Here is a 53,721-nt window from a genome sequence, read left to right as displayed (position 1 = left end):
GTATGTAAAGCATTAAAAAATACTCAAAGAAAAAAAAATTATATTATTGAATTATTATGGCTGTAGAGGCAGAACTGTAATGTTTAAGTTGGGTTCTGATGGAGCTCTTTGTAACCCATTTTGTATTCAGCTTATTTTTAATAGAAATTATTTAGCTCGTTCTTGGTTACCGTGTTTTTCAGCTGTGAAGCTGGTGCCAGCTTCTTCCTGCTGGCTGCTCTACTGTGCTTGGGGTGGTGCCGTGGCTCTTTTGGACAAAATGAAGCTCACCCTCCTTAGTTACACCATAGTTATAAATCTAGAAGCTCTTGTGAGCAATAAGATAAACAGGGGTTGGACAATGAAACTGAAGCACCGGTCATTTTAGTGTGGGAGGTTTCATGGCTAAATTGGAGCAGCCTGATGGCCAATCTTCATTAACTGCACATTGCACCAGTAAGAGCAGAGTGTGAAGGTTTAATTAGCAGGGTAAGAGCACAGTTTTACTTAAAATATTGCAATGCACCCAACATTATGGGTGACATACCAGAGTTCAAAAGAGGACAAATTGTTAGTGCAGATCTTGCTGGCGCATCTGTGTCCAAGACAGCAAGTCTTTGTGCTGTATCAAAATCCACGGTATCCAGGGTAATGTCAGCATACCACCAAGAAGGATGAACCACATCCAACAGGATTAACTGTGTACGCAGGAGGAAGCTGTCTGAAAGGGATGTTCGGGTGCTAACCTGGCTTGTATCCAAAAAACATAAAACCACAGCTGCCCAAATCACAGCAGAATTCAATGTGCACCTCAACTCTCCTGTTTCCACCAGAAATACATTATTGTGGTCTAAAACCAGGTGTTTTATTTTCTTTGTCCAACCCCTGTGTGTGTGACATTGTACTGAATAGCTAGGTATGGCTAGGGTGGAGAATTGCTATTCTACAAATTTTTGAGAGGTACAAACCCCGGTGTTGTACATGCACCTCCACATTGTTATTATAGCTATGTCTTCTAATAAATAATATTTAATAAATATATTAAATAAATATCTATCTTCAGAAATAACCCCCACAATCAGTTAGGGGGCATCGAGAGTAATTCCACACCTGCTGATTTTGGTTTCATTTTTAGTAGAAGAATCAAAGAATCATATTCTCTATTTCAATTCTTCATTTGCTTGCCTTTTTCACTAATAATGGTAATAAGCAAATTTGTCCATTGTGTGATGACCATACATTTTCATATCATGGTAGCTGATGAAACCAGTTACTGCTGCAACCCTACATGTCTTTCTTTTTTATCTGACCAGTTAGAAGAAAAACTGTTCTTAAGCTGGTTTTCATCTGATGTGGCCCTCAAATAGTTGGTTAATGTCCACACACTAATGATCTGCACATTATCCTTGATTTATTCTTTACACTTTTTTCAGACCTACATTGTCTGTTACTGTACTTTCTAATGATGGAATGCAATTGTTAAATTGTGTGAAGAATGACTGCAGGTCATACAGGTATGGTATGTACATTTTCAAATTTATCAGTGACATAATTTACACTAATCATTATTCACTTCTATTTTAGAACATTTGTCCAACATACTTGGTTATTCATTTAGTCAGAGCCAGTTGCCACTGTATGCTACCAAAGCTAGCATGTGCTTGATCAGAGGTACTGCAAGCCATCCACTGCAGTCCCCCACCCCCAATTTAGGGTGGGTGCAGGGAGGGGCTTTCTGCACACCAATAGAGACTAATATCAGTTACACTACTAGAACTTGGACTCACATCCAGAGATGGCCAAATGTTAAGAACAGCAGTCCACTGCCACGCTTGGATACTTGGCACAACTGGTATACTCCACCATAGTTTAGCAAAGTAAAGATAGTTTACTAATCTTTGCGGTTGGTATCAATTTTCTTTAATGTGTAATGCACTTGATTTTTACATACATATTCAAACTATTCATCTTACCAAATAATTTGTGGTACCTACACTGCCCTAAAAAAAAAAAATAGAGAAAATTAAAAATTAGAGAAGCAGCCAAGAGGCTGTGGGTCACTCTGGAGGAGCTGCAGAAATCTACAGCTCAAATACTCAAATATACTCAAAACACAACTTTAAAATACAACTTTGGCCTTATGGAAGAGTGGCAAGACGTAGGAAAACAGTATGGAAGAAGGTGCGCTGGACAGATGAAAACAAAATGTATTTGTTTTGTCCTAAATGCCAAACGCTATGTGTGGCAGAAAACTAGCTCTACACATCACACTGAACACACCATCCCCATTAAAAACACATCATGCTGTGGGTAGTCTTTTCTTCTGCAGGGATACAGAAGCTGATCAGAGTTTATGGGAAGATGGATTGAGCTAAATACAGAGAAATAAAATGTTATAGGCTGCAAAAGCCTTTAGATTGAGGCAGGACAATGACCAAACTTATAGCCAGATATACAATGAAATGGTTTACATTAAAGCATATTCATGTGCTAAAATGGCCCTGTCAAAATCTATACCCAAATTCTATTTAGAATCTGTTGCAAGATTGCAAGACAAAAATTGTTGTTCACAGACGCTCTGCATTTAATCTGACTGAACTATTCTGCAAAGGCCAAAAAAAATCAGCCTCTGGATGCGCAAAGCTGGTAGAGACATACCAACTGTAATTGCAGCAAAAGTATTAAATTAATTAAAGTATTTACATGTGTTTTCTTTTGGACTTTACAATATCTTGCTACTTTGTGTTGGTCTATCACATAAACCTATAATAGAATACATTTAGGTTTGTGGGTATAAAATGAAAAAACATAAGAACATTCAAGAAGTCTTAAAACTTTTTAAAGGCAACATTGAGCCCCAGCAGTCTCAGATATAAAAAATAAATAAACATATTGTCTAACATTACTGAATATATGTTATAAATTCACCTCGTGTGCTATACTGCCAAGATCAGTGAAGAGGTTTTTTGTAGCAGTCAGCAACCCACTCTTCTGATATTTACCTACAGCACAGTTTTTCTCTTTATTGCTAACAGGTAACATGCATAATCCAGCTGATTCTGAAGTGCATTCTGAGGGCAGTGATTGACTGAATAAGGAGTAACAATTGTAAAAGTTAAATTTAAGAACTATTAGCGAGAACTATGGTAATAACTTGACCTGAATCCAATCAAATCCTCAGAGCAATGTTCCAACATCTAGCATAAAGCATATGTGCAATATAGTGTATGAATTTAAACAATTCACATGGTCTCTACACAGTAAATTTGCCAGTGTTATATTAATACTGTGAATGTTGAAATTAACATGCAAAAAAATGTCCTGTGTACTGGAAAACTCACACTTTAAGTTACACTGCCTTAACATAGCTCTGTTGGCTGTCAAATTAAACTTAAAATAATGGGTTAAAAAAGTAAGGCTGATTTTTGTCAGAACTTGTACCTTTAAACAGCAAGATAATCCGTTTCATCAACAATTTAAGTAAATGAATCTTCAAGTAGGTCTAATGTAGACAGCACTGCTGGCCTTGTTTTACACCACAAAAGAATGATCACACCCTCCATCTGGGTTGGCTATGCATTTCTGCACATAAAGCATAAACTACAAATTGTGCTCAGTGTCTGTAGAGTAGTGGGAACATTTTACTTGGAAAATCAACACAATGTCATTTAACTAGGTTTGCCCAGACATTGATGCAAAACTTAATGCTACATTCCACTTCAATCTAATAAATTGTCATTGCCAGTTCTACTTACCACCACCTAGTTTACCGGTCACTTTTACAGTCTAAGCATCTTAAACACTGTCAGCTATGGAAGCATGTCAGATATCAGAATTTATGTTCTTCACAAATTGTGGCCATGTACACTACATATACTGTGTTGTGTGTAATAATGTGTAATAATTGTCTAATGCTGCCAACAATGTTGTCTATCTGCAATGTTGCAAACATTAAAAGAGGAACATAATTTTTTGTAAATAAAATGTATTTAATTCATTTCAGAACTAAACAAAGCTTTTATCAATAAAGCAAACCTCCAAAAAATTGAAAGAAAGTACACCATTAAGCCTAAATCACATGTACTGTAAGTGTGAAACACTCCACAGAGTAAAGAATTTAATTGTTTGCAGATTTAATATTCTATATTATATGATAGGGATGGAAAAGTGACAGCAAACCAATCATCTTGGTGCTGACAACGGTGCCTCCACATACAAATTTAATGGTTTATTTAGGTTGTGTCACGTCACCCTTGCAGTCTTTGGCGATGCCGACATGGTGTAAAGGGCAGAAGGCATAATGTCTGTGTGCTGTAAGCCTGCATCGTGCAGCCATCTACCAATAGTGCCCACACTAAAAGGATGACAAATGGTGAGCATCACTGCTCACTGCATATCCACATTCACTATAGTAAAGTCACACCACGCACTTCAGACAATCAGTTGTTCATGTAGATCTCCAAAATTCTTCCCATTATTACTTCCCATATTAACTGCAACCAACAGCATGATATGTTTATGGTTTTATATGTACTCCTTTTCATTTGTATATACATATATTCCTGTACATATTCCAGAAAAAGTATATATATATATATATATATATATATATATATATATATATATGATGGATGATGGATTATATCGTATATTGGCAGTTTGTAACAAATTGTATTGTATAAAAGAGCATAAGCTATTTAACTGAACACCTGCGATTTCTGATTCGTTAGATGACACTGCATCAAGAACAATCATTCAAAATATCTGCTAGAGCCACATGGGCTTTATTTTGGGAAAACTTTGTCAAGAAATACAATACAAAGTTACAAATCATTATCTTTTTTGGAAGAAATGGGTGACCATTTGCTCCAGACTAAAAATAAAAATGGCCATCCAGACATAACAGCAAGTCCAAAAGCTAGGATCTATCATGGTATGGGGGGTGTCTCAGTATTAAATATGTACAATGAGATCTAAGAGCAACATTTGTTGCAATGTGTCCCAGTACTGTTAGACACCTAAAGAGATATTTGCGGGAAGGATGGTACAAAATAACATCTAAAAATACTTTATTGCTTGGTATCCTTTGTGCCAAAATGTTTTTTAAGTGTGGCAACATTGCTTTTGCTACCCAATCTTTTTTGGAATATGTTGTAGGACATGCATGAATGAATGTATATTAACAAATGAAATGTCTTGGGTTCATATTGTCTGCAATAAAATAAAAGTCGAAGGGCATGTAAGAAACATTAATATTTTTTAATTACCATTGTCCATACTGTTCAAAGTAATTACAGTGTACAATTTGAATTTACTGAAGTTACAAATGTGACCATTAGGACAGTATTGTGCATGCCAGGATCTGGTATCTACATACATGTGTACTCATGTAATTCTTAAATGTTCTACAGAGCAAGTGTCTTTTGTCAAAAGATAAACCTAAACAGGCTTGACAAGAACTACCAAGCACTTTTTTCCATCCCCTTCTCATTTCCATTTTCCCCATTCCTACAAAAGCTCACACATGCACTGTTTAATCCACTGTTACATAACAGTAACAAAATAAAATAAGCAACATTACAATAAATGTAAAATATATACATGGATTAAAAATTATATTTAGTTAGAAACAGATTTTACTGCATCTACATATTGACTTTTGTTGCAAAATTGCAAGAACAGTCCTGTCACTTGATTCAAAAATGCTAATTCCCCTGATCTTTGGTAAGCATAAATGAGAGAATAAAGTTATTGTATATTTAGAGTTATGTGTCATCTACACAATCATCCCATGAAACTAAATTTCTATTTTTGGTATGTCCGCAATGTGTAATCATGTTTCAGTATGTTTTCTGTATTTTTCTGTGTTTTGACTAAGTAGCATACAAACATTTTTGAGAGTTTTAAAACTGCAAGATGAAATGCTTGACTATTTTTTTAGCCTTTCTTTGCCTAGTGTGCATAAGACTAATGTAATGTGTCAAAATAAATGCAATCTCCCTACTCCCTACTTATTTGTCTTACTTAGCTTGTATCTTAAAATGCAATTGCATAAATATTAAAACTTAAAAAACAACTTTTTAAAATGCCCTGGAAAGTAGAATTTCAATTTATTTACATTGGACAAAAGCGTCTGCCAAATGTAATGTAATGTAATGTAATCATTTTACTGCCCTTAAAAATAACGTGATATTCTGCACTGTACGATACCTACCGGTATCATAAAGCTCTATTTAGTGATACTTCGTTCCCTTGTTTAATACGAAGCAGTTCAATTATTAATATTTTTAAACAAGTTTATTTACGGCACAGCCTCTCTCTCTTTTAGGAAACAGAAGAAAATACTAAGCGGTTGTAGGATATGAACTGCAAAGACCCACACGGAGGCTGTAATGCCAGATGTCACATGATCACAAGACAAACCCATAAAAAGTCCATTAAGCGCGGAGGCCTAAGTGCTGGGTTATCTAGCTGACAGCTATTCCAAACACTGCACCGCTATAGTGTGGTTGGTCCGCTCTCTTACGTAAAGTTCGTTGTAAAACTCTCCATTTCTTTACATTTTTTAAAGAAAACCTTATCTTAGTATCTCAAAGTTCTTAACGCGTCAGCCTCGTTCCGTACAATAAAGAAATACGTCAATAAGTAATTTTTTATTGATTTCTTTGATAAGAACCAGACATGTAGGTCACCATTTGTTTAATTGTAAATTGTTCTTATGTTTAAATTTAACCATTTACATGCAAATGTGCTCTACCCATCAGTTAATTCAACCTTAATTTTTTAAGCCGTGTTATTTATAAAGAACAGAACTGTATTCTGTATTTTCTATGTTTAATGTTTTGCCTGATTCTTTCTTCTGTGATCATGTTTCTGTAAAGCTGCTTTGTGACAACACCAGTTGTAAAAAGCGCTATACAAATACATTTGATTAGATTAGCTATTTTAAACTAAATGCTATTTTCAGATAAATGTGACTATTTATTTGTTTGCTGCATCTTACTTGAGTTCTAACTTACTTCAAATTTATACCAGTTCATTTGCCACATAATTGATCGTATGTAGCTAGTATTCATTTCAGTAAAATCTGCAGCTATTACTGATATAATATTAGGATGCCATTATTTTTCCAATTAAGCCGTTTAAGCTCATAATCATACAAAATATATTTCAATTTCTGAAACAAATATTTGTGATCATTCTAGTATATAATATATATTGCACACAATTATATCACTAAGTAATAGCCATGTTAAAGTTCATTTTAAATTGGCTGTGTTTTAAGTTAATTTTATGAAGAAAGGCGGCTAATCATATCACAATAATTATGGATATGTTGTACTTGTTCATGTCAGAAAGTGTGTGGTCGACACAGACTACTATTACTTGGCTTTAGCCTATGAGACAAATTGCAAACTGCAATCTACAATATTTTATATTTTGGAATGACTAACAAATTTCACAAATTAAATTAATCAAATGTAAGTATTGTTATTTTATTGCATGAATGCTACCGCTTAGGATTTATGAGGCAAGAACGAAATGAAACCTATTTAACGCTCTTCTCTATTAAATGCATTAACGAAAAACGCAGGTTATGCATGTAAGGGGTTTTGGACACTGAAAATACACTATGCACAAAAGCAATGATAAATATTAGAGTACGAACTGAGATTGCGTGCCTATGACTTATAACTTTTTATTCAAGAACACTTAACTTACAACACTTAATTACCCAGTATTAATAGTGAAGCTGCTATTTCAAAATCGCATAAATTTAGGTAAGATCAACAGTAAAACTGGTAGAGTCAGACACTCATTTATAGCCCCATTTATTAATAACAATTACTAGCTTGGAATAGACTTTGGAATAGTTGCGTTTTATCGGCAACATGCTATTACCGTTAACGTATGATGTATGATTTTATTCCGCACAAACCAAAATACACCGAAAGTCATCTTCCAAACAGGATACTTTCTAGTTTTTGGTTTGTTGGTTCTGACTCAAAATGTAATTTTAATTAGACTCCTAAAGGAAGAACAAATGACTGTCGTGGACGAAAAAGAAAAAAATGCTTTTGCTATAAATAAAATAAGCCAAACTGTTGTCCTGATCTATTAACGAAGCCAACACTACTAGAAATGTACATTCAAATAAACAGTATGCTATAGCTATTTAGTTTAATTAACGAGTTTAATTACTGCACTATTTTGGGCTTTATTTTTATACAAATTAAAATGACTTTTCAGTATAAATAAAATAAATTTAAAAAAATCTGCTGTATGAACTGCATTCAGTGTACCAGTCTAGGACTTGGAGAACCATGTCTGAAATTTTTGTGTTTGATCAATTTATGCTATCACTGTATTAACACAACAAAACAGAATGGCTAAAAAGTGAATGTCTCCTAATTTTAAAGATAAGGTTAGATTGTAAAATTGTCTCTAAATCCATTGCTCTAATAAAAACATAATTTATCTTTAGAAATATTCAAATATTCTGGTTTAGGTCAAGCTTTCTTTGCTTTTTCTATATATGTGTCAAAAAGTCGTAATTATACCTTTTGCTTAATCGTGAAAAAACAACGTGTTTCTACGTTTTATGATACTTTTGTTTTTGTTGCATATATGTTCGAATTTGACACACTTTTTATTACACTGTAAAAAGTGAAGCATGGAGCTGTTCATTCAAGCTAATAAATATGATTGAACACATAGTACAATTATTGACTTTATTGTGAAACTCAACCTTTTTGAATTTTGATGTGTCAATTTTGATTCAGACTAAATTAATTACAATTCTGAAGGAAATAAACCAAATGTTTTGGTTCCACTGAAATCATACTCGAAGAAAAGAGATAAGGATGTAATATTTTTAATTTGAATCAAACATGAATTGCGCATGCGCACTGTGGAGCACGGGAGAAGTTGTAGAGAAGTGCTTCAGAGCTCTGAGGGAGAGAGGGAGCAAGTGCCTGAACGCGCTCGCGAGAGAGAGAATGAGAGAGGGAGAAAGTGCCTGAACGCGCTCGCGAGATAGCAACGCATGCTTATGGTATTGTGGCGTCGGGACTGGAGGGGGGGCGGAAGGAATTATGGGAGCTCACCCTGTTGGGGGAAGTGGGTGTTTTTCTGCGTGTTTATGTTACTGTTTATCCCAGAGTTTCATGTCATGTTTTATTATCACTGTTCTAGTATTATTCATGTAGTTATCAGTTATGTGGTTGTTTTGTGTAAGTGCCTCACCCTTTGTGTGTTTTCTGTGTGTGGGAGTGGGGTTAGCTGCGTTGGAGCTGTAGTTAGTTTCACTTTCAAAAGCGGAATCCTATGTAAATCCAGCTCTTAGTGTCGTCCTCAGAGCAAAATAAAAAGAGCAAGGGAGCACTGAAACGAATCTCGCTGGTAATCCGTCCTCTTCCACACCACAGTAACTTCTGGAACTTCTGAATATGCTGCCATGTTTTTTTTTTAAGTTCGGTTCAATTTAAATGTATTAGTTTGGTTCCGAAACTGAAATGTAAAGAATTTAACTTGGATCAAGGTGAATAATTAATATTGGGTCGAGTGAAGTAATATGGTTTATGTCAAAATAAAATAATCAGGTTGTAACAATTGACTTTATTCAGATTGAGTGAAGTCAAATAGTTTAGATGCAACAAATGGACATCATTTTTTTTAATTTGAGCAGGGCTACACTTTTTACAGTGTATGTTCACATTTTAGGTCGTTGCATTTAGTTCGGTTTTCTACTCATGGCTCTCGAGAACTGTTTTAGTATCTCAAAAGGGACAGCAGGGCCTAACACACGTGCTAAAACATCAATTGTAATGCTACAGGTAATTATTTATTAAATGTTGCTGTTACTTCTTTTGAGTCTTTACTTGAGTCATTCCTACTCGGTCTTTAATTCCTGCTGGAACATTTTATAGGCTAGACTATTCATAGTCTGACAAAAAATTAACATAGTAGGGCGCATGGATCTAAACTCTCCATTGTGCAAATACCAAAAAGTTTATCCAACATGTTTAAGAAGCACGTTTTATTTCACTTGTTTTTGCATATGACTCACACAGTTCTGCCTAATTAAAAGAGAATATGTGTGTCTCTGCCCTCAGAGAAGCTGGAAATGGCGGAGACAGCGGCTCCTCGTGTGTGTCTGCGAGAGATTTCCTGCGATTTGCTGGGTGGTGAGTAAGAGTAGTCTTTGGCTGAAAACGAAGAAGTGTAATCTGATTTACAAATGGTAACTTTTATTGTTGTTCTTGTTATTATTATTGATAGCGACTTTATAATTTACCATCAGCAACAAAACATCACTACTACTACAAATAATACTACTACTAAATAATTAACATAATAATAATAAACCACTACTACTGTTTATTATCATTATTATTATTATTATTATTATTATTATTATTATTATTATTATTATTATTATTATTAATAATAATAATAATAATAATAATAATAATAATAATAAGTTCTGCTCAAAGTATTCAAATTATATTTCTGCAAAGTTCTAAAATATAAAACGTTATTTTAAAGTATATATATGGAAAATGTATGGCTTATTTTCTGTAAATATTTTACAAAAAAATACCATTTATAATAATAATAATAATAATTATTATTATTATTACTTTTATTATTATTATTATTATTATTATTTATTTTATTTTTTTTACTAAATTATAAATATTCAGTAGCAGATTATTATTAGATTAATTACATTATAGTCTATATGAATCATGCGTGTTTAATTGTTCGTTCATTTAATTTAAAGTTTATAATTTATAACGTATGATTATATAACTGTAATTTATGGTTATATCTTAATTTTATCTTAATCTGTACTTAAGTTATAACTTCTGCTACGGTCTTATTGATGTCTATGACCCAGTAATGTTTCATGAGAGATTTACTTAAAGCCCTTTAACTGGCACGAGTTTAAAACATGCAGCAGCAAATATGGAGATGAATCGTGGAAGTACCTCCAGGCTGTGATTTATGTCTCTTCTCTTTAAAGTCTCATCTTCCAAACAGGTCCAGCGACCATGAGGGTGACAGGGTCTGTATGTTTAATCCCTTCTAACTACGTACAGCATCTTTTCTTATAGAGTTCGCTATCAGCACTGACTTGTCTTATTTTTTAGATAAAGTCGGTGTTGGTACTGCATTTTCTCGCAGACAGCTCATAAAAAACTCTCTCTGGTCATATCGGATCAGACACAGGCTGAAAGCCCCCTCTCTGTTATATCTAATTAAACTATGTATTTTATGGTTTCATAACTACAGGACAACCTCACAGTGGTGGCCACTTAACGACCCCATGGATTCTGCAGTATCTGAATCTATTTTTCTAAATTCTTTAGTTTTACATTTAAGGGGGAGGGGTAAGATCGTTTCCTGCCAGACGGGTAAAGTCTGCAGTGGCACCAGTGTTGGGCTGGAACTTGTTCACCTTGACCTTGACCTCCAGCCGAGAGTGCTACACTTACTCCTAGACACCACAGTGTTTACAGGAGGATACTCTTAATCCTTGAGCTCCATCACAGTCTTGTTAGATCCATTGTTCTCGCTCTGATAATTGGTATTCGTTAGATAAAAGCTATTACAAATGCAGTCGTGTTTTAGATAAAATAGAGCTTCCCTCTGCTTTAAAAGAAACGCCTCATCGACTTTAGACTAACCAATTGCATACGTATAACACGGTCTCACAATGGTTCAAAATGCCAATTGGAATTTATACCCTATAGATTATACGTTCTTATATTTTTTCAGCGTGTAATGAAATGATCTGCGTTGAAGACATCTAATAATGATTAACAAAAAAACATTCCACATAAAATTCAAATTCTGTTGGACATTTTAAGACAGCGTCTAACCAAAATTCAGCAATTTAAAATAACAAATCTCGTTGCTACAAAATGTTATTTAGGTAAAGCCATAGAAGCACCGTTTTTGTTAACATCAAGAACCATTTTTTGTAAAAAAAAAAAAAAAAGATGCGTCTGTAAAGAGCATTTTGAAGGTTTAAATAGATTAAAGGGTCTTGCAGCTATTTTGCAAATATATTTATTTATTGAAACAAATCGGGTTCTTTTATGGCGTTTGTATCAGCTTCATGTTAGAGTAAACGTCTGATTTGAGCAGCATTAGGGCACCTCATTAGCTCTCCAATGATCATTATTAAACCCTTTCAGCTAATAATTGGCTGTGCTTTGATCTGTTTTGATCATTTAATTATAACGTGTTGGTTCTGATTTTTCTTTATCAATACGCCACTTTACTTTGTCTAGCCCTCTTTTGCATATCACGTGCCTCCGCTCCGTCCAATCACGGCCCATGCGCGGGCATCGTTTTCTCTCCCACATTCCCTCACTCTTTCTGTTTTTTCCTTTTCCCCGGTGGCGGGGCATTTTCTTGGAGAGCTGGGGGAAAACAGGGGGCTCGCCACTGCGCGTGCTATGACAGCGTCCGTGCTCCTTCCCTCGCGCTGGACTGAGCCAGTCATGTTTCTGTACGACGGCGGCTCGGAGGACGTGAGTGCGGGTATGGAGGGTTTTGGGCCAGGATCAGCAGGAGCAGGGGCAGGGGCAGGAGGCGGTGGAGGAGCAGGAGGAGCACACTTCGGTTATGTGCCCAGCGAGGCACCTTCATCCGCCGTGGCAGAAACGGCCAAGCCTCCGTGCCCCCCTCCGCAGTCAGCGCTGCCCTACGGCTACTTTGGCGGCGGATACTACCCGTGCAGAATGGCCAAGCAGTGTGCGCAATCCGCTGCTTTTGCTGCGGATGCGTCCGTCTCCGCAGATGGAGAGTTTTCCTCCAGGGCAAAGGAGCTTGCTTTCTACCCGAGCTACTCCGCCGGACCCTATCAGCACGTGTCAGGGTATCTGGACGTGCCTGTGGTGTCCACTGAGCCCAGACATGAGCCCATCTTACCTGTGGAGAGCTACCAGCCCTGGGCCATCACTAACAGCTGGAACAGCCCTGTTTACTGTGCCAAGGAGCAAAGCCAGCCTGGTCATCTGTGGAAGACCAGTCTCCAAGGTGAGCAAGTGAGGTTTACGTTAAATAAAATGGGGGTTAACTAGACCAGATTCAAGATATTATTTTTTTAAACAGCTTAAGGTAGCTATAGGTAGAACTTAAGTACATGGGCCTCCATGTCTGTCTCAAAAAGTACTGTACAAAAAGTTCTCAGATTAGAAACTAAATAACAAGCTTAGGATTCAGCGTCTAATAGTCAAAAATATATTCACGATCGAGAAACCAACAAAGAAAAAAAAAAAAAAGATAAAAAATCAGATTGATTTCAACTGAGTATAATCAAAGTGGAGACCAGGTCGTATAGCATAATGCTGAAAAATATACACTTTACACTTCCGAAATTTCAGTGCACGTAAACACTGCACAAACTGAAGCATGAATGTAGAAGAACTGGCTAAATGAAAGGGGATAAGAGGGTATCTTGAATATTAATTTAACCCTTATAAAAGGTATGTGGACATGCACACATTTTAATGTCTTCTGTATTAAATGTCGTCTTAATAATAACTGAACAACAGGTTTTGTATTCAGTTGAATTAATAACAGTACTAAGAATACTAACAATAATTCACCCATTCATTCAAAGATGAATGAGAAAGAAAAATAAAGTATATTCAGCAAATGTATCTAATACAATATAATTAAATACAAAATGAATTTCTTTATTTAGTTGTAAAATTTAATATTAAAGTAGAATATATATATATATATATATATATATATATATATATATATATATATATATATATATATATATATATAAATAATGTAAATTATTTAAATAGGTAAGTGATTTGCACGTAATGAACAGACACGAAATCCACTGAGACACTTGTAAACATGTGAATAGTGCTTATACGCAAAGCAGCGTAAAGATAATGCATGAGCGTAAAGATACTGCGCGGATGTGCAGGTAATCTAATTGAATAGATGTCCCCTCAATAATGTGTTCTTTCCTGTGTTTGTATTCCTCAGACAGCGTATCGGCGGCAGAAGCCTCTTCGGTGCGCCGCGGCAGGAAAAAGCGCGTGCCCTACACCAAGGTGCAGCTAAAGGAGCTCGAGAGGGAATACGCAGCAAACAAGTTCATCACCAAAGACAAGAGGAGACGGATATCAGCTCACACCAACCTCACCGAGCGCCAAGTTACCATCTGGTTTCAGAACAGGCGCGTGAAGGAAAAGAAAGTGGTCAACAAATTCAAGAGCATCACTTAAACGCGCTCGAGTACGGACCCAGTGAAGACATGTACAAATGGAAGGACCCGCATGGTTATTTATTATCACCCACCTGGAGTGACTACAAGATGTAGCCTGAAATCTCCTTGGAGAGGAAAAAAAACTTGATACTTAACATTGTAAGTAACAGTATCACACGGAACCCAAAAAAAGGGTGACCAAGACTTATTCGTATGCCTGAAATTTGCCCGAAATCCACAATTGTGTTTCATTTCTTTATGTTTGTTTATTCGTCTTGTTCGTGGCGCCAGTGCATAGCATTACAATAATTCACAGTGAAACACAGTACTTGCTATTTAAATGTAACTGAAAGTGAGACAAAGTCTGTCTTTAAAATTAGAGAAAGTAAAAAAAATGTTGGTTTTTATGCCCTCGAAAACGGCGAGGTTACTTTTTAAATAAATAATTCCTCTATGAGCTAAAACACTTGATAATCTGAACGACACAAATTCTCCTTATTCACATTTTTTGAACACTTTGTACAGTTTTAGGGATGTAGCCGAAGCTACTTGAGCTATTAAAGAAGATAACTCCCATCTGTTTCTGCCAACAAATTTTAATAAATCTCCTAAAATAAGGTCATTATGAAGTTGTTTTTGTTCAAATGCAAGTTTAATGCTTCTGCCTTAAAATAAACGTGCTTCATTTTTTGAGCGAAATCACTCAATAACATCATTTGGTTCCAAAAAGAAGCATTTTTGTAAAAGGGATGTGCGAGGAATAATTGTCTAAAAGATCCACCACTTGATGTAAATGTTTCAGGTTTTTTTTTTTTTTTTTTTTTTTTTTTACAAATGTGTCTCTTTATAAAACCAAAACGTATTGCTCAAAGAGCCATATAAATCACCTTCATATTTAAGAACACTGTTAAGAGCTCATCACCAAGTCTGCGTGCTTCAAATATCCTCTACCGTAAACAGGCCTCTGGTAGCATATTCTCAAAGGTAGAACATTTACATAAAAAAAAAAAAACATAAAAAGGTATAGTTTTGAATAATACGAATGGATATAAAGCTGTGGCTCATTTCCTCTAAGCTAATTGTGTTGATATGATCTATTTGCTTGTCTTTCAATTAATGGTACACGGATGCCATCTAGCGATGCAGTTAAGTTGTTGCAGTTACGTTGCCTTCAGTTGTTCTCTAGCTATATTTGGTGTCTGTTATACCGGGTTACACAGGATTTGACAGATGACGTTGACTGCAGATGTTTAACAAAAACAGAACAGTACAGTAAATCAAGTATTTATTTTTCTCTTTGAATGACAATCAGTAACATTTTATGTCGGACTATTTTACCACTTTCTTCTTGTGGAAGAAAGTACAAAAATATCCTCGTATTAGCACCTAAAACATTATTATTTTTTTAAGTTGAGACATTGTTGACAACGCTGAGTTGTACATGCTCGATTTTGTAGATTATACGTTCTATCATAAGTTTCATTTTGTGAACAAAAAAATGTAAAAAAAATATATATATATGTTTCAGAAACACAAAGTGGCACTTGACATTATTTTTAATCACCCAATGTTGACTAGTGTGTTTTTACTAAACGAGCAAAACATAACGTTGTAATTTTGTAATTTAATTAATACAGATATTTTTGTGGGGAAATTAATGACATCCTCATTCAGAGTTAGAATTTCCCGCAACACAACATTATCTTTATTCTCCCTTATATCTGTAGGAATAAGTAAAGAAAAGAAAAAAAGAAAAATACCAGTAAATGCGGATCTTTTGAAATAACAAACCTACAAATGAAAGCAAAACAATTTGTATTTAACTGCACTACTATAATACGTCAAATACGTTTTATGCCATCTAATTTACATGAAAAACAATATTTTTAAATAAATAAATAAATGAAAAAGTCCATCAAAATGGCCCCTGATTGTCCGTATATCATAACCATTCTTCGTACTATTGATACGCTATTTTTTATTAAAGAATTCTCGATCTTCCCTCTCATCCCAATTCTAAAAATGTATAGCTGTCTAAGATGTACACTGTATATTGCAGATTGCATGCAGTTGTACACTCATTCAAATTTGACTTGAAATTGAGAAACTCTAGCTTATTACTCAACTATAAACATGTTTTGTAATCAGTCTCTGAAAAACGTAAAGCTAAAAACAATTAAAGCACTTTAAAGACTTAAGTAAATTGGAAATATATATATGTTGGTTAAAAATATCCTCATACCTTCCTACAGAACTGTACTGAAAGTTTTTTGACAACCAGTACGTTATGCTTATTTTTTACCTTATTGTATATTATTGTATTTTACATAGAAAGACAAACTTTTACTATCCTTACATTTATATTATTACATGCTATTGGCACAGAAAATATAAAAAAGAGAAGGCCTAGTTATAGACAATGTCTAAGGTCATGGGATTAAATTTTTTAAAAGAAAGAATTTCATTATTCTGGCAAGACGAATCTAAATGATCTTAATGTAAAGGAAAAAGCTTAAGAATTGTGCAGCATTTATTATTTTAGCATTGTTTTTATTATTTATACTTTTTAGTAAGTTAATATATTAGAAATTAGCATACACTCGAATGACAAAATTAAGTCTAAACTTAATATTGGGTGATACATTTTAGTATATTAAAATGTTAAGAATGCCTGAGAACAAATTTAAGCACAGACATTAGAAAAACGATTATTATTTATATTTTGTTCTGCATAACAATCTGCATTACCAAACAGCAGTGTGCTCCATCACCACTACTGTTCTAGAATGTCATCAAATCAGGTCACCACAGGCTGAGCAACTGCCGCTGTGAAATAACTGACTGTCCCTGAAGTGATAGCAGTAGTCTCATCAGTTATACAAAATAAATTATGTGTTTCTGACTGTATTCAATATATTCTTCAGTGGTATTCTCACCAGGGCGTCAGATTTAATTGCCATTATGTGAATTACATCAACATCTGCGACCATCGAAAACTGAAATAAACTTGTTACCTCACAAAAATAAAACTACTGATCTACCAAAAAATAAACAAGTACAAAATGACTATATTAAAAAAACTGAATAGTAGGCTTAACATATCCTTAGATGCTAGGTGTACTATACAATTATTCTATAAGAAAAGGAGCTGATTTGTTAGACGCTATTCTTACTTTTTTGGATTTTGCCCTCAAAACACACACAAAAAAAACGTAAGTAAAAGGCCATAGCAACAGTTAATGAATAAACGATATAATCATAGATTATGTTTTGCTTATTTCTGTTGTCTACTCGCAGAATATTCTTGTTTTATCGTATGTAGTAACTGCCTACTTCTAAATGACTTTGCAGCTCCGCCTATAGTAAAGTTACAGAAAAGCACCCGGATGAAAAGAAAAAAAAGGTATTTGCTGCCACCTAAAGGCACAATAAAGAATTGCTAAAAAAATTGGAAAAACGTCTGAAATTGTGTTGCATATATTTGCCATCAAAAGACTAAAAGCACAATAGTCTAAAGACACGGCTTTAGTTATCTAGATGTCAACTGCAGAATTTATAAATATTGGTTTCGAAATAGATAATCAATAACAAATACGATGTGCTAAATAGCACATAATATTTAAAATAGCATGTAGCAGTCAACAGACTGCATAGGAACAATGTGTTGAAATCAAACAAAGTGTGCATTGTAGGAATCAAATGGCAAACGAATGTATAATGTCATTTGCACTATTATAGCATAACTTGTGGTTACATCACTAAGGAAAAGTTTTTTTTTAACTCAAGTATTTGAGTCAACAGGCATTATTTAGTTGGACTAGAATCGGACATTTACGTTATGCATCTACTAATGAATGGAAGTGTAGACACACGCACCCTTGGAGTTTAAATAATGTGTCATATTGCGACTGACACAATGGGATTAGTATTAAATATAAACAAGACAACCGCAGTATATTTAATAGACCACGGTCCAGACTGCAGCATGACATTTCCGCTATTATTAGCATTCAATTATGATCTGTTAGCCTTTTAATTTCGTCATGTATGATTCAATGCATTAAATATAATCATACAATCATATATTACTGTATGTCAAATAGTTCCATAGCAGTTTGTTAAAATTAAACGTATAGTCCAATAGCAGGCTCCATTTGTTGTCGTCCGTTTTTGCATTATAGACACAATACAAGGAATGACAACTTAGATTAATGTCCATATATACTTTCTTAAAACATTAAAACACACCGGACAATGAAAAAAACTGTTATGTATATTGCTGTTGTTCCTTATCTTTACGAGTACTAAATAAAATAGACTGTGTTCCGTTAAGACATCTGTCTGTAATTTACTTCTACAATGCCTAAGTTCCATTCTATTATAAACACACTAGGTATTTACACAGAAACTGTACACACTAAACATGTCTGATTAGTGGATTTGGCGTAAAGGGAAAGGTGCATTTATATATTTTTGTCCGCAACTGCACTAAGCATCTTGGTAGATAAAATAATAATGAGTTAGCAGCACGTAACGTCTTCGTGTGAACAGTCGTGTTTATTTATTTATTATCTTTAACCAGAATAATGTCAGAAAATTTAAGCAATTAAGGAACATAAAAAACTAAAGACACAAAAACTAAGAACTTTTATAACCCCCAAGTTTGTCTTTATTCAGGGTCATCTCACTGCTTCAAGCCACCTTCCATTTTCTTCCAGCGAATACGAAAATTAATGGGTCCTCTGCATTAACTGCACACTTAAAATTAGATTTATGTTATACATATGCATAATTCAGGTGTGTCAAATATTTGCCCATAAATACAATATGTTGACTTTCATTGGAACGGTGTGAAGGCAGCACATTTAAATTACGTACAACATACACATTATGCATCATTTAGTACATTCAAATGTGTGAAACCACTCTTATTAATAAATATGCTTAGAATAGTAACATTCTAATGATGAAAACGTGTTAAAACACGTTTGTGAAAGAGATTTGTGAGTGATGTAAAAACAAATATGTTTTTTTTATATCAAATGAGGTTTATATATAACTATATGCATACAAAATTAAATCCAGACAGATGGTCAACTCTTAAAAAAAAAACCCTTTACATTACATTACATTACATTACATTACATTTGGCGATTTACATATTTTCATTATGTAAATCTGGCTGCTTTTCTTTGCATTATATCAAAATTACTTCAAAATGATTTTAAACAAAACCCTTTACATTACATTTGGGAGACGCTTTTTTCCAAAGTAACCTTTAACATTGACTTCTATTGACAAATTTCCCCTACAAACTTTTCATTTTGCAAACCTGCGAGGTTTTTGATCAACAACAATTATATATTAGTAATACGCTTAATTACTTTATTTTTATTAAGCTATGTATCTATTTAAAAGTCGAACATGTTACATGGTTCTGATTTTAAGATGCACGTGTGCGCGCGCGTGCGCGTTTGTGTGTGCTACTTTTTAAAAAAGATTTGTAACTCTGATTTGTAAATTTACACAGGCAAATCCTAATGTACACATACAGAAAAAAGAAAGAGAGAAAAATTCATGAAATTTATTTTATAATATAATTTTCTTGAGTACTCCAAGACTAGGCAAATAACCGCATAAAGTGGAGCGAGAGCAAGTGCAAGGCAAAGGTTGGGGTTGGGTTCAGCTAGTGTCCGTGGCCCCCAGCACCACATCCCCCACCCCACAGGCCTTACTAATCAACCCACTTAGAATCAACAAGATTTTATATTTTCTTTTGGTCACATGGTTACGCTTTTAAATTATTAAATTATATATTTGTTGTAAATATTATAAAAAATCTCTACTATTTCCATACATTTTTTTCACATTACACATTTTATTACTGTGTATATGCACACACGCAATATATATATATATATATATATATATATATATATATATATATATATATATATACACACACACATATATATATTCACAATGTATATTAATATTGTTTATTATTTATTTATTCACATTTTTTTTTCAATAAAACAGTTAGACTGCAAGACTGCATTTTACATGACGGGCTAACAAATACTGGAATTTGTTAACCCGTCTTTCTGGTGCTGTGGATTATAGTTTATAGATCTTCACTTACTGTTGGTTTTGTATCTTTGCATGACTAAGTACATACACGTGTCCATTATTTTAACAGAGAAGGTTCAGTCTGGTGTGAGATGTTCTATAACATATTGTTTTAAAGACACATTTAAAGCAACACCTGAAAAAAATACATACATACATACATACATACATACATGTTTTTAATAAGCCTGGGAACTTGGCAAACAGGGAAGATATGCTCTATTTAGTGACAACAAATTAGTCCGCACTGCAGACTAGCATGTCATTTAAAACAGGTACATTCGGCTTGGTTAAAACATTTTGTCTGCAGAAAGCAAAAACAACTAAAGCAACATAAAAGCTACTCGTATTCAGAAATATTGCAAAATATAGCAAACGATAAGAAAATAATTATACTTTCTTGTGTAAACATATACTTCATCCAGGGCACGGGGTATTTGCAGGCTCCGTCCAAGTGTTCTTGAAACATCTGACGAACTTGAAAAACTTAGTAGGATATAAGACACCAACAATCACACTTTTAAGCTTGTATGCATACTATTTTTGCAAAAGATTAAGAATTATCTATCACTGTATGTTATATAATTATACATAACCACACACCTACAATACTGTGCTGAAGCATGAAAGATTATAATGAACTATTCTATTATTTGAAAATGGTCACTGTCATGCGAAGCCTTGTAGTTCCATTATCTTCCGTTTTTTTGTTTATGATCTGATTTGACTGTAGCACATTATCTTTACATTTTCTCAGATTCAAAGAATTAGAGAATTAAGAATTGACCAACAGAAATGCTTCACAATGAATTACAATATTTGTGTAAAAAAATACTTTAGAATTATATTGACAGTTAAAAGGATTCACCTTCTTTTGTAAAGTTACCGCTCTGGAAATACTGATATTTAGTTTAAAATATGCTATGTGTACTATAGAAGTCTTACCGAGTGTGTAAGATAATGGCTGTCGAATTTCTCCAGTCTCCCGTTACCCATGACTTCAGGACTTCAGGTCTAATTGAAGTTCACGAAGTGCGAGTAAGTGGCGTCTCATGATCAGCTGAGGTTCGTCTGTGCAGACAATAGCTGGAGCAACTGAGTAAGCTACAAAGGGCCAATAAAAACCCTAGCCTTCATCTCAGACGGATTTTAGTGCTCCTCGCCACCCCGCAGTCATTCAAAGTTGGGTCATATTAACAGTAAACGAATGTGGCGTAGTTTCTAAAATCAGATAGTAGACATCCTTAAAGACAGTCAAACCAAGACCCGCGACAAGATCTAGATTATTTATCAAGCAAAATGTGTCCGGGGGTTGTATTAAAGCGGTCCACATCCTTCCCTGCAGGCCTAGACGTCTGAACGAGCACCTTAGCAGCCGTCCTATAGAGGCCAATGTAATTTAACAGGGCTTCAGTCCAAGTTAAAACTTTATGGCCCTAAACCGTGTTTAGACCACTCGGATTCTTCACTGCAGCTTGAGGCCAGCTATTCCGCTGCTGTTGCCCTCCTGCACCACCTGAAAATATCCATATGAAAGACAGAACTCACATTGTGTATCACAAAAGGTGTTGTACAAAATATTATAAATATTCTCAGATTAAATGGATTTAATTAAACGGCGCTATGTAAAGTATTAACCTGTCGGTCTGTCCAGATTTGCAAGCACTCGGTAGCTGTAAAATAAGAAAGAAACTTGGCTGAAATATTTTCCTATTGCGATTTCCCGATTTTGCAATATTATTATCCGCATTTGTTGTTTATGTAATTGCATTTATCTGTAATTAGAAGTGCGTGCTACTAATAAATGTACGCAAAAAGGTCGGCTTAAAAATATCACAATGTCTGATCCACTCAGTGTGTCACAGCTGCTGTGCTTAGTACAACTGCATATTGCAGTGTCTTTTTCCGAAGTTTGTACTGGTGCAAACAGATGCTACAAAAGGTTCGATAAATACGAGCAGCTCTTGTGTAGTTGTAAATAAAGTTTTTTTTTTTTTTAAAGATGTTTAAATTATGTTTTTATTTAATCAAAAGTGGGTATTCTTTTTTTATATCGACCTTTTGTAGCAATTTAAAAAATCAGACATCCTTAAATGCATTGTACATCACACCAACATCTATTTTGAGAGTCTGAACGTGGAAAGGACTACAATCACGATAGTACAGATACACTGCAAGTAGAGTTACGTTTTACTCTACGAATTCCTCCATTTAGTCTTTAGAAATATACTTCAACCCCCCACCACCCCATATACGTTCGATAATAAATTGAGGTCGAATTAATTAATTCGTATAATTAAGTCATAAAAGTCACCAAGTAGGAGGCTGTAGAATGAATTTAATGACAGAATGTTCATTTCAGCAAAGTTCTGCGGTATGAAGAAGTTGCGCAAGAACAGACACGCAATGCTTCATTTAACAATAATAAATATATACGTTTATTAAACAAATAAAGTGTACAATGAAATACGCGTTCATGTGCGTTCATATAAGATTATAGCTATTTTTCAAGCATTTATATAGAAAAACAATAGATTCTGAGAGTATCAGAATCAGGATGCATAAACGCAAACTAGAAGAAGAGGGGACAGCAAATGAGACCTGTGTATTGTTGCGAGCGGTGTCACTGCAGATCTCAAAACAGCCCAGCGTAAATCAATAAAATGTTACTCATTGCACTACACTTGAACACTCACTCACTTACACTTGCTGGCATACTATGACCCACTCTTAAAACTAGATGTCAATTTCTGCCCACAGTCACATGACTGGCGCTCTCTGGAATGGATGGAGATGGATCTCCACGTCACCTCGCGTCTCAAAATTTCTTTTCGGCGATTCAGTTCTTGAAACCCACTAGGGCTCAGCTCGGCACAACGATGTGAAACAGGGACTGCCCTCGTGGAGCGGCCAGGCAGATGATGGATTATGATGAGAGGGTGCCCGTTGGTTCCAATATGTACTTGCCTAGCTGCACTTATTATGTTTCGGGAACGGATTTTTCCAGCCTTCCTCCCTTTCTGCCCCAGACCCCGTCTACTTGTCCCATGCCATATTCTTACTCCTCGTCTAATCTACCCCAGGTTCAGTCCATGAGAGAGGTGACGTTCAGGGACTATGCCATTGACCCGTCCAGCAAGTGGCACCACCACCACCACCGGAGCAACAATGTGCCTCACTGCTACGCTTCGGAAGATGTGGTGCACAGGGACTGCTTGCCTAACATGGGGGACATGTTCTCGAAAAGCAGCTCGCTGGTGCACCACACAGGCTCCAGTCATGTACCCGGCAGCGTGTACGGCAGCGTGGGAAGAAACGGTGTTTTGCCCCAAGTCTTCGACCAGTTTTTTGAAACGGCCTATGGGAACGCGGAAAGTCAGAACACCGATCACGCGGCCAACGGGACAGCGAGCAAGGCTCCTCCACCCTCAGCCTCGGGATCCCATCAAGACCTGGACGCGGAGGAGACGGAACGCCGAGAAGAGACCAGTAGCCCGGAGTCCTCTTCCGGTAACAACGAGGAGAAATACGGCAACACCACCAGTACGTAGAAAGAGCCGAAGCCAGTTAAGAGGGAGAGTTTCTAATCTCGCGCACCGCCGTTAAAGGTTTTATATGCTGTTTTATAAGCATATAAGGTTTATGGAGGGCCTGTAGATTTACCCCAACAAAACTTTGTTATAAACGCGAGATCACGTGCTTAAGGTTGAAATTGGCCGTGAATGATGGGGCATTTCCTTACAAAAGACTTTGAACTCTTCTTTGCAGTCGAATTCTAAAACATAGCTGTGGCTAACGCGCCTAATTCCAGTCAAAGCACGACTGTAATTGAGATTCAGGTTTCAAATGTTTTTTTCCATGCTATTCAGTGGCCTGAATGTTTGCTTTGATCGTTTAAACTCCATCTTATTTATAAATAATGTGGTAAGAAATTACTCCAGTAATTGCACAGCCAATTTTACCTGTGAAGGTAAGTTTGACGTGATGACAAGTATAATATAACGCGTTACGGTAGTGTACTAAAACACTCTTTATTGTTTCATATTGCATTACACAATGATTTAACTAACGTCTTCAAATCTTACAGGAAACAAATTGAATACTTTACTGATGTTCACAAATAGATGCGAAAATTTTACACATATCACCTTTCAAAATTAAAATGCTTGGTAATTTAAAATAAATTATTAAAATATTTTAAAAGAAACTAAATGATAACTTCAGAAGTTTCCTAGAATTAGAATGTTACCTCTTTTAAATGCACACTGTTTATAGTTTATAGTTCTTTATATGCAAAGTTTTATGTTAATAGGTGCTCAACGTATACTTCTCCTATTCTTGAGGAGATATTGAATCTGGTATTTGTATTGTGCTACCAAGTCCTAAAAAATCGTAGATCGGAATAGCGAATTTGGTTTATTATTATTATTATTAATTTCATGACATTTCGTTTTTAAATCTGGTTTATTATTACATTTCAAACATTTCATTACTTTACCATGGGCAACAAATATCTTTATTTTTTAGGCTAGTCCTCCACCTTCTCGTTAACTTAATGAACGGTTATGTTAATCTATACATTTTACGTTAATTTATTTATCCAATTTGTTAATGTGGTAAATACATAAATATGTTATTGTGCCATTACTTTTTTCAGCTGGACAGAAAACCCGCAAAAAGAGATGCCCCTACTCAAAGTACCAGATCAGAGAACTGGAAAGAGAATTTTTCTTCAGTGTTTACATCAACAAAGAGAAACGGCTGCAGCTCTCCCGGATGCTCAACCTCACCGACCGCCAAGTCAAAATCTGGTTTCAGAACAGAAGAATGAAGGAGAAGAAGTTAAACAGGGACCGCTTACAGTACTATGCTACGAACCCTTTGCTGTAGAGCTGTGGCCCTGGACTAGTCCATCCGTGAGAGAAAGCCAGGCATGGTTAATTTCAAGTTCGCCGCTGCACATTCCCGGAGCTAAAGCGGATCTGAAGCCCATTCATACGACAGATTTCTTTAACAAATACAAACCTCATTTTACTTTATATATTCTGTACAAAATCTGCAGTATTATTATTATTATTATTATTATTATTATTATTATTATTGCATCGCCAATCAATCTCAAATGTTACAGGGTTTCTTTGTCTTTTGCTGTTTTGTGTGTGGTTTTTTTGTATTTGATTTTCTGACCAATTATTGTATGCATATTTATAAATGTGGCAATATAGTGAAATGCCTACTCTTTAAAGAAAATCTTTCTGGAAGAAGACAATAGCTACAATACAATACAATACAGTACAAGTGTCATGTAGTCTAATTAATACTGCATTTTTGTTGCACTTGTTTAAATAATGCACGCACAATTTCCAGGACACCTATTGTTTTTTTTACTGGAATTTATTCTCTTGGAAATTAGCTTTTACTTGAATTATTATACAATTTTTGTATAATAGGCCTAAATGTTTCTATCTAGTACTGGTGTACACAACTTTGAGTTTCGGATGGATGTAACATTAATTAAAAGCAATAACCTAGTAAGCAAGGATCCTGGCTAAGACATTCCCCAAATACACAGATAATATCTATGTCTTTGAACTGCAATGTTTATTCACTTTTTTTTCAAATGGGGTACTTTAGATTGTGCTGCAGTAATGTTTGGTTTGTGATAATTTGAAGGACTTTGACATCCCGTATAAATCTATCTTTTAAAACACAACCGTTTTTTATTTTTCCCACCCTTTCCCCCTTTGCAGGATCAGATGTTTGATGGATATTTTTTATTGCCCACGAGAGTTCAAATTGATTCGGGGATCAAATAGCTGCCATCATTAATGCCTCGTATCCATTACGGAACTGCCCAGAACACGGCGATGGATGGCCCATTGAATCAAATCGGCTCTAAAACACACTTGCTTCAGTTTCCACCTCCTAGCTAACTTAATGTAGGGTTGACAGCACTTTGATTCAAAGGTCCAGTCTTCGTCATGAAATTTGGGCAACAATCTATAACGAACTGCAACAAAAATGGCTTACTTTCATTGTAGGCTCAAATACCATTTTACCGTTTTAGTATATCACCACATCAAACAGACAATCCGTGGCGAAAGGGTTCACAATCCCGGTTAAAGACTCGGGCCACTCTCAGGTCTAATAAATAAAAGTCAGCAGCTACATAGGCCTGTTTTGCGTTGCGCATCCTTTTGACTCTGCGGAAATTTCAAACTCATTGCGGCATACACACACAGACACACACCCCACCCCCACCACCTCTGCTGTAGCAGCCCGGCCATAAAAACCCGACTTAGTCTGGAGCATTTGTACAATTGAAGTGCGGGTGCAATAAACTGTCTGAGAACCAAGGTTATTAACTGTGACTAAGAGCTTGAAAACGGCGAGTGGAATCACTGAAAGCTTGTTGTTCTCTGTCTTTTCCGGCATTTGTCTCCGCGTCGGCTGCTCGGCTGGAAGACTTAAAAGTTTTGGTAACTGGCACTTCCTCCACACGGTGGCGCCCTTCAGATCAATGTCATTGCCGGATTAAAAAAAAACAGCTGAACGTTGTGTTCTGAAGAGGGATCGTGTCCTCGTGATTTTGCGAGGCATATTCAGGTAAATTTATAAATCATTGTTTAGGTATAATACATATCCCAGTCAATGGTAACTGTAACAACTATCTCAGTCTGGTTACATTAATGCCGATACGCTTTGCCTAAAAGTATTCTGCATATTGGTGCTGCTGGTCTAGACGGCATGCTGGAACATTGCTTGTTGTGTTTTAGGACCTACAAATATTATTAAACAATTATAAGTATCTTAGCCGTTGCAAGAAAATGTTAGAAAAAAAATAATGTCTAACTGATATTAAATTAATTTCTTAGCTGAAAGATACTCTAAACCACCACCTCTCTTATTTTGGTATTTACTGTTTTAAAAAGGTTTCCAGTTGATTTATGAATCTTTATATTTCTTTACCTTGGTCCTAAAATGTTCTGCAGCCAACACACAAAAGGCCAATTTCCTTACTTTCTCTGGACATAAAAATAATGCTTTAAAAATCAAAGCAAGAGAGGAAGGAACTATGCGGGTTTATTATAAAGTGAAAAAAACATTCTGCATAAATTCATAAATTCATAGACTTATAATATATATATATATATATATATATATATATATATATATATATATATATATATATATATATGTTTGGATAAGTTACAAAAAAAACTAAGAAAATGGTTACGAATTTACCTTTTTCTTTTTAATCGGGAGCCATTTTTGCTTTAACAATGTCCATCTTTAATGGAACACCAAGCATATGTAACAAACTTTAAATATTCGTAGATCGCTTAATAACTCGTCTTATAAACTGTTTTTAGTGCAGCTTTAACAAAAAAGTTAAACAAATTTTATTTTGATGTTTAAACACATTTAAACTGCACTGCACATCAGTGCTAATGTAACAATGCGTTTGCACGTTAAAGCTTTGTAAGTTAAAAAAAAACCAATAGCATTTAATATTTTAGTTACACATTTTTTGCGCACCAGATAAACATTTCTTTTCCTTTTTTAGATCCGACTTTTCAATTTTTATTTAAAGCTTCTTTGCAACCACGAAAGTCAAACTGATATAAATACAACAAATAATAAGTACAGTGATGAAGCCTGGATTCCAATATGTGTTACCAAATGAAAACAAATTGAAGTAAATACATTTTGATGTACGTAATAGACTTTCTTTGCAGCCACAAGTTTGAAACCCTTCACAAAGTATAATTTCCCGCTGAATTATAGCCCACAGTATCATTACTGTTTACCGTTTTCACTCTAGTTGTCTTTATAGATACTTTGCTCTTTTTTTCCTGTGTGATTAAAAGGTTCAAATCCTTGATGATCTGAAAGGTAGTGGTCATGTCGTTAAAATGTTTTTGGACTAATAAATACAATAATATACATAAAAAAAAAAAACAAAATAAGGATTAATCAAAAAAAACAATAAAAACAAAAGCTGATTATTTTGTCTTCTTTTAAATAATCTGGCACAAATCCCGAAATGGACAGCGCACACAGCAGTTACGTACGTGGTGGGGGAGGAGTCCCCAGTCTAGTTGCGTTTTAATTGGCTGTTAGCTCGCACTGAGTTGTACGGTTATCAGTAATTATATTCAGCATGTTTTGCACAAGAAATGACATCCAGAAAGGGCTATCTTCTTCGCCCGTCAAATTATACTACGAAGATGTCATGCTCCGATAGCCCATCTGGACATTCATTTTTGGTAGACTCGCTGATCAACTGTAGGGCTGAGGGAAGTGGTCACTATTACCAAAGCAGTGGGGTGTACTTGCCACCCAGCTCCGAGTATTCTTATGGACTGTCCAATTGTAGCTATTTTCCCGGACTCAAACGAAACGAGAACCAAAACATGGTCCCTACGTCCAGCCCCTACGTACAGGGCATGGAGCCGTGGCTGGAGACGTCAAGATCGTGTCGCGTTGAACAGCCTGGTCACCAAATTGGCCCCAGGTCCTTCACTCCAGCCATAAAAGAAGAAAACTCATACTGTTTGTACGAGTCGGAGAAGGGTCCAAAAGACACGGGCACGGAGGACATCTCATATTCGAGGGTGACGCCGAACTCGTGTACGGCTGATAGCGATGGAAGTGTCCCTGTGCCTGGTTACTTCCGACTGTCTCAGACATATTCTTCGGCTAAAGGCTATCCTGACGACGATCGGCCTGATTCGGTCCAGTTCGCAGTGACCCGGCTGGACGGTGCCTCCGCGGCCATCCCGGCGGAGGCGCGGGTGGTAGAGAGCCGAGAGCCGCTAGCCTGCACTCCATGCGCCCCGGTAATGGACAAGGAGAGCCGGAGGTCGCCAAGCGGCCCTGCTTCATCGCCAGAAACTCCAGAGAGCGGAACAGACAGTACAGAAAAGGCAAATAAAGGTAAGTGTTGTTTCTCAAAAAAGCTTTACTTATTTCTTGACAACAAAGCCAAATTGTTCACAGTCTTACTCTCGTGTAGATAAAATAGGTTGTTTTTATATAATCAGCGTTCTTTATCTGATAATTTACTTTCTTCTTTAGCCAACCTAACTGTGCAATCCTAAACGAGCTTGCTATTCTTGCTAGTTTTATTATTATATGACGAGGGATAGCACGCCCAATCCCATTCTTCAGTGCAATACGATGTTTGAAGTCATCCTGTAAACCTTTACAGCAGGAGGTTAACCTGATCCTGCCATAAAGAGGAAAGGTGTGTGCTATTACGCCTTTGATCATTAACTACAGCTTTACTTGAATATATCATACAACTCTGAATTATGGTGGACTATGTAGAAAGTTTTGCTCATTTCATATCCTGAAGTCTAATTGGTAGGTATTAGTCCTTGTACTGCAAATATGGTATTTGGTAACAATAAATAACACATTTTCCACGATTTTAATCAGAATTTTGATTTTACATTAGTTTCAAAATTAGCTCAATGAAAGCTAATACAATTATTTACATACTTTTGTACGCAGCCTTGTGTTGCTTGGTAATGGAAAAACAGCAACCACAGTACTATCCTTATTTGTTAAGCAACTATAAAAAAACTGTTGGATTCATGTTTTCTTTACTTTTTCAACAGGCGAATCCAAAAGTGAGAACACGGCAAACTGGCTGACAGCAAAAAGTGGTCGGAAAAAGCGCTGCCCCTACACAAAACACCAGACCTTGGAGCTCGAAAAAGAGTTTCTCTTCAACATGTACCTAACCCGAGAGCGTCGTCTGGAGATTAGCCGCAGCGTTCACTTAACGGACAGACAAGTAAAAATCTGGTTTCAAAACCGCCGCATGAAGCTGAAGAAAATGACTCGAGAAAACCGCATTCGTGAGCTGTCGGCGAACTTCAGTTTTACCTAAAGGCCTCATGGAGATCTTTGGCGCCCTCCAACCACTTAAATGGGTACCATTTCAAAACGTGCATATTTTACTTGTGCAGGATACTGAAATTGCTAAATTATTGTGTCATATGCTGTTGGAAATTTTTATCTGTCAGAGCATCAGCTTTAAATTCACACTTTCGTGATATCACTGTACGTGATAACAACCTGTTATTTATAAAACTGTCAATTGAACTATAGTGATGGTCTACTTATAACGTAGAAGAAATGTTTTATTGACAAATGTAAATAGGTCGACGGGAGTATATATATATATATATATATATATATAAACATTACCTGTACATATTTGCAATATTTGCATGATTTAACATTAATTATAATTAACTGTTAAAAAGCTACATTGTTGTGTCCTGGTTTAATAATTATTGTCCATTTCGCCCAAGCTTTTATTTGGTAAAAAGCAAATGGGATTAGTTGAAAAATTTCAAAATGAGTACGACGGGTCGATTTTAATATGCAAAATCCCTATAATGCGAAAGACAGGCAATAGCACCGCTGGACTGAACTGAATGAATTACTGATGTATGTCAGAACGATATAAATACCCCTATGTATGAAAATATTACAATTAAATAAACACTCCACGCATTTTTAACTATATGTACATACAGTTTTACATTGCTGCGCCCAGCTTTATTGAAGTCCAATTGTCCTATAAATATACAGATGTAGTAATTCCTACGTGGAACACTGATCACCCGGACAGAATGGGTGCAAGATAGGCCAATTTTCAGTTTACACGTTTATTTTGGTGCCAAAGAAGTGTTACAATACCTCTCACTGTACAGAATGAATGAAACTGTATTGCCACCGCATTCTCTCAGTCGGCTGGCATTTTCATTAAAGCTTTGTTGTATGGAAATTCTGTGAATTCTGATGAAATTATTATGTATTTAAAATCATTGCTAAAAACGCGTTCATACGGTTAGAAAAACGGACGCGTTTTAGCTGCCTGTGAAATGTGTGTCTGGATAAAATAAACGGAATAAAAGTTTTTGCTTGCTTTGGTTAGCATTATTCTTTCCCCCCTAACTTTTTAGCCCACTGGAACGAGATAGGGCTGCTGAGTGGTTTAGGTAGTTTTATGTTGTTGGGCTGTGTCTTGAACCCCCCACAACACGAAACTGTCTGAATTGCCTCGCAGTGAATTTCGACTCAACATCAACCTCATCAACAAGAAACTTATAATAATTATTATTCTAAAAAATACTATCTGATAAATAATGGTTTGTTTTGGACTTTATTGCATTTAGTACATTAACCATCATGATACACCATCAGTAGATTATATGCTTTTCACAGTTAAGCGCAGTTTGGCAATGCAATAGAACACCCTATTGCTAATATTGTTTTTAATCCAGTCTTAGCTGAAAACGTTACAGTGATCCTTGCATAAACATCAGAGGAGCGCAAAGAATCTAAGGAAAGCTTTGAGAGGATGCATCATGGAGTCGCTAAGCCACCGCAAGGCCTCGGTTACGATCAAAGCACGTCGGCCAAAGCCGTGTGCGCAATGCAGGCATGTATAGGGCCCACGCCGCCCGGATGTTTCCGCTGCCCTGGAGAAGCAACACAAAAGCTTTATTGCTGATATTCAGTCCAGACAGCCGAGTAATAACCTGAAGGAAAAGAGCCTAATAGCCCTCTTATAAACGCAGTCTGTTGTAGCACTCAGCAGTCCACGCTCTCCAGAGGACAAGGTTAAAAAGAAAACTGCGCTAGGGCCAAAAAAGGAAAATACTGTTGCAGGTAGCCATGAAAAAACATCTAAAAGGTAATATCTACGATCTATGAAATTCAGTAAACTATTTTTTATGTTTAGTTACGTTACATACGTTAATTAATACGCCTAGTCCTTTTTGGAGAGATGCATATACCTTTTTAATTACAATATTATCTAAAAGTATTGTCCTAAATCTTCTTATATAAGCATTATGTGTTTATGCAATTTAACAACTCTACAACATTTGAACAAATATGAGTATACACAGATTAGATTTAAAGTAAGGAGCGCATTTTTGCGGTACTGATTAGAATAATAAAGTAGTAGACACACACGCACACAATTCTAGCTATATTTTATTTAATACAATAATTAATACCTTCAACGCATTTGGATGATATTTATTTTTTCTAAAAAGTCCAGTTAAGCTAACAGAAGATCAGGCTTAGAAAACGTACAGTTTACTATCAATTTGTTTTATGTATTATATTGCAATCACACTAACATTTATTACCAAGAAAAATACATTACATATACATACATATAAATTACAAATGCACACTTTATTAATACTTTTTTTTATTTATCTAGCAAAAAATATGATTTGCAGAGAATTGTTACTTAAACATACGTTTAACAAACGTCAAACAAACTCTTCAAGTATTTCTTCTATAGTTGTTTTTTGTTTTATTTTACATGTAAAAGCCTGTATTTAAGATATTCTCACTATCATCTATAGGTATTTTAAGAAACTTTTTCGTATACCAAGGCAATCGGTTAGGTGATTGTTTATATGTGACTGTTTACATGATAATTAGCTACATTTTAGTTATTATGGTATTGCAGCTCATTTACTGTGCCACATTTGGTAAATAACAATATACTAACTATAAGGATGTACTTCAAGTGTATCACCTAAAAAATAAACATCTTTCTCACAAGATGGAATATGTATCAATAACACTTCATATCTTGCAGGCTAATTTTGGAAATGACTCAAACATCAACCATGAAAAAAAAACGAAACTAGCATTTAACGTCTAATTTTCAATACTCTGCCTAACCCATCATTCCAAAACAAATTGGTCATAATTTTAACCTCTCGTTAAAAATGACACATTAGACGTTTATATTCATGTATTTTAAACGTAGTCCAATAGTTGCACGCACCTTTGGGAACCTGACCACGTTTCTGAATGACGGGCCACTGCTAGCAGATCATATCTCAACTATTCCATGGCACTTATTGCCATATAAAGCTTACATATGGCTCACGTAACGATTGACTTTATTTCTTAAACATGTCTGTTATATTTTATGTCGCCTCGTGCTACTATAAACATTAGCCTATGTGTTGGTCACAGGCTACGCGTGAAGCCTACAAAGAAAATATTGCAGTACTTTTTGGGGATATTGACACGATTATGTTTGTGTTATGGAGATTCCATAGAAAAAAATATTTAAATGTGATTTCACTAAGATGTGTTGCATCAAATAAGGCAAAGTAAATACGACAGCTGTCAAACACCCAAACACGCCCTCTTTTAACGCATAAAGATGAATTAACTTAATTGAATATAATAAAATCAAATCCACGTTCATAAAAGCATACGGTTCTTCCATTAACAGTTTTACTGCAAAATGGAGGCTATGTAACTACGTGCCCCTTTATTGTTCTCTCCCATTATCACGTGACTGTGTCGTCCAATCCTGTCTCGGGCACGGTTCAACTTATCCGAGGTCTGTAGTTCACAGCGAAGTCAAGTAGTTACTAGAATTGCACATTTGCACAGATTGCGCTTTTGTGGCCATTTGGTGGTGAAGGTGGGTGCGGACGGCAGGGTCGCGCGCCTGTGCCTTGTTGTTTTGTTATGTCGACGCTGGGCACCCTGGGTTATTACGCTGACTCGCGCATTCCACACGAGGATGACGATGATGATGATCATCACCCTCTGGCCCCGAGCTTCTCCACAGCGCCAGTTCTCCAACACGCTCGAGAGCTGACATTGTGCGACTATGGCGATCAGGACTCCTATCCTTTTCAGGCCAGGTCGACAATCTTCGGCGCCTCGTGGAGCCCCGTGCCCGTGCAGCCGCCGGGGAGCGCATCCGTTGCTTACCAGCCATACGTACATCACCCGTGTCCTACGGCTGAGCCGGAGGCAGCGTGCGCGCGCTCCTGGGCTCCTGAATCGTTGTCCGCCTCTCTTCCCTTTGCGGGACTACCAACGGATACGCAGCAGGACATCAAGCTGGAGCCGCTGCTCCGACAAGGGGAGTGTACGGCGCTCACTGGGGCTGATGCGGAGATGCACGAGAAGACCCCTAAGGGAAAGATGTCGAGCCAGACAGACCCTGCTCAGATAATTCACGAAAAAACACCAACAGATACTAAACCAGACCTGGACCCAAGTAAGTGCAGTTCAGTATGTTATGTTTCCTGCATGTACTAAACTGCTAAACCTTTTATCGAACTGATTTTAAGCAACATTGTATTTAATCCATTATTCAAATTGCCGAAGGTGCGGCAGTGTTAAATACAATATTGCACCTGTAGGCAGACGTGAGAGAGCTGTATTATTTTCTAATAAGCAAGGCACCTGAGGTTTTAACAAAATTCAAAATGAATATATCAAATTAGGTTTCTTTCTTTTTTTCTTTATATACTTTATAATTACTGTGCATATGCTTCTAAAATATTTTTGTTCCAAAATGAACCAAATATAAAATAAAATATGTATGAACTTTTAAGGGTTTAAATAAGTCAATAAAGTGTTTTTTTTAATCAATTTGCAGGTTCAATTATTAATTCATTGTCTTTATATTCACGTCCCAGTCTCGTTAATAAATGTGGATTTAAACGTATATACCATGTATGCATAGGTATCTTATAGAAACATTAAAAAAGGAGTGAGCGGTATGTCAGAATTTTGCATCTGCATTAATCTGTTATCTACAGACATTCCCAAGGTCAGCATGCCCTATAATGGCACAAACGTGTCAAATATAAAGGCCTTATTGCAATAAACCTTGCTTTAGTAATGGACTGAGATGCTTCACACTGATTTTTTTTTTCGCAGTGCTAATGGCAAATCAAAGAATATGAGAAAAATTATGAAGCCTGCTCATGCAAAACTGACAACCCATAGAGCTGTTTACAAATGTTTAGATACTTTAACAAATCCGGTTAAATTTAACAGACGTTTGTTAGGCTGCATATTTATCCCTTTTAGGCCTACAAGACAGTCGCAGTCAGGCAGTCATAAAACGGTCATAAAATGGCCGCAGTGTGCAATCCTCAGGGCAATATGACTAGCCTCTCTCTTTTCCTTTTCGACCCTTTTTGCAGATAACCCCGCGTCCAACTGGCTACATGCGAAGTCCGGCCGAAAAAAACGCTGCCCTTATACTAAGCACCAAACTCTTGAGCTGGAAAAGGAGTTTCTCTTTAACATGTACCTGTCTCGCGACCGTAGATACGAAGTGGCAAGACTTCTAAATCTCACCGAAAGACAAGTCAAAATTTGGTTCCAAAACCGTAGGATGAAGATGAAGAAATGCAACAAAAATCGGCCAAAAGACAACTACGAATAGGAGAAACTGCTGAATGCACTGCAGTGGTTTGTACCGCTTGTCTTTCCTGTGCACAGATTTTTTTGGAAACGATGCATCCCTTTTTTGTGTGAAGCAACAAAAAGAGAAATAGAAACATTTTAAAAATGTCCTCGGCACAATCTTCCCAGTTGAGGATGTGCCTATGTACTAGTGGCGTCTTGTGTAAGACTGTTCTCATTTCTTGTGGTTGCTTGTTGTAGGTCTACATGTTTAATTTGTGTCCATTTTCGAGCCTCTTTCAGTTTTGTGGAACTTTTCCAAACTGGCTACTGATTTCAGGGATCTGTTCTGAAATGCTCGATGTTTAATAGTGCTGGTTTGCATGCGTCTCAGTGGCTCTCTTCGCTCACGATGTTGATGTTTTATGTAACTACCTAGATGTATTTAAACTACCTATTTGCATTATGATTATACGTGTTTCGTCACGACAACAGTGAATTTTGTATCGTAAATATGCTTGAAAGTTTGGTGACTACAAGAGAAAAGGTGTATGTACGTCAAATACCTCAAATGACCAGATCAGCTATTCTCAAATGACATGTCAAAAATAAAGTTCAGTCAAAAATGTGATATTTGTTACTATTTAATCCCAGTTGTTCATACAGTGGATGTCGCAAAAGTTAAGCTCTTAATGTATTGTTATATTAGATTTTTACTTTATTATTACTATTATACGAATGTGTTATTTATTAATTATATGAAAATATAAATTATTCGTAAATTATAGAAACGAATAGGAAGACCACTTCTGTAGAGTTTAAGAGGTTATATAAACAAAACTGATTCTGTAAATATATTATTTAAAAAATGAAATTGTTGTGTTTATTACTATTAGTTTATTATTGTTTTGTGTTTATTATTATTATTATTATTATTATTATTATTATTATTATTATTATTATTATTTCTGTTGTTGGGAGTAGTAGTAGCAGTATAATAACCACCCTGTAATTTTTAAGGGAACACTTTTAGTGTGTGGATTTATAACAAATTTACCGTGCAGTAGAGACGTACACTTTTTTTTTTCTTTTTTTTTTCAATAAAATTATTTGTTTAAAACCAACCCTACCTAAAGTATTCTAGGGATACGAGATTACCTACCGTTAATCTTGTTTTCACAACTTCCCTGTATCTTCCACTGACGTGCCCAGTGTCCCCCTAACTGTCTGCATAAATAAGGTTTGGGTATGCTCCTTTTGGACGGGTCTGTGTGGTATATCTACGCGCCTTAGCCATTGCTACTGGTGACCATACGGCAATAAACCACAATCATAGTCTTAACTGTTTATGGGGTGCAAAGCGAGTGAGGGTCGACCTGGAAAGACTTTTTGACTCTTATCCACATCAGTATAATGAAATGGGCCAATCTAGGAAGCGGCGATACACGCTAATTTGTTGCATTTCTCAGTTCCTGTATAATATATATATAAATATATATATATATAATTACTATCGACTTTTATTCGTATAAATAAATGAAAGTCTATAATAATTATTTAAGCGTGTTTTTTTTTTGGAGGTGGGACTGTTAGTGGAAATGACTCTGATGAGGCTTCTTTTAAGGGTCCCGTCACAGACAGAGCCATAAAATGTGAGAACGTCTGAATTTCGACACTAATTACTTTATTACTGCAACAATTCCGGCGCTCCAATCCAGACCACCTATTTGTTTTCAGGACCAGCACAAAGGCGCAGTGAAAAACCACATATCCAGGCACTGGGCAACTTGCCATTGGACCTGTGAAAACCATAATCACGCCCTATTGAATTTGATCTAACAATTACATAAATGACAACGAAATTGATCAACTAATTTAAAAACTACATTTTAACAAATAATAGTGTGCTTTTTTCATGTCCACGTATGCTCAATAATATGCCAATATCTACCTTAATTTGTCTTAAATCTAGAGTGATTTTTTTAATCAAGGTCACAGAGATTAGCACCAGACAGTTATTGTCTGTTTATATAATCTACATGTTGGGGAATTATGTAAAACAGGCATGTTATGTTCCTTTGTTGAGGATATTCAAATATTTGTCCAATAGGCAATACCTTTCCCAGTGCTATCCAGCAGGTGGAGGCAGCGTTCCGAATAAAACTCCCATGCATTATACAGAGCATCGATTGATCGTTACGCTGGTTTCTAATTCATTTGATAAGAACTCATCTGTCTGGCTTTCTAACTATTTTGCGATTACTTGATAAGGGCCCCCTCTTGGAATGTGGATAAAGATTATTTTGTCGGCCCCTATTTTTGAGCAATCCTGTTACCCATATAAGAAACCTTGTTTAAAAAAAGATTATAATGCCATTATCTTAATACACCCACTAACCTGCACTAACCAATAGCAACAAATACGATTCAGACCAATCGTTGATGTCCAAGGAAAAACATGTATGTTCAAAACAGCAATTTTACAGGAATGAGATAAAACCTTTTCAGGTAATTAAGAACTTCTACTGGTCCATTCATCGAGAGATTTTGACAAAATGTTAGGGACCCTTTTGCGTCAAATTATATAAAAAACTATATAATTATAAATAAAATACTTGTTTTTCATTGGACAGCAACGATATATATATATATATATATATATATATATATATATATATATATATATATATATATATATATATATATATATATATATGTATGTGTGTGTGTGTGTGTGTGTGTGTGTGCGCGCGAGTGATTTGTCTACATCTATGACCAAATCTGCAAAAGTTCCTTACTTGATTAAACAGATTTTATAGTTTTTTTAATACTTTTTTTTATTGAACTACACATGTATTCGAAACAAAAGACAAGCATCAAATAAACATTTTACATTATAATTTCCCCCCCAAAAAAACACCCCACACTACTAACCACACCACTCATCCCCAATACCCAACTTGAGTTGCCTTATGGTTAAAAAATATATGTATATATATATGGAATATATGTAAACATAAAAAAGCAGGGGAGGTCATGTACAGATTCGGTTAACAATTCCGCACACTAAGATGTGCAATGAAAATAATGCTGGAACTATACTTAGTGTTAGGTGATGGTTTGCATATTTTCAAAGTGAGATAACACTAGGTTCTAAATTTAATAATAAAATCTGATTTTATAGTTCATGCGTGCATGCTGCTTCTTTATTGAAAAAGCATCACACACTGGTTCAACAAGAATCATACAATATTTCTAATTAGAATTGAATGGTTCTAGGAATGCGTACAAATGTGTTTGTATATACATCCATGGACCGAATTTCATTGTGGATTACAGAAAGAAATTATCGCTAGGGGCAGTACTGAGCTCTCTCATTTCACCTCAGCTTCCATTATCTCGACTCACCCCTGAAGTCGACAATCTATAACACAAATTATAGGCTATTACTAGACAAGCGACAACCCTGGTCTCAAAATCACAAAAATAACCCCCTCGCCATATGATGTCATCGTATTTTCATTACAATAGTTGGTAATAAGAAACGTAATCCTAATGTGTCGCCGACAAGGTATTGCATTGGTTCTATACACGTTTGCACACTGTGATATAATAGTTAGCTGCCACATTCGAACATTTGGGTAAAATTTGCTTTTGATGTTTTCTACGTTGGATATAAATCATACATTTTACAACTTATCATATTTAAAAGACGGATTTCAGAAAAGGAGCCTACATTTAAAAAGCTTTGCAGCATACAAGAGACTTTCGTGAAGGGAGGTTTCAGTGCTCTTTCTTGACCCTACGACCCGCAATACATCAAACTCGAGGTCAACTCCAGACAAGCAGGGCCATTTTTCGTGGTCCGTTGCAAGATGTTCAAGTGGTGGGTATAAGGATCAACACCTGGGTTCAGGAAGCTTAGTGACATTACAAACACAGCCCATTCCAGAAACCAATGCGCATGTTGATCACATTATCAGTCGTTTAAATCCAAGCGCCTGTCTTTTCTGGTACACTCATAAAGCAAACAACCGAGATACAACGATACACACGACGTTAGGAGATGTTATTTTTATGTATGCATTTGACTTTTTAACATATACTGAAAAGTACGTTGGTGTTATATTCGCATTTATGGAATTTAGCAGACGCTTTTATGCAGAGCGACTTACAGAAACGTGTTGACAGAAAACAACTAGCAGGTGTGAATAGACTATTGTACAAATATACATCTTAGATACTGCTAAATACAAAAGTTGTTATATGGAATAGATATAAAAATATATACATAGATATAAAAAATGTACAATACGTGTATGCATGCACTATAATAGAAAAAAATGCGTTGAAAAAAAAATACATCACACTAACTTACTAACTTTTAGTTAACTCCTTTATTCATCCTTTAACCACTTTGCAATAAACACACACACACACACACACACACACACACACACACACACTTCTAGTGGATATGGCCGGAAATCTCTTTCTCTCACTCACACACACACTCTCTCTCTCTCTCTCTCTCTCTCTCTCTCTCTCTCTCTCTCTCTCTCTCTCTCTCTCTCTCTCTCACACACACACACACATATACATATATATATATATATATATATATATATATATATATATATATATATATATATATATATACGTATATATATATATATATACGTATATATATATACGTATATATATATACGTATATATATATATACGTATATATATATATATATATATATATATATATATATATATATATATATATATACGTATATATATATATCCAGACGAACAATGGCTGCATGGATCTCATTTACAACCCGGTGCAGTGTATGTGTGTGTGTGTGTGTGTGTGTGTGTGGGTAGAGGGTCATCCATCAAATGCCAGTGTGCTTGTGCTACTGTGGGCTGCTGCTTCTGCAGACATCATAAACACCCCATATACGCCTTGCTTGCGCTCATTCCCACTACATGCGAAAGACGAATAACCCTTATGATAAAACACAACTGAATGATCATAATGATAGAAGTGTGGAAAGTGTGCAAGTGCTGGAGCTCGAGTCCATTAGGCGTTTCACCTTGGTGGTGAGTTTGTTTCGAGGACGCATGGGCCTTCTAATTCTTTGCCGTTCGTTGATTCGGACATGTTATTTAGGTAGGCCAATCGTTTTTTCTTCATATTCCACCATGTTCTAGTTCAATGTAGTTAAATGATGATTTGTAAATTGGTATTTATCAGAATTTAAAACCCAAATGCATTTCAACATTCAATAGTAATTAGTAAATTATGCATTTAACAACTAAATTATAAAAGTATCAAAAACAACTGGACCACTACAACCACCACAACAATTACTTCTCACAATAAAAAATATATCAATTAAAAAATAATAATAATAATATAAGACAATAAATTATAAAATACGCTGGGGCAGATTCCCAGATATGAATTCAGCTTAGTCTATATCAAATTCGTATGGAGATTTTCAATTAAAAGGAAAAAGGCTTAATTCTGGGAAACTGTTCTGTGTGTAATATATGTGCAGAAATAAGTAATTTACCATTCTTAAAAAAACAAACAATCTATTGAACAATGATATTCAATATCTAATTTGAATGTTCTTTGGTGATCCAAATTAAGATAGCAGTTCGTGCATTCGGTAATGCAGTGGTTCTCCATTTAATTAAGCACGAGTTTATAAAATGTCAGCGATCTGCACCAACAGCCGGTGAGCGAGGCTCTGCATCATGCCAGACACCTTCACAAAGACACGAAGCTGGAAGCTTCCTCGGAGAGAAAGGACAAATTATCATATACTGCTTCTATTTTTCTATAAAACTAATATATCTGATGGAGGAACGGATGAACACATGAACATTTTAAAAAACAGAAACAGACACATACAAAATGCAATGAAATTAATAAATTAAAATGAAATAAAATAACTAGATTTAAGTTTGCTTTAGTTTAAATACGCCTTTACAAAAAATGGAAGACTTATTTGTCTTTATTTACAAATACATAAATATCTTTTCTTTGTTTTATTATGTGAATATCTGACTACAACTTCATTTATTTAGCCATTTTAGATAATTTAGTAGCAATATGCCTTGAAACTACAAAACAAGGAAATATTTCCGCAGATACCATTTTTATAATTTGACCTGGCAAAGAGGCGAAAGAAGATGGATTTTTCAAATAGTTAAATATTTAGTATTTATGAAATGAATATTTAGTTTAGATCATTGTGATCTATATGTAAAAACAATTTATATTTAGTCCCAATTTACACCTAAATTACTCGATAGCTAACAAATGCATCGTCGGTAAATGTGGAGTGGATATAAAATAGTCGTGTATATATATATATATGTATATATATATATATATATATATATATATATATATATATATATATATATATATATATATATATATATATATATATATAAACACTGATATAAACACTGGTCTGTTACAGTTTAAAGCTGATTGTTCTGCCGTTTTGCTCAAATCGTGAGAAAAAACATCAGTTGGTAGAAAGTGTAGGAAGGAGTGGGTATTTTTGAAGAATGCCAACACCCACTTTCTCTCTGTACAAAAGATCCTGTGTACTCAATGGCATAATCGGTCGGTTTGTCTCTCGAAGTCTTTAGGTAATCCTATTCATTTTTTAATCCGTTCCTCCATAAAGATTTTTGGTATGTGAAAATAACGCAGGATAAACGAATATTAGATCCAAAAAAATGTCCTTAAAATATCCTTCTCGAGAATATCAGGTCTGATATTCTTGTTGATGTTAATCCAATTTTCTTCCAGAAAAATATTTCATAAACACATTTTAAAAACGAGAGAAACTCTTCTGCGTGAGTTCCATGTTGTTCCCCTCTCCTTGGCCACATATGATCTAAGCGAGTGTTAGATGGTTTAAATGTGTTCCTAGGGCACGAAGCTGTCAGACCTTTTGGCGAGTAAGATTGATAGCGTGCAGGCTTCCAGGGCTCTTTGTTTGGAATATAAGCAATAAAGTGCTCATGGCCTAGTCCTGCTCAACTGAGCCCTTCCCAATGCACAAGAAAAGAGTCACTTGCTGAAAACAGATGTGGATTTATATGTTTATCATTCATTAATAAATATGTACAGCACTGAAGATATGAAAGTAGTGGTTCAAATCCTTGGTAGCTGTAAGGATACAGTATAGCCTCAATATCGTTTGCTTTAAAGGTTTTCACAATTTAATTTAAACGAGAAAATACTTATTTTTTAATTCGTTAATAGTATTTAATTATAAATTACTAGAGAAATGAGGAAGGCAATGAATTAATATGTTCTGATTACTGTGTATATGTATTAAATATATACATGTATACTATACTGTTTGGGCTCTATTACATCGATATGAACATATATAACTTTACTCTTATGCGACTGTGTGGTCTTGGTGTGTATATTCTCACGTTTGAACAACTATATTACATAAAGTCAGATTTTACTATGTTTGCATTTAATCCCGCATGTGTTTATTAATCAAATCCTGTCACACTTGAATCCCATGCATAGTTTAGGAAGACGGTGATTTAGGATAAAACCTAAGCGGTTGCGCATGCGCGCGTTAACATTTACAACCGGCGTAAAGTGCCGAGGGGAGAACTGTTCACCCCACGTGCTCCTCCCTTTCTGAATGCACGTGCATGCGTTTCTTCGTCGTGCGCGTGCCCTGTCCGAGAGCGCGCATCGTTTTAACAAAAGTTGCGGTAAAACTCATGAGCAGGATGAGCGCGTTTCTTTGGTTGGGATGGTCTTCGCGTGTGAATGTGGCGAGTGGGAAGGGGGGGTGGCTCGGAGTGCGACTGCAGTGGAAAACGACAAGTGAGGGAAACGAGGAAGAGGAGGAGGAGGAAGAGGAGGAGGGCACGCTGTGTTTCAGATAGAGCTGTTTGCAGAAAGATATAGCCAGAGCTATAAGATCTACCGAGCGGCAACAAACTGGACATAAACGCGCGAATAAACTGGCCTGTCCGGGAGCGCGAGGCGTTCCTCTTGGACTTTTCTCGATCAATCACACAGACAGTGGCTTCTTTTGATTAAACCCCAAATTGTCATTGGACAGAGGTAATCATGTGACAAGCAATACGGTCCAATTTCAACCTTGTATTCATGAAAGCAATAGTTTAATGGTATCGCCGTCCCCATACGGCTGTAATCAGCATTATAGTTTTTTTCCCCTTTTTTCTCTTTTATTTATTGTTTTTCTTAATACACACGCGCACACACACACGCAAGCAAACAGTGTATTTCATTATTTCTTCTCGAGCCATAAATCCGTGATCGGTGACTTGTGAAGACTCCTCGGAGATGAATTACGAATTCGAGCGAGAGACGGGTTTTATCAACAGTCAGCCGTCGCTCGCTGAGTGCCTGACGTCCTTTCCCCCTGTCGCTGATGCATTTCAAAGTTCATCAATCAAGAGCTCGACGCTTTCACGCTCGACACTGATTCCTCCTCCTTTTGAGCAGACCATCCCGAGCCTGAACCCGGGTAGCCATCCTCGCCACAGCCGCCCCAAGCAGAACCCTAATGGCTCCTGTCCGCTGCCCGCCGCTTCCTTACCCCCGGAATATCCTTGGATGAAGGAGAAGAAAGCTTCAAAGAAGAACCAGAATTCGGCTTCGGTCACCACCGAGACTTCTCCAGTTTACTTCTCACCTCAAGGTAACTATACATTTATTTAAGTTAATATGTATTTTTGCATATAGTTAACAAAGAACAAGTTGACATTTTTCCCAAAACTATCATTTATTTTAAGCTTTTCCAACTTGATATGAGTTATAACATTTTATAACTAATGACTGATAAGTTTTTTTAGCTCTCAAATAACGTGGGTCAATGTTATGTTTTAAATGTTAGAATTCTTGGAATTTTATTGGTAAAATGGCCTTAAATAGCACCAGTCGTGATTCATATAATTTTAAATTTGTCACTTGGTTATATTTGATGTATTTAACCATTAACCATTTAACCTAAGAGGAGGGATTTTGGTGCTGATTCCTCGTCACATAGTAGGGTGTGAATTTTAATATTTGACAGTAATGAAGAGTGATCGATTGAGGTATTTCTCAAGTCGGCAGCTGCCTTGTTCATTAATCTCCTCTCAGGCTGGCCACACCAGACACACCGCTGCTTTCTGGCTTTTGGGGAGGCTGGGAACACAAATTATTCCCAGCACCGTGGCTTGAGTCCCACAAACAATTTATGCCTCCCCGAGAACGCCATATATTTGACAAGTTTGCGAGGTGCGCTATAGAGCCCGCTGCACTGTGTTGTAATTAGTGGCATCTTTGTAATATATAACGTGGTGATGTGATTTTCCCTCTCCAACCCCTGCTTTACAGGATCTCCAGAGCTCGTGGATGGAGCCGGCGGCGGGGGAGCCACGACCCGCAGGCTACGGACGGCCTACACCAACACGCAGCTGCTGGAGCTGGAGAAGGAGTTCCACTTCAACAAGTATCTGTGCAGGCCAAGAAGGGTGGAGATCGCTGCGCTGCTCGACCTCACCGAGAGACAGGTGAAGGTGTGGTTTCAGAACCGTAGGATGAAGCACAAGCGACAGACGCAGTGCAAGGAGAACCACCACGCCGAGGGCCGGCCAGTAAGCTTGGAGGCCTCGGGCGAGGGGAAAGCCCTTTTGCCACAAGCTTCCTCTGGAGCTCTCTCGGAAAGGGAAGGCTATGTGTTTCAGCACAACGCATCTCCTCTCCAGCATTCACAGAATGGACACAATGGAGATGCCCAAAGTTCTACTGTTTCGCCTTTAAACAGCAATGAGAAAAATCTGAAACATTTTCCCAACCCGTCACCCACTGTTCCTATCTGTCTAGCAACAATGGCCGAGGAGAGTGCATCTGCTCGGGACAATAGCTCTCCCCCAGCCCTGGATTTTCACTTTTTCTCATCGGATTCCTGCCTTCACCTCTCAGATGCCATTTCTCCGAGTTTGTCAAACAGTCCTATGGGTTTATCCGAGGAAACTTTTGATTTTTTCTCTGAGACGCTCACAACTATCGACATGCAACACTTGAGTTACTAACTTTAAAACTTTCCGCCTTGATGGATTCGCTATCTTTCTCACATTGATGGTCAGTGTGTTTTAATTGACTTCAAAAAGGGATTTAAAATTAGGCATAGGCCGTTAGCATACGATATGTTCAGTTTAATTGTTTAAATTTGAATGATCGTTTGTGTTTATAACGTAAAAATCTAAAAGATATTTTTCTCGATTTTATTTTTGTATTATTTCCCCCGTATTTTCCTAGAATAAATTTTCACGTTATGGAAGAAAAAGCACGCCGTTGTCTTTTGCATCATTTTGGTAATTTTTGGTGTGTTCTGGGTCAGTCCACGGTGCATTTGTTTATCCAAAAGTAAAAATGGTTTGTTTCGGCATGAGCCAAAATAATATTTATCTGTAGCATACATTTAGTAGATGCATTTTATTTAAATCCAGTGCGTTTTGTTGGTATACACACTGGTCCGTTCAAGTATAAAATATTGTTAAAATATGCACATTTCGAACTACTATGCCTCTTAATAAACTTCCCAAACTTATATTGCTAATAACCAACACATGAATTGAGTCGTTTTAGGTCAGAACTATATAGACCAAAATACAAATTAATTATATTGGAGGGTCGGCAGAGGCCTTAAACTTTTGCGGCTGGCAAGAAGATGCATTAAAATGTGCAGCAAAATAATTTTAAAAGAAAGCGTAACGATAGAAGGATGTTCCTGGTGGTTTAGAGCCAGAAAATAAACCCTAAGTGTATCGGAAAACGCGGGGAGTTCCCTAGCCAAGAGCTGTAACGTTTAGGAGTTTAGCAATTAAATTTTATAGCCTATTAAACCTTCGACACGAGCTTAGTGTTGAGGCAGCAGTCTAATCCAATCCGCTTCTGACAATGAGCGCTGAGTTCAGCATCACTATGGGTCTGCGTTTTGATTTATAATTACTTGACTTAGATTTAGTACGGAAACTGAAAAGACTGCTCGATTATTTGAAGTTTATTTTTAGTTTCCAACCGACTTAGAAAAAAAGACACTTTTTTGAGATCAGCAGGAACCACATATACTATTTAAACCAAATATTTATTTCATCAGATTCTGCAATGTCAAATGATCTGTAATCAACATTAACTCTTTTTTTCTGAATAAAGACGTAACATATTAACTATTTTCGTATCCTCTCCCAAACATTAGAACCCTATTTAAAGTGCATACTAATTTAGCCTACTAAAAGATTCGCGTTTTTTACAGCCCTCTGTGTGTTAAGTGTCACCACAATAAATAAAACGTAGTCTGCATATTTGGCTAGGGCCAAAACTGATATTATGGCCATCATCTCCAGAAGGGAAATTTATGAGGACCACTAATTGTCAGGTCATGTCAGTTTGTCTAGGCTTACATTAAACCGTGCCAGAAAGACATTTTAATTTTTTGTCTGTTACATAAAGCCATTCTGGGTTGTGTATGCGCCATTGATGTAGGCCCAAATATGATGAATGTTGAGTCTGGGGAAGTTATAATCTCGTTTTTTTAATTTAACGTTTAGTGTTTTCATACAGCTGTTCACGTTTGCTCCAATGAGCCTCAAGAAAAGTCTCTTTTCACTTTCGTATTTAAAACGCTTGAGTGGACCGCTGTGGGTTCTGTGGTTTGTCTTTTCAGTTAGCATGACTATTGTCAATGTTTGAATCCCTTTGTAATGAATTTATTTACATTTTATGGGGAATACTTTCATGCTGATGATTTAACGTTGGTTTATAACTTAAAGGTATAACGTCTGTAAAGCTAGCCACATGTCGGTTTTGATTCAATGCTGTGCATTGTAAAATATTAATAGCCTATTTTTAGACCTGCGACGGTATATGGAGTTATACACACTTCACGTTCAGTGTTGGACTGTTGACGTGATCATTCCTCTGCTGACGCCATGTTGCCGTTCCGAGGTAGGTATTAAAATGGAAATGAGCTCAGCTGCTCTCTGGCTCCGGACTTGGTGGGGGCTACTAATTAGCCTCATCTGAGCATGAATTTAACACGACAAACTTTCCTGCAGGCTTACGTTAACAGAGCATATTCAGAGTATGGCGAAGTACACTGATATACTCCCCTTATGTGAGATTTAAGGAGAAAAAAAAAAATCACATTCCCACACTCCCACATTAGAACATGCCTGTATATGTTTTAATACATTTCATTACCTCATGCACTGCAGTGCTCGCAATTTGATTGCCATCAGCAGTCATTTTTTACACTTTTTAGATACATCTCTATCCAGTACTTTTGGTTTGGAGTGTATTTATTATATAGAATATAAAGTTTGCAAATGTTTTATCATCCAAATTAGCACATGCCATGTGATCCATACATCTTTTATATCTCACATATCCTCAATTATGCTATTTTAAGTAAACGCAGCTTAGTGTTGAGATATTCTTAATAGAGGGAGAGAATTCAGTGTAATACTCGCTTGACCATTTAATTCCATTTTTGTGCTAAGATACCTTTGTGAAACTCGGCCATGTGTTACTCTGAGAAGGAATCTGATTTAAAGTTTCATTGCCCTAAGCATATTTCAGAAAAGTCTGAATTGAGCAAATTCATGCTTTTCATGCAGATTTTGCTCCTAAAAACAAACGTACTGTTATGTACATCTAATGTACATCTAATCTTCAAATAATTATAAGATTCTTAATTTCTGCTGTAATTACTGTCATATCTCAGAAATTATCATAAGTACAACAAAAAAGTTTCACAGAATTACACAGTAGTTGGTGTTGTGGACTGGGCTAAGGTACATGCAGGGACTTGAGAATTATGCCTTAAGAGCTCCTATGGCTAAATCTGATCTAGGGATGCACCAACGTAGGAATTCTGGGCAAATGCTGATATAAAAAGTACATATCTCCTAATGCCACTGCCAATGCAAAGGGCCTTTCCTGCATACAATCAATAGGAAAGCAAATATCGGTTTAAAATATTGGCCATATTGATGCCGATGATAAAAAAATAATAATAATAATAATTGGCTGATACCAATAAAATATACCAATATTATCCTGCAACTATTATCTGATCTGCCATAGAGGCCTAAACACAGTTTAAAGCACAGATAAGCTTACATTATGTGCTGGTAAGACACTGTAATAGAATTTAGAATTTGCTTTTGATGATAACATCACACAATAAATATACTGTATATATTGTGTTTAGCTGATACTAATATAATTACGATATTTTCTTGCATCTCTAATCAGATCTTCCACAGAGGTCTAAACACATTTCAAAGCACAGAGAAGTTTACACCGTGTAAGCAAGACACTAGAATAGAATTTTTCTTTTGATGATAACATCACACAATAAATATACTGAACAACTATTTCTGATATATATAAATATATATGAATCCAAATGAAAGCTACAATATAGCATTATTTTTCATTCATGATTTATATGCATATATATAAATTAACACTTTACATGATATAATCCCCAGGTCATGCATGTTACAACTGAATAAAGACATACAACCTTGTAAAAGTAATCACAAGTGGCACAAATTCTAGTTTTATGTGGCACATCTGATCACTGAGTATAAGATACATATACACAAGCACTTTCAGAGTTCCTGGGGGTTTGCACCTAGTAATAATGATCTCTAATAGAACACTGTCCAAACAGAGTCACATCATCATTGTCAAGCATGTGAGTGTACAAATCTTTGAAGCTAGTTACAGAAAACTCAGCTCATCATCAGTGATACTTGACAATATATAAAAAACTGTTTTCTTTTCCAATATTCTGGAAATAAAAAGGGAAAACCCCTCTGCTGTTCCACTGACGTGGGAGCTTAAGCTTATGCAGCCATTTAAAGCCAGTGTGGTTAGCCTTCAACTGGTTACCATGGAAACACAGCATTTGCAGTCCCTTTCATCATTCCCATGCAGAGCTTGGCTTCCCAAAGGCATCACAAAAACCTTTAATAAATGGTAGAGCAAGTCTCACTTTTCTCTCACAATTCTCTATTGCATAGGGATGACTATGCTGTTAGAGGCATGTGGGGTGGCAAAGCCCATGTTAGCAGCATGGACTACAGAGGCTGTTTATTCTGTATGTTACAGAAGCACCACCAGCAGTAAGAGAATAATTTTACATGTGCAGCAGAAGGAAAAGGTAATTATTCATAATGTGTAATGCAGGAAGCACTAAAATGTTAAGTTGTTAAAAGCATTAGGTGTACATATGTACATATGTAAGGCTGACCTATGGCTCCTTCAAAATAGGTCTGCTTGGTAAAATTATTATAAATAGAAATGGCTGCAGTGACATTTATCCATTGTAATTCAATCGTGCCTACAATACTGTTTGTCACACTGGTCCTGAGGTCCCCCTAGACTTTGCACCGTTTTATTATTATCATCATTATCCTTGTGTTGACAGTTGGGATAGAGCAGAGAATGGACTGCATGAGGGATGCTGAGTACTTATTTAAGAACCACGGTAGACATCATATCTGAGAGAATTCACCTCAAGGAGTGCAACAGCTGGATGGAAAGTTGCTTCCAGCTGGGAGCAAAACCAGACAATAACCCACTGGAAAGTAAGAACTGCCTGCATGCACAACAGTATTAAGGAGTGAAAAAAGCCATACCTTTGCTTGAACTCACTCTAGGCAGTTCCACAGTTCATCCAAGGTTAAATTTCCAATCTCCTCATCTGGCTCTTCTGCTCCTTTAAGAAGTTAACATGAAAAGAAAATGTTGAAGTTTCCATGTAAGCTAATTCTAAGTTATTTGAAAACAACACCTGAGCAGCCTAATCCTTTCTGCCAAAGGGCAAGAGCAGCCTCACTTCCATTACTGAGTTTTCACTTCACAGGTACCATTTTACCCCCTAGGCAGGGTGAATTACAGTGGTAAGTACAGATCATCATGTGACTACTCAGATGTTCTGAATCCAGCCTGATCTGTGTGCTGCAAACCAAGGCTCCAAGGCTCAGAACTCAACATCTTTGAAACATGGACAAGTGATATGCCCTTCTTCAATCTCTTTAGGCCATCTTTTCAATGCCTGTCTGTTTGTCTGTATGTCTGGCTGAATGTATGTATGCATGTATGTATCCAATTAAGCTTTGTTGAGCAAATTTAAAACCTTTAAACGTACTTAAAGTATATGCTGTAATCCATCACTAACACTTATAATATAATGTAGTAGCAATGCAAGAGCGAACACTGCAGTACTCAATCAGCACATACATAGTCACACTCAGAACCAAAGATGGTAACCAATAACCAGCAGCCAGCGAGTTTTAACCACAATCCCGCAACATTATAATAAAAGTACAGCCAGGAGAAGGCAAGCTGCAGTGAATAATATTTAATTAATGTTAAGCTGCCCAGTATGCAAGAAGAAGGTACAACAAGCCAGTGTGAGCTTTACTCATCAGGGTTGAACCTCCCAAACACACTCTAAATGTAAGTATATCTTATTAAAACAACTGTCAATATAACCCTGAATGACTTCATGAGTTCAACTTAACTATAACAATAATTGATTTAAAACAAATTGTGTGTATCTCAAAAACTTATTTCTGCAGGACCTTTACAAAAAACACATGATGAAAGATATTGCATATAGATTGAAATTCCAACACACATGCCAAACCAAATAAATAAGATCAAATATCAGGCACATATCTACTTACATTATATACTTACATTATAACTGTTCACTGTGAAGCAGATGTTTTTCTTCAGAATGCTATATATGTACTGTGTACATAAACTTGGATTTATCAGGAAATGTAGAATTTTAGTACTGACCAGCAGCTGCAGGCATGTACTGTACAAAGGGAAACAATTTAAACATGTCATGAGGATTATGGCTTCAAACAAGCCTTATATAGTTTATAACACAATAACCTTTATCATAAATCATAAATTAAGAGCTATACAGAGTAACTAACATACACTGTTTATATTTAAGTATAATTGTTCCTTTAAACATAACTGTTACATGTTTCCAAAAACAATACGGAAACTAGTAGACATTGCAGTAGAGATTGCAATGTCATATGAATATTACTGTTTGGTGACTTTCCTTCACAGTTAGCAGCTTTAGCACCACTGCCTAAACTACTCCTTGAAAATAAAAGGACAAACCAACTTTGCTAGCTAGCTACCTACAAAGATAGTTAACTACTTAATACAACACAAGATAGCTGCTTTGCCTGAGCAACAGTTATGTAGCACATCCTCTGTGATAATCACAGTCAGGTAATTAGACCGTAGGAGACGCTAAATTGAGCTTGTGAGATGTGGGAAAAACAGTGTTCCAGAAAAGACTGAAGGTTACCTTTCCCAGTGTCGTTTTCTGGTGTTCTGTTAATTACGGCAAGTGGGCCAGTACTGAAACTTGTACATTTACTCTTCGGCATACTGCTACTTTTTTACAAGCTCCCAGAAGGTGAAAAGTCCAGGATTCCAGTGTTTACTTATAGGCCTGCATTCCGTGCGTGAATTTGGGCAGCTTTGAACACGTCTCTTGAAGCCACGCCTCCTCTACGCCGCTATTGGTCTACACGAATCACTATTTACAACAACTACAGATTTACAGCCAGAAACACTGTTTTATCTATTTTGCCTTTGTTAAACACACTTACAGACTACAGCAAAAGATTCGTAGCTTTATTCGGGTTAGTGTTTATTTATTTGTTTATTTATGAACTGTCAACAAAATATTTCACATAGTTTTACAAATGATGTTAATACATTAAAAGTGAACATAGTAATATACACAAAAATGTAAGGTACAAAAGGGTAAAATCTTTTTTTATCAAAGATATGGAATGCTTTTTGAGGTCCTTGTCTTTTTTAGATTAGATTCAACTTTATTGTCATTGTATTCAGAAAGGTGTCAAAGTTTAAAACCTGGATCTTTTTTTCTAATAGTGAATAGTGAAATATTTTTTGTGATAATGAATAAATGTGTGTATGTGTGTTCTTATATATTTTTATATTTTATATATGTATATTTTGTTTAAACTCATCAACTCTAGTGTCTGTGTTATTGTAATGCACAAAAAAATCTACATCAACTACTGGTAAAAATGCTTATGCTTTCAAGTAAGAGAAAGATAATTTAAATAGCCAAGTAAACCAAATTCCTAGAGGAATTTACTTGGCTATTTATGCCTGCCAGACACACTGCTGTGTAACAACTGAAATTGTAATAGCCCTGGCTTTATTTTATTTCTATATGTTTGTTTTTATTAACTGGCATGAAAATACATTTTTTATGCCCCGCCCACAAAATCCTAACCATGTCCAACTCCCACGTGACCCCAGTGGCTTTTTTTGTTTTTGAAAAGCAAAGTATCACCTTACTATACAAACTGTATTACCCAACTGCCTTTTTCCACTTCACGCACCGATTTTTGCCTCAGTATGTTTGTTGATTAGTGACTTTGTGGTGATTATATAATTCTGATGCTATGTTTAAGTGTTTTAGTGTGAATTTTACAATCATAAGAGTTGGGTACATTGAAGCCTATCTATGTTCAATCAGCTGAATCAACTAAATTACCAACTAAATGTACCCCAAAAGAAGTATTTTGGACAAAGGGTGCAAATTTGCAAACATATGCAAAAAACACTTTGAAGACTTTGAACTGACAGCCCAATCCAACCAAAATATGTCCCACCTTTTATGCACCAGGTTAACATTGTTAGAATTGTCTCAGGATAGCATAGTTTGCAATACCGTTTGATACAAACAAAAATATCTTTGTCAAATATGTGGACTGCTCCATGAGGTCATTGCACATTCAGACATCATGGAAAGCCCACCAATAAAAGTTGGACAGTTCTGTATGTACAACTGATTTAATAAAACATATCAGAAATGAGAATAAGCTGTACAATGCTATTGCTTTTACTACCACAATTTGCAGTGCCGCCATCTTGGATTCAGAACCTGGGGTTGGTAAGGCTCTTCTGACTTGAGGGAGGCATTCTAATTGGAACTGGAAAATTCAGGCTTTTGAGATCAAGTAAAATAATTTACCAAGGA

The 53,721-nt window shown here is 36.1% G+C and overlaps 5 protein-coding genes across 5 annotated transcripts; all 5 read left to right on the top strand.

Annotated features, from left to right (window-relative positions):
- The first annotated feature begins 10,697 nt into the window (after positions 1–10,697).
- On the top strand, positions 10,698–14,661 carry hoxa13b (homeobox A13b). Its single transcript, XM_049480631.1, has 2 exons — positions 10,698–13,032; positions 14,008–14,661. The coding sequence occupies exons 1-2, from the start codon at positions 12,450–12,452 to the stop codon at positions 14,247–14,249; spliced, it is 825 nt and encodes a 274-aa protein (XP_049336588.1). The 5' UTR covers positions 10,698–12,449; the 3' UTR covers positions 14,250–14,661.
- Positions 14,662–22,741: 8,080 nt separating this feature from the next.
- hoxa11b (homeobox A11b) lies at positions 22,742–26,072 on the top strand. The gene is made up of 2 exons (XM_007233365.4): positions 22,742–23,902; positions 25,017–26,072. Exons 1-2 carry the CDS (start codon positions 23,278–23,280, stop codon positions 25,247–25,249), a joined length of 858 nt encoding a protein of 285 aa, XP_007233427.3. The 5' UTR covers positions 22,742–23,277; the 3' UTR covers positions 25,250–26,072.
- A 1,535-nt stretch (positions 26,073–27,607) lies between these two features.
- On the top strand, positions 27,608–31,307 carry hoxa10b (homeobox A10b). The gene is made up of 2 exons (XM_049480629.1): positions 27,608–29,299; positions 29,986–31,307. Exons 1-2 carry the CDS (start codon positions 28,540–28,542, stop codon positions 30,258–30,260), a joined length of 1,035 nt encoding a protein of 344 aa, XP_049336586.1. The 5' UTR covers positions 27,608–28,539; the 3' UTR covers positions 30,261–31,307.
- Positions 31,308–32,725: 1,418 nt separating this feature from the next.
- On the top strand, positions 32,726–36,212 carry hoxa9b (homeobox A9b). Its single transcript, XM_049480632.1, has 2 exons — positions 32,726–34,439; positions 35,377–36,212. The coding sequence occupies exons 1-2, from the start codon at positions 33,899–33,901 to the stop codon at positions 35,619–35,621; spliced, it is 786 nt and encodes a 261-aa protein (XP_049336589.1). The 5' UTR covers positions 32,726–33,898; the 3' UTR covers positions 35,622–36,212.
- Positions 36,213–42,805: 6,593 nt separating this feature from the next.
- hoxa2b (homeobox A2b) lies at positions 42,806–45,939 on the top strand. The gene is made up of 2 exons (XM_049480628.1): positions 42,806–44,304; positions 44,985–45,939. Exons 1-2 carry the CDS (start codon positions 43,947–43,949, stop codon positions 45,680–45,682), a joined length of 1,056 nt encoding a protein of 351 aa, XP_049336585.1. The 5' UTR covers positions 42,806–43,946; the 3' UTR covers positions 45,683–45,939.
- Positions 45,940–53,721: the final 7,782 nt, after the last annotated feature.

The sequence above is a fragment of the Astyanax mexicanus genome, chromosome 6 (assembly GCF_023375975.1).
Source record: "Astyanax mexicanus isolate ESR-SI-001 chromosome 6, AstMex3_surface, whole genome shotgun sequence".
In the NCBI taxonomy this organism is placed as follows: domain Eukaryota; kingdom Metazoa; phylum Chordata; class Actinopteri; order Characiformes; family Acestrorhamphidae; genus Astyanax; species Astyanax mexicanus.
The sequence above is the reverse complement of the archived record's forward strand: the minus strand, read 5'-3'. Positions and strand labels throughout refer to the sequence as shown.

Coding starts and splice junctions, on each gene's coding strand:
- hoxa9b (XM_049480632.1), top strand. CDS start 33,899: ATGTCGACGCTGGGCACCCTGGGTTATTACGCTGACTCGCGCATTCCA. Junction 34,440..35,376: donor TAAACCAGACCTGGACCCAA/GTAAGTGCAGTT, acceptor CCCTTTTTGCAG/ATAACCCCGCGTCCAACTGG.
- hoxa10b (XM_049480629.1), top strand. CDS start 28,540: ATGACATCCAGAAAGGGCTATCTTCTTCGCCCGTCAAATTATACTACG. Junction 29,300..29,985: donor TACAGAAAAGGCAAATAAAG/GTAAGTGTTGTT, acceptor CTTTTTCAACAG/GCGAATCCAAAAGTGAGAAC.
- hoxa13b (XM_049480631.1), top strand. CDS start 12,450: ATGACAGCGTCCGTGCTCCTTCCCTCGCGCTGGACTGAGCCAGTCATG. Junction 13,033..14,007: donor GTGGAAGACCAGTCTCCAAG/GTGAGCAAGTGA, acceptor TGTATTCCTCAG/ACAGCGTATCGGCGGCAGAA.
- hoxa11b (XM_007233365.4), top strand. CDS start 23,278: ATGATGGATTATGATGAGAGGGTGCCCGTTGGTTCCAATATGTACTTG. Junction 23,903..25,016: donor GAAATACGGCAACACCACCA/GTACGTAGAAAG, acceptor TACTTTTTTCAG/CTGGACAGAAAACCCGCAAA.
- hoxa2b (XM_049480628.1), top strand. CDS start 43,947: ATGAATTACGAATTCGAGCGAGAGACGGGTTTTATCAACAGTCAGCCG. Junction 44,305..44,984: donor AGTTTACTTCTCACCTCAAG/GTAACTATACAT, acceptor CCTGCTTTACAG/GATCTCCAGAGCTCGTGGAT.